General features: G+C 41.4%; 1 protein-coding gene across 1 annotated transcript; it reads left to right on the top strand.

Moving 5' to 3' along the window:
* The first annotated feature begins 13,571 nt into the window (after positions 1–13,571).
* On the top strand, positions 13,572–52,179 carry LOC124613750 (ADP/ATP translocase 1-like). Its single transcript, XM_047142466.1, has 4 exons — positions 13,572–13,755; positions 27,754–28,012; positions 28,467–28,701; positions 51,907–52,179. Exons 1-4 carry the CDS (start codon positions 13,572–13,574, stop codon positions 52,177–52,179), a joined length of 951 nt encoding a protein of 316 aa, XP_046998422.1.
* Positions 52,180–72,089: the final 19,910 nt, after the last annotated feature.

Genomic DNA, 72,089 nt, shown 5'->3' on the forward strand with positions numbered 1-72,089 from the left:
AGGGTAGTTGACGTACACCTTCTAGAGCACGTTGGGTGGCACGGGATACATGCCCACGTGCATTGTCCTGTTGGAACAGCAAGTTCCCTTGCCGGTCTAGGAATGGTAGAACGATGGGTTTGATGACGGTTTGGATGTACCGTGCACTATTCGACGATCACCAGTGGTGTACGGCCAGTGTAGGAGATCGCTCCCCACACCATGATGCCGGGTGTTGGCCCTGTGTGCCTCGGTCGTATGCAGTCCTCATTGTGGCGCTCACCTGCACGGCGCCAAACACGCATACGACCATCATTGGCACCAAGGCAGAAGCGACTCTCATCGCTGAAGACGACACGTCTCCATTCGTCCCTCCATTCACGCCTGTCGCGACACCACTGGAGGCGGGCTGCACGATGTTGGGGCATGAGCGGAAGACGGCCTAACGGTGTGCGGGACCGTAGCCCAGCTTCATGGAGACGGTTGCGAATGGTCCTCGCCGATACCCCAGGAGCAACAGTGTCCCTAATTTGCTGGGAAGTGGCGGTGCGGTCCCCTACGGCACTGCGTAGGATCCTACGGTCTTGGCGTGCATCCGTGCGTCGCTGCGGTCTGGTCCCAGGTCGATGGGCACGTGCACCTTCCGCCGACCACTGGCGACAACATCGATGTACTGTGGAGACCTCACGCCCCACGTGTTGAGCAATTCGGCGGTACGTCCACCCGGCCTCCCGCATGCCCACTATACGCCCTCGCTCAAAGTCCGTCAACTGCACATACGGTTCACGTCCACGCTGTCGCGGCATGCTACCAGTGTTAAAGACTGCGATGGAGCTCCGTATGCCACGGCAAACTGGCTGACACTGACGGCGGTGGTGCACAAATGCTGCGCAGCTAGCGCCATTCGACGGCCAACACCGCGGTTCCTGGTGTGTCCGCTGTGCCGAGCGTGTGATCATTGCTTGTACAGCCCTCTCACAGTGTCCGGAGCAAGTATGGTGGGTCTGACACAACGGTGTCAATGTGTTCTTTTTTCCATTTCCAGAAGTGAATTTTTACATAAATGACGCTTTTGCTCTATTTCTCTCCACTTTCTAACTTACTCTGTTCGCTAGCATTACATGGTTTACTTTGTGTCGACAGTAACTTTGTTCTCTACACTCCCTACAAAATGAAAAATAATGTACAAGAAAACATATAAAATTACAACGAACTAACTAGATCTGAAATGTATCTGACCATACTTAATCGTTACCAGCAGAAAACAGCACCATAACTGACTTTAAAAAATTCGTTGGTAATCACACAAACATAACAACAAGACACAAGGCTGACCAAAAAATGTGTGGGATGAGAGCCCATCGCACTAAGAGAATTCTAAGAAAAACCACAATACACTAATTCTAATCAAAACTAGTTGCTGCATCATGTAATTAGAGTCCAAATTACTGAGCTCGTGGCCAGTCTTCTTACTAACTAAGTGTATAACAAAATTATGTGCTGACCATGTGCATTGTTGCAGACCATTGATGGTCGAACTCAGGAATCCAGTTGGCAGAGCTGAAGCCAGGACTCACCATGCCATTTCTTGTCAGGAGCCCAAGCAAGTTCAATAGCGTCAAGGGGCAGTGCAGAGTGATACAGCAGTATTCGGAAGTACTCCTTTATTCACCTAGTTTATAGAAGCGTAATGTCGGCACGCCATCTGCGTGCTGTTCTGTGAGTCCGGCTGTCTCAGCATTCCTGGACTGACGACACCTCTGCTGAGGTCATCAAGGCCACCTGATGAAGGAAGTCAGCTGTGCTGGCCTGGTCATCGGCCGCCAAGGCGTCGCGTCTTGCGCCGCGTAGCTGCCCTGGTCCTAGCTGCCCTCCACCCTGTTTGGCCTGCTCTGATGAAGGTGGTTGTACTGGTCACCCATGGCCCTCGGCAACTGCTGCTCTCAAGACAGGACTGGACTCCAACTCACGCCCTCCTGGACGCTGTGCTGAAACTTGCCATCAGTGGTGCTTGCCAGATGGCAATACCCACCACAGTCCCTGACGCCGTTTCAGTGCTGCTGCACCTCCCACAGCATAAGCCAGGTGGGAAGTGAATGTGGCCCGTCCTGGACCTGCTGCAGACTGCTGTCACTGCCCACCTTCAGGCAGACCCTGCAGTCCCCAGGTATCCAGCTGCCTTTCCGTCCTACCCCAGTGTTGTGTCTCCGGAGGCGAAATACAGCCTGAAAAAGTACATAGAAACAAAGTGCAGGTTTACACAGAGTATTTACAACATCGCTGCCAGAATGGGCCATTTAAGCATAGACCAAAACAGGTCCACCTGACTCTCGACTGACCTGGCACACACCTCAAACTAAAAGTGCCTGACTATTTATACTGCTTTTCCCCTCACTTCTGACGTAGTGTCAGAGAGAGACAGAGACTATGGCAGGAGTAAATTCCCATACGTCAACCACTTACACATCGCCACTCCCGGCTCTGGCCTACTGCCTCGCCTCATATATCGCAATAACTTAAAACAACGCTGCTGTTCCCTGCCTCGCTGTTGCTTAGCCCGAACAAATCGTACGTGCAATATGCCGCTGCAGGATCCGACTATTATCACACACTGCCAGCGGCCCCAGACTTCATCGCCCAACCGCGCTTTTACTGAATTTTAACAAAATTCCCCCTTCCTACGACTAAGACTAATATTGGTGTAGCAACATCTTGACTACTCCCAGAAATTCCTCAATCAGGGTCGCCATTATTTTTTGTAAATCCCTGGTGTACATACGGCAACTGTAAGAGTGACCGCCAGTGTTGTGTATGCAATGGTAATATCACACCTACAAATGAATTAAAAACACCCCTGCCATTGACAACCTACATGCAGAGGAATACATTAGATGATATATCTAGTCGTGATGATATTCTGTTGTTGCATAAATAAGAAATCGTTAATGTTCAATAGATATCCTACTAGAATGAATATAACTGGGTACCATAGAAGTATTTATTTTCGGACAACAGAGAAACAAGATAAATGTATAAAATCCACACAGAATGTTAAATCCTACTCTTAACCTAGATTTGAGATTGGGAGAACATCTATCACTTTACTTAAAATCTTGCCCCCCCCCCCCTCCCCCATTTACTAGATTAAGTTGGTTGATATCGATTAGTCCTGTGAAACTGCAAACGTCCACTGCGACTGGCACTGACAGTAAAGAGCTCAGATAACAAGCAAATGGAACGAAACACATTTACTGTGACTGTTTCCCTATCTGCCGAGATGTCACTGATTACAGTACTGGAAGACGAGGTTCTGCAGCATCGATCTGCTCTGTACTGTTGGTCACCGTGCAGAGGATGGAGTCCTAGAAAGGCAAAAATTAATGTTTCGTCTCGTCATTTCAGTTAAAACATCTTGCTACTGCCGAGAAAATCCGATATGTCACAGTTGATTGTGCTTCGATAACAATCCGACTGGGTTCTGGGTTCGAATCTCTGTGCAACACAAAGCTTTACCTCACGGCATTTCAAGTAAGTTACTTGTGAAGAAGCAATATTTATCATCTCTCGTAGTATGTTAACAGGGACAATAGATGCTGGGTAGGAATTCGCGTCTGTTAAAAATGTTTACGTTATGTAATTTAAAGTTGATATTTCCTAACTGATACTGTCTAAAATCGAGGTATATCTTGAGTAGTATGTTAACAGGGACAATAGATGCTGGGTAGGAATTCGCGTCTGTTAAAAATGTTTACGTTATGTAATTTAAAGTTGATATTTCCTAACTGATACTGTCTAAAATCGAGGTATATCACTCTCTGTATGCCTAGTCAGGAATGACTGTTGTTTCCGTCAGTCACGAAATCTTTGCTTAGTCTGCTTGACCTGGGTTTGACTCCATATACAGAACGAGACGGTTCGTCGTGTCATTTGAAGTTCATACATATTCTCAACTAGCAGCTCGTGAATAACTTAAATTTTTAATGTTATTTGGTGTTAAATAATAAGTATGATATCTTACTTTGAAGAGGAAATCATGAATACGACGAACTTACTGCGTGCATTACCTATCTGACATAATAATGAGAGTGGTAACATTTCAGGTATGTCATTTATTGTAATAAATGTGAGATTACAAGCCTTAAGGACAGTCTTATCTGTGATGAGGTGTTCCCTGATGTTTGTAATATCGTGGTATTACTTTATATCTTGAGTTATTGCGGTACAGAGCAGTGAGCAGTGAACCATTTTCAATAGTCAAACGATTGTACCGAGGAGCGATTAGAGGACCTGCTAGACAGCCGCGTTATGAGGTTGTATGCGAATCAGGCGAAATGCAATTCAGGTCGTTCGAATACTTTTGAGCACGACTTTACAACATGGTAGCGTATCTAGGAACAAATAATCTATCAAAAATTGCAGTTGTTGCACCCGAAAAAATATTGTCAGTACTATGTTTAGTCGTCTGTCTGCTACAGTATTATTCTACTCATATCAATAAACAGTAAGTGAAATCAAATTAAGCAGACGTGTTATCAAAAACCAGTTAAAAGTTTATTTTTGAAACAGTAACTACTGGAAACCAGTACAAATTTCAATTTTCAAGCACAAAAAGATATTGAAACACTAAAGAAACTCAGTTTATTTGGAAGTAGTACATAGGAAAGGAAATCTACTACTGTGCAATTACACGATTGATGAGAAATTGCTGGAAACAGCATACATCTTAAAATATCTAGGACTAACTATCAGAGCGAGCTTAACTGTAACGACCACATAAAACAAGTAGTAGAAAAAGCAGATGCCAGACTGAGATTCATAGGAAGAATCTAAAGGAAAGATAACTCATACAAAAAAAAGTGGCTTACAAGGCACTTGTTCGACCGATTCCTGAGTATTTTCATTAGTCTGGAATCCTTACTAGGTAGAACTGATAGAAGAGATAGGCACCAAATCTACATTCATATCTTCATGGCTACTCTGCAAATCACACTTCAGTGCCTGGGAGAGTGTTCGTCGAACCGCCCTCACAATAATTTTGTTATTTCACATTCGAACAGTGCGTGGAGAAAACGAACACCTACTTATTTCTGTAAGAGCTCTAATTTCCCTTGTTTTATTGTGATGATCGTTTCTTGCTATGTAGATCAGTGTCAATAAAATATTTTCGTATTCGGAGGAGAAGGTTGGTGATTGAAATTTCGGGAGAAGTTCCCGCTGCAACGAGAAAGCCTTTATTTTAATGATGTCAGTCACAAATCCTGTATGATGTGCGTGACCTTCTCTCCCCTATTTCTTGATAATACAAAACTTTCTCGATGTACTCTGTTAATGCTGTCTGAAAAGGATTCCATACATCACAGCAGTACTCCAAAAGAGGATGGACAAGCGTAGTGTAGGCAGTCTCTTGAGTAGATCTGTTGCATGTTCTAAATGTTCTGCCAATACAACATAGTTTTTGCGTCGCTTTTCCAACAAAAGTTTTTATGTGTTCTTTCCAATTTAAGCCGTTCATGATTGAAATTCCTAGGTATTTAGCTGAATTTACGGACTTTTGATTTGACTGATTTATCGTGCAACGAAAGTTTAACGGATTCCTTTAGCACACATGTGGATGACCTCACACTTTTCATCATTCAGGATCAATTGCCAATTTTTGTACCTCGTAGATATCTTTTCTAAATCGTTTTGCAATTTTATTTGATCTTCTGCTGACTTTACTAGACGATAAACGTCAGCATCAACTGGAAACAGCCTAAGACGGCTGCTCAGATTGCCTCCTAAATCGTTCATATAGGTAAGGAACAGCAGAGGGCCTGTAATACTGCCTTGGGGAAATCACTTCTGTTTTTCCGATGACTTTCCGTCAGTTATTACGAACTGTGATTTTTCTGATAGGAAATCATGAATCCAGTGGTACAGTGGTACAGTGTCAAAAGCATTCTGAAAATCTAGAAATACGGAATAAATTTGAAATCCCTTGTCGATAGCATCCAACACTTCGTGTGAGTGAAGAGCTTGCTGTGTTTCACAAGATCAATATTTTCTAAATCCGTGTGGACTGTGTGTCAATAGACAGTTCTCTTGGAGGTAATTTACAAAGTTTGAACACAATGTATGTTCCAAAATCCTGCTGCATATCGACGTTACTGGTAAGGGCCTGTAATTTGGTGGATTACTCCTATTGCCTTTCTTGAATATTGATATGACCTGTGCAACTTTCCAATCTTTGGGTACGGATCTTTCGTCGAGCGAGCGGTTGTATATGGTGGTTAAGTACGGGGCTATTGCATCAGCATACTCTGAAACGACCCTAATTGGTATACAATCTGGACCAGAAGACTTGCTTTTATTAAGCTGCTTCAGTACTCAGAGATATCTATTTCCAAGTTACTCATGTTGGCAGCTGTCCTTTGTTATTTCTAAAAGAACAATACTGCATTTTTACTGCAGAATAGAAGTGACAACAAAATTCTCGTTAACTGTGTAGCTGTGAACGTACTGACGACTTGCAGAACCTTGTCAACTACTCGTCAAAGTCAGTACCACTGATGAATTAAAAGGTATCTGTAGCAAGAACATTCATTCCCTCATGCTGCACAGTAAGAGGAATGGAAAGTCGTACTCTATGTCAAATGTAACTGAGGTACAGGAAGAAAATACTTTGGTAAGTTTCAGTCCCAGATGCTCATTATTAATGAGACACTGGGATACAGGAATCCCTGAAACTGCAACAGAATTGGCGATTTATTTTCATCCAAGTTGTTCCACTTTTTCACTTCAGAGAAGCTCCATCAGTAGCAGGTTTGAGTAGCGCATACATTTATCTAATTGCCAAGTTAAATATTGCTTTTTGTCAAAATGAAGTATAAACTGCGCAAACTCACCTTGCGATAGCCATTGCGACAGGACATTGAAACAGTGTGTCTCATTTAATTAGCTATAGGTGACAAGGGAGATCAATACCTTATGGGAGAACTTCTTGTGTCGATTTGCTGTAATGTGGGAGAAGAAATTTCACGTTTATTTTCGTACAAGCAATGACCTTTTAAAAATTACAGTGCTTGATAGAAAAATGAAAATTAAATGAAAATGTAGATTCAGCTATATCATCGTAGGTAAAGTTCTGCACGTTAACCTCGTGGCAAAACACTCTCCTAGCATTTACCAAAATCTCGTTTCGATATCTCGAACGTTTTAGGTGATATGAGTTACGCCACGAATATTTCAATCTCACGCGCGTGCAATCGGAAGTAAACTCCATACATAAATTCCATTTTCTCGAGAATGGAGACAGGTAGAGTCCTCCTCCCATGCCTAAAGAAAATTTCAATATCTTAGCTACATTTCGTTTGCAGCAACACATGGTGTAATATGTACCAGTCGCAAAATCATAGTGATTCACGTTTTTCATTGCAGACTTTTCCGAATTTCGCACAGTATCTTACTTAAGTGCAAATGCCACAATAAGTATGACCATTAGCGAGGTGATGAACACTTTACCATGAAGCTGACATACTAAGCTATAGACAAAGTAAAAATCATTTTTTATGGATAGTTTTTGTAAAAGCGTGTGAGAGAGACTACTGACTTAACGGAGCAGGCATGACGTTCTCGACCTGTTATGGCACTGCTGCAGCTTGGCTAGCAGGCTAACCAGCGTTCTCTTTGTGCACCTGAAGGCGCCTTGGACAGTGCAGCGAGTCGGTACGCCAGACTGCTTATTTTTTGTTTGTTCTTACACTTACGTTCATAGTGCGGGTAAATCAACGAGACGTGCCAGGTCAGAACTGAATACACCTACTGTCAAAGTGTGGTTGGTACTACCGAAACGCCTGTCATTTAAACCCTACAAAAGTGGCGAAGAAAAGGGAGCCAAGTTTTGTGAAGAAATGTTTAAACAAAGTGCAGACTGAAGATGATTTTCTTAATAAAAGCGCGTTCAGTGACGAACCCACCCTCCGTATCTCTGATAAAGTGAATCGGCGCAATGTTTGGATGTGGGCTGAGCAGTAACCACGTCGCATAATCGAACGGGACTCGCCTAAGGTAACAAGATTTACAGTCCATTTTTGCCGGATCAGCTGTCGATACATGCAGATTACTTGAGTTAAATAATATTTTTTCGCCAGCGTTTATGTTTCTGTTGAGATGTCAGCTTTTCAGATTGCTTTGACGGACGCCATAAGATGTTTTGATGATGGCGTAAAAGGTAGATTAAAAACCATGAGCAGTCTAGGCATCAAAACTTGGGACAACATGAAAAGTGGGGTGCTAGGTGTGGTCAGGTAATGTGTCACTGCAGTTGGAAAAACTGCTTGTAGCATGACAAAATAGGCCAGTATAACAAAGAAAAGAAATAAAACTAAAGAAGATGAAAAGGACATTCAGAATCAACAAAATTATGGAGATGGAATGTTTCGACATTTTATCACTGAGAAGAAAGTGGCACGCTAATCTTTTGTTTCATTTTCCGGTAGTCAACGTTCTTGCATACTTAGGTCCCATTATCTCATTCAATATTAAAGCTACAATAGAAAAATTTTGCATACAAGATCGTGCTTGCTTACGCAGTGAAGTACATTATTCAGTAACGTATTAAATATTGTAAGCTAGAGCATGTCATATGTTTTCAATTACTACGAGAAAAAATTGACTTGTAAAAAACATTTTTTTGAAATACATGCAAAACAACAGATTTTTAAATATTCTTGGTTTACTGTTTCAACAAGTTAATAATTGAAAGAACAGATCTTGTTTTGACCTTTTATTTTGAATTCTAACTTAATCATAGCTAACACTTGGTTCAAGAATCATGAAAGAAGGTTGTATACATGAAAGAACCCTGGAGATACTAGAAGGTTTCAGATAGATTATATAATGGTAAGACAGAGATTTAGGAACCAGATTTTAAATTGTAAGACATTTCCAGTGGCAGATGTGGACTCTGACAACAATCTATTGGTTATGAACTGTAGATTAAAACTGAAGAAACTGCAAGAAGGTGGGAATTTAAGGAGATGGGAACTGGGTAAACTGAAAGAAGCAGAGGTTGTACTGAGTTTCAGGGAGAGCATAAGGGAACGATTGACAGGAATGGGGGAAAGAAATAGAGTAGGAGAAGAATGGGTAGCTTTGAGGAATGAAATAGTGAAGGCAGCAGAGGATCAAGTAGGTAAAAAAACGATGGCTAGTAGAAATACTTGGGTAACAGAAGAGATATCGAATTTAATTGATGAAAGGAGAAAATACAAAAATGCGGTAAGTGAAGCATGCAAAAAGGAATACAAGCGTCTCAAAAATGAGATCGACAGGAAGTGAGAAATGGCTAAGCAGGAATAGCTAGAGGACAAATGTAAGAATGTAGAGGCTTATCTCACGAGGGGTAAGATAGATAATGCCTACAGGAAAATTAAAGAGACCTTTGGAGAAAGGAGAACCACTTGCATGAATATCAGGAGCTTTGATGGAAACCCAGTTCTAAGCAAAGAAGGGAAATCAGAGAGGTGGAAGGAGTATATAGAGGGTCTATAAAAGGGCGATGTACTTGAAGACAATATTATGGAAATGGAAGAGGATGTAGATGAAGATGAAATGGGACATATGATGCTGCGTGAACAGTTTGACATAGGACTGAAAGACCTGAGTCGAAACAAGGCCCGGGGAGTAGACAACATTCCATTAGAACTACTGACAGCCTTGGGAGAGCCAGTCCTGACAAAACTCTACCATCTGGTGAGCAAGATGTATGAGACAGGCGAAATATCCTCAGACTTCAAGAAGAATATAATAATTCCAATCCCAAAGAAAGCAGGTGTTGACAGATGTGAAAATTACCGAACTATCATTTAATAAGTCACAGCTGCAAAATACTAACGCGAATTCTTTACAGATGAATGGAAAAACTAGTAGAAGCAGACCTCGGGGAAGATCAGTTTGGATTCCGTAGAAATGTTGGAACAAGTGAGGCAATACTGACCCTACGACTTATCTTAGAAGAAAGATTAAGGAAAGGCAAACCTACGTTTCTAGCATTTGTAGACATAGAGAAACTTTTGACAATGTTGGCTGGAATACTCTCTTTCAAATTCTGAAGGTGGCAGGGGTAAAATATATGGATCGAAAGGCTATTTACAATTTGTACAGAAACCAGATGGCAGTTATAAGAGTCGAGGGACATGAAAGGGAAGCAGTGGTTGGGAAGGGAGTGAGACAGGGTTGTAGCCTCTCCCTGATGCTATTCAATCTGTATATTGAGCAAGCAGTAAAGGAAACAAATGAAAAGTTCGGAGTAGGTATTAAAATCCATGGAGAAGAAATAAAAACTTTGAGGTTCGCCGATGACATTGTAATTCTGTCAGAGACAGCGAAGGACTTGGAAGAGCAATTGAACGGAATGGACAGTGTCTTGAAAGGAGGGTATAAGATGAACATCAACAAAAGAAAATCAAGGATAATGGAATGTAGTCGAATTAAGTCGGGTGATGCTGAGGGAATTAGATTGGGAAATGAGACACTTAAAGTAGTAAAGGAGTTTTGCTATTTGGGGAGCAAAATAACTGATGATGGTCGAAGTAGAGAGGATATAAAATATAGACTGGCAATGACAAGGAAAGCGTTTCTGAAGAAGAGAAATTTGTTAACATCGAGTATAGATTTAACGTCAGGAAGTCGTTTCTGAAAGTATTTGTATGGAGAGTAGCCACGTATGGAAGTGAAACATGGACGATAAATAGTTTAGACAAGAAGAGAATAGAAGCTTTGGAAATGTGGTGCTACAGAAGAATGCTGAAGATTAGATGGGTAGATCACTTAAGTAATGAGGGGGTATTGAATAGAACTGGGGAGAAGAGGAGTTTGTGGCACAATTTGACCAAAAGAAGGGATCGATTGGTAGGACATGTTCTGAGGCATCAAGGGATCACCAATTTAGTACTGGAGGGCAGCGTGGAGGGTAAAAATCGTAGAGGGAGACCAAGAGATGAGTACAGTAAGCATATTCAGAAGAATGTAGGCTGCAGTAGGTACTGGGAGATGAAGAAGGTTGCACAGGATAGAGTAGCATGGAGAGCTGCATGAAACCAGTCTGAGGACTGAAGACCACAACAGCAAACAACAACTGTGGAAGTATAGGTGGCGGACTGCACGTACATCGGTTTTGGAGGACTGGGTTCTACATGATTCTGGGACGAACCCTACTACAAGCTCCAAATCTGATGTATGCACTGTCCGCCATCTCTAAGTAGAATCGTCAGTCTGAAAGGACCCATGATCACACAAACGCCCAAAAACGACTTTCTCTTGAAATGTTGTGTGGTGTGGTTGGTCTCTGTGAGGATACTTGTTTTGGTATAGCCGTACTGCATATCAACTGTCTCCATCTGCTTTGCCATACACAAACATCATCTCGGCATGTTCCCGACATGAATACCAGAGCATTCTGCTACTTACAGTGACCTGCGTCAATCATGCAGTCTGCAGCACGCAAGGAACACACGGCTCCTGGCCAGAACGGTCATTCGTCAGCGTCATTTACTGTGGCAACGATGCATTTCCGGACACATGTTCACAGGTCCTTTTTTCCTCCACTTCCTGTCAGGAATCCGTACCCGCTGTTTGTCGATTTTATAAATGTTCGTCGTATACTTAATAGCTAATATGCATTTGTCCCGGTTTTTTGGGAGAGGATCATGGCGAACCTAGCCTTGTAACATGTCTTTTCACGTTTGGAAAAACATTAAATTACGGAAGCAATTTTTATAATTTCAGAGGAAGACCGCAGCACTTAAAAATTTAATGCCATTATTTAAAAATGAAATAAGAAAATATATTAAACTTTTATTATATAACCAACTAGTAACGAAAGTGTGAAAACTGCTTGAAGGTGCAACACACTCTCCTACACATTAGGATGATCAACGTCTTTCTAGGAAGCTAACACAATGATGAAAGGAAATCCATTGTGTTTCGAAATGTAGCCGCAAGGCATGAGTCGTGGAGTGGCTGTAAGATGGCGTACGAAGTGCATGCGCAAAAAAGAATATCTTTCGCTTGAAAGCCCCTTAAAATTTTCAGTGAAATCTTTTTGTTTCTGTTACAGGAGTATAAACATATTGAATTTTTACTTCCACTAACACTACACCTCCACTGTACCACGAGTAGTCTGCTACAAGATTTATGCCACAGTCTAACATAAACAGTCGCAACACTCCTGTCCATTTTTATCACACTCTGCGACAGCAGCGCACCAAGTGGCCAGCGAGAAATACCTTTGAATACGATATCGGATGAGTGCGAATAGTGTTGTTTATATTGATCTGTAACATAGTTTTTGCAATGGAGAGCTTATGAAGTGCCACAAACACCGAAAACTAAAAAAATAACAACACATTTGGCTTTCTTTAGTTTTCTAAGAACTCTGGGAGGTATGAAACAGTAGAAGACGTGAGTTTTTGCAGAAAGACTTTGTGTATCTATTCAAAAACACGAAATTTTGTTCACTATACTACCAGTCAAATCAGTGAATGTGGAACGCAGGAAACTTGTAAGGAATTCACTCCTACATTATGTAATCTACCAAGTAAGCCACCAAAACTGTAGCCAAAGAGAAAACTTCATAGACGTGTTAATAACACGTCAAAAGTCATTGTTGCTACATCTGAGCCACAATCGTCAAAGACCTGCAACACTTTCGCTTCTAAAGCAAGATTAGTTACATTTGGGCCTCGTAGTCAAATAATGAATTCTGCCTAGTCGTCAAAGATGGGAGTCCAGGAAACCTGCTTCCTCAGATCGCTAGGCAACAATTCAAGCAAATCGTATTAATGAGTTTTATTACGAAATGAAATTTACAGATACTTAACTTTGTGTTATACAGATGCGTCGAAAGCAGAGGGCGACATGCAAAATAAGCAATTTTCTCAGTTTAAACAATTCGAAGTCGCTCCTATACAAGTGCTGCTGGTGCCTCATTTCTCTCTGATATCTCATGTTTCCCTTCAATTACCATAATTACGTTAAGAGATAAAAATAATGGAAGTAACTTCACGAAACTGTTTCTAAACAATAGCTGCAAGAGCACTATTATTTGCTAACTGACAGCGCCTATTTCCTTGCGTGTAGGTGTTTCACATGTTGTAATGTAACGTTCTCATCACACTCAGGTGTCATCTTGTGCTCTTGCGATGAGAAGAAATGCGCATTACGTTTCGTAGAACTTGCTATGACGTGTAGCTCTTTGGAAATGTGGGATCAAAACCTTCCAGACGAAAATAAAATTTCTTATGTTTTTCCCTCTTTTATCCATAAAACAAAGAAAATGCTTTTCAGGCAATTCATTATTTATTATAGTCATGTTAATTAGTTTGTCTGGTTAAAAAAAAGCAATTTAGTCATAACTAACTCATCGTGGATCCAGAGAAAGTGAACGACTAAAGATACCAAAGAGTTACTATTATGCATTTCACAGAAATTTTAAATCAGTAGTAGAGTTTTATAATTCTTTATCATGAATCACATATTTCCTTCCTGAGAGTTATGAAAGGGAAAATGTCTCCCTGAATTAAGTCTCACATATAAACTGTGTATTGCTCTGAATGCCGGAAGATGAGTCGTCTAAGGAATCTAAGTCGAGTCGTCAGTCCCTTCTCCTGGACATGCTTGCTGGTGGCACAGCATCTGCAATTTCAAAAACCATAATGGCGCCTATGGAACGAGTTAAACTGCTGTTACAAGTGCAGACCAAATTGAAGAAAATTGAAAACAAGGCAAATTACAGAGGTTAGTATTCTGCAAGGCGCAGTGAAAAGGTTTTTTATTTTTCTCAGTCTGTCTCCTCACTTTTTTTCTAGTTTGAGTGTCAACACACACATACACAGGGAATGTGTGATGCAAATTCTTCCCGTACGAGAAATGGGCTTCAGAATAAGAAAAAGAATACGCAATAGACAGAAGCAACTATCACATCATAAATGGCTTTCTCTCTCTCTCTCTCTCTCTCTCTCTGTGTGTGTGTGTGTGTGTGTGTTTTACAACCACTGATTGTAATCAGTTATAGTTCTCTCTGTGCGTCCTCAATCCAGGCAATTGGTAATTCCCTGTTAACGATATGAGGTGTTTCGAAATCTGTCTTACGTGTCCACAGCGGCCCAGTTAACATCAAAGAAAGTTGTTACTTTTTCGATTACGGTACCCTAATCAGCTATCATATACGTGCCATAACTTACTGACATTTGCCGGCGTCGGTCAAAGACGTAATATCTATATGAAAAATTGTCTTGAATCGTGGCTCATAGTTACAAAAATAAATAAATTTTGTTATTAGTCACAAATGCTGTTAAAGAAGAATAAGCTTGTAATTAGCATGCATTATAATTTATGACAAGTGCTGCAGAATTCATGGATATAGGACCATGATAGAATATTTACTTACCGTAACGACACTATATTGTATACTTGTCTTGTTGTGAGTTTATTTCTTACAAGTGACATCTTCCTTATGGGTTATATATCACGTGCCTTCGTATAGAAATAATAACACTTGTTTTTGTTTATCTGTGCCAAACTTCGTAATGAAAGAAATATGCTTGTATATAAAAGATCAAGAAGTTTTTATGTGAGAAGTGAATCTGTTTATGTAACTTTATTTTTTCATTTATTGTTGATGGAATGATCTAGTGAGAATATCGCTAAGTTCATAGGAACGGTTCCAGGTACAGTAGGACAACACATACCTGAATAATCAACGTAAAAGTTCCAGACTTAATGACTATCCTCTAGTTCATATAAAATGCTAATGATATTCTGCCCATTTACTTGACAAAATTTTTCCCAGTCTTTTTTCTGAAAACTAGGATGAGAATTAGCTCGTACGTCTTCCATTAATGAAACTGCCGAACAGGTTCGAATTCCTAAACTAGATTTGGAAGACGAGCCGTGGAAGCTCGAGCACCGTAGGCATTTCTCAAGAGTCAAATTCTCATTTCAGCTCATGAGAAAAGCACTGAGATAGCAGTTTCGTCAAATAGAATGAATGCTTCACTGTGTTCAATGTGAAGTAGAAACTTGGTGATCGCCTGTTGTGGAATGGTATCGAGCATTTTCGAATTTTTAAAAAGTGACTTTGCTTACCGAGATTTTGCCTTTTACATCTGCTACTGAATCTGAATGGAAGTGTTTAGTACCTTTTAAATTCCGCTATCCTAAATACACGGCGAGTATTCAAAAATTAAAATGATTAAGTTGGCAGTTCACCGCGTAATATGGAGGTAACTTTTTATCGCAATTTTTCCCTTAATGAACTTTGATGTGAAAAACACCATCGGTATGATTCGCTGCTTACAACTGTATACCTTTTTGAGTATCGGAATATCGACATGTGCAGAAAATATACACGTACAAGATCCTCTAGAGAAGCAACTCAAACGTCAAGATATATAGGGACTATTTTTAGAACAAAGCAGACGTTGTAAGAAGAATTTTTATTATTTTTGTATCTCTCTGATAAGAAAGGAGCGGATGATCACTACTGTCCGTGATTGTGACCTTACGTGAATCATCCTCCAAAACTCGAAAATTCAAAAATGGCAAAGGATTTGTTATATTTCTCATTCACGGTGATAAATTGGGTAAATGTACGGAAAACTCAGCAGCATGCCATACTTAATCTCGATATTTGTACAGCGTTTGCACTTACGTTCTGAGAGCTCAGCACTGTAAATGTTTTCTTCAAAATTTTCGAGAATTCGCGAGAACAAATGTCGTTCCCACCTTGATCCACGCACCGAAAGTTCACAACTTTCGTTAGTTTAAAAACAACAGCGCTTGATCATCTTCTGATAGCAGTCGACAAATAGTCAAGTTATCGTAAAGAAACAAAACTTAGGTTATATCCATAATGTTCTTTCCAAATTGTTATATTCTATATACATTAAATATCAGATTTTTAACAATCAGTATTTATTCCAGAAATTATTGCCAAAAGTGAATTATTGAAAAAATGATTTGGATATTGTCATCTAAACATATTTTGTGTCCTGTTCTCGCTTCCCGCACACGGGGTCCCGGGTTCGATTCCCGGCGGGGGTCGGGGATTTTCTCTGCCTCGTGATGACTGGTTGTTGTGTGTTCTTTATCATCATTGACTCGCAAGTCGCCGAACTTGCCCGCATGGGGCCTCCCGGCCAACAATGCCATACGATCATTTCATTTCATTTTGTGTATTACCTTCCTGTGCATCATGAATTTGCAATTGAGGACTTTGTGAGTCGCAGATAAATTTTCCATTTTGTACACTAAACACTTCACCAGAGTTAGGTATATAACATCTACCTGACATCAGTATACTTGAAGAATTTTCGAAAATATCAAATTCCTGGTTAGAGAAGACAAAGTTAATATTGACTACTGAAAACAGCTCGATTTTCTCCATTCCGTTCACGAACGTATGTTGGGTAACCATCTGGAAAATCTTCATAACAGTTAACTTCCTTTCCATCTAAAAGCAGCTTTATTTATTCTTCTTTACAGCATCAATAAAATGATTAACTGTTACAAGAAAAGCAATTTCTCAAGTTTCAGCACCTCAACTTCAATTAGATAGAGAAAATGAAGCCATTTTTGCCTCACTATGTTTGTGAATTTTTTTCGTAACTGAGTAAAGCCTAAGAAAGTTTTGGCGAGCATGGACAGTCTGCTATATAGAAACGGTAAATAAATTAAATAATGGAATGAAAAGAAGTACCCAAAATCCAGTTACGATTGAAACTCATAACGTAGCATCCAATGCAGTGTACAATATGATTTTTGACTGCTATTTTGTTTTGTTTTAGCTGTTCACAATTTTTACTTCGTTTATCGTTTTATCTACACCTGTCACATCTGCCTTCGTACCCAAAATCAGTCGACACACTAAACACAGAGCACAGTGCTGTTAGCTAATAACTTTAGCCTAGGATGAAACAGACGTAAAGCTGTCAGTGATGGCCGAGTACCTTCTGTTTTTTATCGATGTAATAAATCTCTAGCAGTCATTGCGTTAGAGTCTTCAAGGAGTGCACGATTCTGACCAAATAAATTGGAGAACCTATCCTGCAGAAGCGTAGACTGTAAAACCCGGTCCCTGGTGATGGCGGCGGTGCGTCATGGCATGGATTCACAAGACATCAAAAGCATGTAAGCAGCTATCCTAATCCATGACCACTCAGCCAACACACGCAAATCAAGGAGTTTGATCGAAGTTGAGAACCGAGTGAGATGGCGCAGTGATTAAAAACACCGGATACCGGATCAAATGCCCGGACGCCCATGCAGATTGTTCTCCGCCGTTTTCTTAAATCGATTCAGACTCTTGTCAGAATGGTTACCTTAAAAAGGACATATCCCATTTCCTTACCTATCTTTAGCGTTTCCAAGAATGTTTCCTGTCCCTTGTGGCATTGTTGTCGACCTTTCGTGAGACCACAAATCACGCTCTCTGGCGACACAAATGTGTTCAGCGCGTCGGGTCACCTGGAGGATGCTTCGCGTATGTGGTGAGTTCCTCACACTTCTATAGGACAATCTGGGAGCTATGGGGTAAAGGTTCATGATCACGTTACGAGATGTCCGCTATCAGAGAGGCCAGAGGCACAGTGAGAGGAAAGTGGTTTGCGCGCTTGCTCAGACGAGTAAAGTTCTAGCGTGAAACATCAGCCGCCTCATTACCAGCTAGATAAGTGGGCCAATATTAGTATCTCTGGCTGTAACGTCGGCGCCAGCTGTCATTCCTACGAACAGCTCTCATTTCATACGAAGTGAGATGAATGTGGCGACCTTATAACGTGTATCGAAGACGATGGAATCCGTGTATCGATTTTTATGATCGTTCGAGACGCTGGACTACTGAAGGCACCGTTAGATGTCTCTGGTCTCACAACCACGTAATCCTAGCCATTCTAGCAGATAAATTAATGCAACAACTCATTGTATCTTCAATTAGTATATTCATTTCAATTCTGGAAGTTGTTTCTACCTTTTTTCTGTGAAAGAACTTGCGAACATCATACTCGTTATGCATTCCGAAAAGTAACAATAAGTTTTCAGAGTTGTAAATAAGTATCTGTTTATAATAAAGACGGATTCCACGTTGAATTCGGTAAGTTAGTTCTAGGATCGGAAAACGGAGACGTGGGCATAATACAGGTAACAGGACCATTTCAATGGCAGCAGCATTCATTTATCACAGCGCTCTTGACATTTATATCCTTAATCTACATACCACTGTGAAATACATGGTAGAGAATTTTTCCCATTGTATCGCGTAATAGTGTTACTAGTGGTCAGCGTTAATTATTGTAGCGTGACAGGACGGGACTTTACTGATTGTTTGGACAACAACGAACTCCTGTAATATCGTTATGCTTATTTATGGATTGTTGAATACCTGTTCTTTCATTCCTGTGCTAGTAGTTGTGGGCCTGAGTCCACTATTGGGAACAATTGGCAACTGAAACATTTTTTGTACAGCCTAAATCTCATCACCCACATTATTTACTCTAGGTATAGCAATTTAAAAGTTTTGTCATTCAGATTCGAAAACTGTTAGTAGTTCCTTAATAAACCAACAATCACAAGCCATTTATTTAAGTTTCTGCAACACTGTTTGTATCGCTGAGACACGTGCTATATTTATAGCGTTGGCCGTGTCCTACGTGAGCGATGGAAGCGAGCGACAGCTTCAGGCGACAAAACACAATCCATGGAGGTAGAATAAGGGGAGATGGCGCTACAGACTTACACTGTAAGCTGTTTTGAAGCCAGTGGGCGGGGCCTGCCGCCATCTTGGATCCCCCAAAACATTAGCAGACGAGTGTTTACAATTGCTTCTTGTTCGTTATTTCTGTCTTGTGCACGCGATATTTATTAAATGTTACTCTGTTTTAGTGAACAACACAGCATAAGGAACGCAACTTCAAACGTTTTTCTGATCTTAAATGCGTACTCGATACAGTAATACGGCACGAAAATATGACGCTTCTGGCGTCAGTACAGTAATTCCTTTTTGTTTATACACTTCGAATAACAGAGATGAGAAGCATGTGCTATGAAAAGCGTGCTTTCTTAATCCATTTCTATTCACTTTCATTGTGTTTGTGTCGATAATTGATAAAGCAGAACTCTAAAAGCAATGATTGATAGTTTAAAGGCACATATCTGTATTCGTTGCATTTTCAAGTCCAACGCAAATTTTTAATGTTTAAGTTTGCAAAAAACTTGCCTTATTTCCTTTGGTGTCCCGTAGATGTATGGAGGGATGATATGAACAAGACAGCTGTCATGCCAACAAAGTGAAAGATTCGTTAAATTACGAAGGAAAAGAACAGAATTTAAGATTGTCAGGCCCATTGTAGTTTACACATCTGCTTTGTTCATAAATTGTACCTAGCAAGTGACATTCAGTGTGGCAAATAACAGCAATTTACAGGGTAACACGACAACACAGTGATTAATGTAATGATCTAAATAGCCTGACTTAGATGGGGAACTTTGCTTTAACAAATATGTAACCAAATTTATAATTTAAGCACTGTAACATGTAACCTATAGCTTGATATCCTTAAATGATAAAGGTCAGAATTTATTTTCGTTAATCGTCATACTTACTGTGCTGCACGAAACTGAGTACATGGCTGAACGAAATTTTTAAGAATTTGCAGAGGTGTACGATGTGTACGTATAGTTCATTTAAGGCCATACATTATTGCGTATGAAATGTAACCAATATATCTAACTTGTATTTAAAATTGAGACCGGAATGATATCTCTTTTAATTCTTGAGGTATTGGTTGTTACACTACTGGCCATTAAAATTGCTACGCCACGAAGTTGACGTGCTACAGACGCGAAATTTAACTGACAGGAAGAAGATGCTGTGATATGCAAATGATTGGTTTTTCAGAGCATTTACACAACGATGGCGCCGGTGGCGACACCTACAACGTGCTGACATGAGGAAAGTTTCCAACCGATTTCTCATACACAAACAGCAGATGACCGGCGTTGCCTGGTGAAGCGTTGTTGTGATGCCTTGTGTAAGGAGGAGAAATGCGTACCATCACGTTTCCGATTTGATAAAGGTCGGATTGTAGCCTATCGCGATTGCGGTTTATTGTATCGCGACATTGCTGCTCGCGTTGGTCGAGATCCAATGACTGTTAGCAGAATATGGAATCGGTGGGTTCAGGAGGGTAATACGGATCGCCGTGCTGGATCCCAACGGCCTCGTATCACTAGCAGTCGAGATAAAAGGCATCTTATCCGCATGGCTGCAACGGATCGTGCAGCCACGTCTCGATCCCTGAGTAAACAGATGGGGACGTTTGAAGACACGTCTCGGTCACCTCTTGTTCGTATTGACGGCACTTTGAACAGTGGACGTTACATTTAAGATGTGTTACGACATGTGGGTCTACCCTTCATTCGATCCCTGCGAAACCCTACATTTCAGCAGGATAATGCGCGACCGCCTGTTGCAGGTCCTGTACGGGCCTTTCTGGATGCAGAAAATGTTCGACTGCTGCCCTGGCCAGCACATTCTCCAGATCTCTCACCAATTGAAAACGTCTGGTCAATGGTGCCGAGCAACTGGCTCGTCACAATACGCCAGTCACTACTCTTGGTGAACTGTGGTATCGTGTTGAAGCTGCATGGGCAGCTGTACCTGTACACGCCATCCAAGCTCTTTTTGACTGAATGTCCAGGTGTATCAAGGCCGTTATTACGGCCAGAGGTGGTTGTTCTGGGTACTGATTTCTCAGGATCTATGCACCCAAATTGCGTGAAAATATAATCACATGTCAGTTCTAGTATAATATATTTGTCCAATAAATACCCGTTTATCATCTGTATTTCTTCTTGGTGTTGCAAATTTTAATGGCCAGTAGTGTATATCCGCGGACGGGTCGCTTGCGGCGCGTCCGAACCGTTCCTGCGCTTTGGGAATCGAGTGGTAGTAAAAACCGAAGTATCTCATACAAGGTTCAAACGACGAATTTTGGAAATGACAGCACGCAGAAAGGACTATTTTATCATATGATTAACAATCGAAGCGTTTTTGCAAACGCGTGAGCAGAGCGAAAACAAGACTCCCTATATCTTACACCATGAGTTTTTGTCCAAATTTTCATAGCCAAACAAAGGGAGAGAAACAGGTAAACGGGGTATCAAAGTGACCAGTATGAGGTCTAGTTTGGCATGAAAATATTTAACTGCTTGAAAGTAATCAGGGTAATGAACGAAAACTTAAATAATAAACTGAGGAAAAATTGAAATATTTCACGAAAAGCTGCTGCAAATGAAGTGTCAAAAATTTCATCTGTTCAAGACCCAGCTATTTTGCACTTAAAAAGATACATTGGTGCGGTATTTAAATGTCAAAAAGGCTTCATTCGAATCAAGTACATTAGGAAGGCAAACGAGAAGTCACTGAGATCATGCTTTCCGAATAAAACTTGAAATTCAGAAATGGAAGAAATCAGTCAAATGATAAAATTGTTTGTGTAATAGAAATAAGTGGATCAGACAAACGTTCTATGTGCCTTTGAATGATGCTCGAAATCATGAATAGAAAATGAAGTGCACCTAATGCTTCCCTAATTTTTTTTTCATAATTTGAGACAAATCATTACACAAAACGTTTGACTTTCTTTTAAAAAATTTTGGGAGCTTTACTTTTACTGGCTTTTTAGAGTAATAGAAACGCTTTTCCTTAACACTGACTGCTGATGAATTACGTTCGCAACATCAAATATCTGTAAAATTTCATGGTTCATTGTAATTCATTAGGAATTAAATGTGTGTGGTATACTCGCTACCCCTACATTACAGCTAGCTGCTTTTCAGTGGTAACAATCTGTGTGCTTATGTTTGTATTTAGTGTAGTTAGTCATGTGATAGTCATACCTCAGTATTTATTGGTTGTTAAAAGCTATTGATCATGTAAAAAAACATTCGCATTTAATTTATTGATGAGATAGTCGAATGCTCCTCTGCTCATTCACGTGTATTCGAAGAGTTTGTATGGTGATCTTCCAGTTGACAGTACTTCTGAAATTCTCCGTGGAGATTCCTCCCTTTGTACATTTTATGCACAGCATTCCTTTTTGCTTTATTTTCTTAAGTAAACCTAATTCTGTAGCCTTACTATCCAGCTACAGTATTCTACAGGTTAAGGACGCCGTTGTATAGAAACAGCTGGTTGGCTCTAAGCAGCCACCTTGTAGCGCTACATGGTCGCTCGCATGCAGGATACCCAAGGTTGTCGCCCGATGCTGTTGCTTGTTTTGTCACTGGAGTGTTGCGTATCCGGAAGTCGATTGCTGTCGCTCGCTTCTGTCGCTCATGTAGGACACGGCCTAATACTATCACCCTTCAAAGCATGTCCCTTTCCTCCTGACTCACCTTGTATGTAAGCAAGAATTTTAACACGAGGCCTGCCGAAAAGTAATGCCTTCGAATTTTTTTATGTGAAAACTCTTTGAAGTTTTTTAAATAAAACAAACATTTTACATCTTTTTCTCCATGTTTACATATTTTTTCCTCAACATAATCACCCTTTCTCAACACAATTACCCTGGTGAAGAACACATTTCTCGCAATGAGAGACCAGTTTGTTCATACCGCCACTGTGGAATGTTTGATTTTGTAGATGGAGCCACAGCCTAATCTCTGGTTGCACCGCTTCTTCCTCACTATCAAAGTGAAGAATTCGAAGGTTTTCTTTAAGTTTTGGAAACAAATGAAAATCGGTTGGTGGCAAATCGGGACTGTACGGAGGATGACCGATGACAGTTCACCCAAAGTGTCGGATTATTGCAGGAGTCGCAGCACTCGTGTATGATCTGGTGTTGTCACGCTGATGATGGAGAGGGTGCTCCGTGCGTGAACAAACTCTTCAAATTCGGGACTTATTACTGCACGCTGTTTCTCTTCTCACACACCGACATAGTTATCGTTCCTCGCCGCCATGTAACACGCTACAATTTGGGGGCCTCTAGCGGCAGAAGGCTGCAAATATGTAGACATAAAGAATAAAGATGTGGAATGCTACAGTTCAATTCTTTGATCTTGGCGGCTCGCGCATGCCCGCCCAGACGCGGGAGATTGCTGCGTTGCCAGTTGCACGCCCCAAGAGAAGCAGCGCCATAGTACAGTATAGTTCGCAAACTACGTTTAGGGGGAAGCGCGCAGTTTATGAAGTAAAGCCACCACGGTCGCATTAACCCTTTCGCTGCTACAGAGACGTGCTCCCTGCATTCCGCGCTGTGCGCGATTTTGTCATCACTGCACTGCTCACCTGTACAGACACATGGTGTTCCGATGCTTTGACACACGTATCATTCGATTTCACAAAAACTATTTGGCCCAAAAATTTGATTTTTACACGTCTTCTTGAATGATACCTTCCCCCATAAATGACTTAATTTTGTTTCGATGTTCAACGCAGTTATTGTGCAGCATTAAATGTAGTAAACCATTGCAAGAAATTTTGAAGAGTTTGCGGAGGTAAAAGTCCATAGCGTATACTTTCCGTATGGTCGATTTTAGTTGCCACTAAAAATTTCAAAAAATTACATTCAAACGAATAAAATTCATGAAGTAAGACACTTCGATATTGTTTTACATAAAGGTTAGAACTCAGAACTTTTCGCTTAGCAACCAAACACTTTAACCATTACGCTAACGCAATTCGTCATTCGACAGACTTCCTGGAAGACTTTAAAACATCACGCAAAATACAAACACTGTTCGTATGACAATGAATTACTCACGTTTCGTCGAAGTACAGTAGGAAATAAACAATTAGCGCTGTTCCTTATTGCGAAAAAGCGGTTAGTGAGAATGATACAGACACCTTTCCTTGCTATCGCCTGAGTTAGGAGGCTTACTGCTTGTTTGGTTTAATTAATTAATATAATATGAAACAATTGGTATAAAGAATGCTTTTTTCAAACTTTCTATACAAGAAAGTCTGCTGTCAAGACATTGCTTTTGTTCAATTACTTTATTTATGACTGAAAGTTTCTAAAACTGAAGACACTCGTTCGTGCTCTGCACTGCAGTCGAGCTTTGGCAACGTCGTTCTCTGTTCATTGTCTGACTGTGTTTTGTGGCGTCTGTTTTTTGTGACGTCAGATGCGCAGAACGAACCTAAACTCGGCCGCCGTCGTAAATGACGCGCACTTTAATAACTTTGCTTCATTTAAAGCTTTCACGTAAAAAATTCGGGTACATTACTTTTCAGCATGCCCTCGTAATTTTCGTTTGTTATTTATCTTAGAGAACGAAGTTTTGGGGCCTTTGGGACTCTGAGAGAAAATTGTATCCCCAGAAACTGCTCTCTTACAAATAAGTAGAAAATAGATAAAGATGAAAGAGGTACTATTCATTTTTCCGCACAAAAGGAAATTGGTCCGTTTCTGTGTAAACGGCATGATAACCCGGTTTTCTCTTCAGTATCAAATAAAACTGGTGGAATGCGAGAAACTAATGCTAAAAGATATTCTCAGTGGTCAAGGAAACACATTGAAGTTTCTCGACCCTCCATTCTAATTGTATACAAGCACGTGGCTGGAACTGATTAAATGGATAAAAACGTGAGTACAGGATAAATTTCCGCAACAGGAAATGGTAATGGACTCTTTTCAGTTGGTTATTGGGTGTGTCTGTACAGTGTACGCAATGCGTGGATGGCAATAGAAATACCTTTTCTCATGTAAATTTTAGAATAGAATTTGTGAACGTGTACTTGAGCCGGTGAGGTACGCCACTGAAAGGATCTGGACAAGCCCAGCACTCCAGTACTGTAGTAATAGATGAGCTCGAGTTTGATATAATGAACCATCTGATTGTGAATATACAGGAGCTCAAAAGAAGACGATGTGCTGATGACATCAGCGTGTACCAATTGTAAGGAATGTAGTGTGGGACTGTTTGCTGAATGTTTTGTTCCTTATCATACGAAGTAATTTGTTGTTTTTGTTTTTGATTTTTACTTTGTGTTCATGTTTAATTTATTTCTTTTAGTAAAATAGTACAACCTTTGCATGTAAATGTATATTTTCCATTCAATAGCGCTTTGCATTACATAGAACGTGATTCTGTGATGACTGTAAAGGGTAAATGTGTCAGATTGAGGTAAGGGACGCTGGTCCAGAAACGACCAAATCGTAGGTTATAAGTAGACTGCGGATTTTAGGTAAAAACCTATTTTGTTCCTGAGTTCCTATTTGCAAACAAATTTGTACTTATGCGTTTCATGACTATTTACACTTAATAGCGTTGATTCTATAGGACCTAAAAAAGCCTATTTCGACGTTACTGCCTATTTTTGCCTATTTCGGCTTTAATATCCTAAAAAGCACCTATTTCATAATATAAGACAGTGGCTCCAACTTTTTCCATACTTTGCCTAACACTTCGGTCTTTTTTTATTTTTTTATATCTCTATCCCTTGTTAATACCAGATTTGTTTTCGCTGGGAAAAAGTGAACGATGAACTGTTTTTAATTTACCTTTTACCGTGGTGCATGGGAGCGGTAGCGGAAGTACCGTATTCGTTGCTGGACATATGGCACCTGACAGATGGCCGCCCCTTCTGAACAAGCGAATGGAATCTACCGGTGCTTCAGATGAAAACATCCTACTACTGGCAAATTATTTTTCGAACCGGAAAATTCACGTATAATACCTTTCACGAAACAGAGTAGTTTGATAGGACTGCCTGTAGACAGCAGCGAGAAAATGCGCGAAGGGCAGTAATTTAGCTATAGAGGGCGTCTACGATTAACATTGTGATTTTTTAATCCGTGCTCAGCTTAAGGCCTATGAAACCGTTTCTTTGCGAAAATACACAGCTGGCCAGAATCCTACGAACGAAATATTTTCAAATATAACATTTAGTACTCCCACGTTCAATTCTAATGTGTAACTCAAATCTTTGACCGGTTCCCAGTCGCTCACAGAAGTTAAGCACTGTCGCGCTCGGCACGTACTTGGATGGATGACCATTCAACCGTGCCGAGTGCTGTTGGTAGTAAGGCAAGCAAACGAATTGTAAACAGTCTCTAACGACCTTCGCCTTCGACGGGACGTAAAGCCCTAAGTTTACTTCCTTTTTCTAATCTTTGAAAACACAAGAACTCTATGTCAGATTAACGAAGTAGGTACTTTTTAGGATTTTGATGCCGAAATAGGCAAAATTAGGCGTCAACGTCGAAATACGCAATTTTAGGTCCTATTGAACTAACGGTATTCAGTTTAGTTAGTGTATTCTAATTTATTTTTATTTTCTCTGCATCATTTTTATTAGAGCCTATTTTAGGTTTTATATAGTCTAAATGAACTACTGAAGGAGCCTATTTTAGGTGCCTAAAACACACTTTTTTACGACCTAAAAATCCGTGGTCCAGTTATAAGTGTCAATCTTTCTGATACCTCTGACGATAGAATACGTGTACTGATACTATTATTGTTAAGACTGTAGGACAGACGCCGGCCGGAGTGGCCGTGCGGTTCTAGGCGCTACATTCTGGAGCCGAGCGACCGCTACGATCACAGGTTGGAATCCTGCCTCGGACATGGCTGTGTGTGATGTCCTTAGGTTAGTTAGGTTTACTTAGTTCTAAGTTCTAGGCTACTGATGACCTCAGAAGTTAAGTCGCATAGTGCTCAGAGCCATTTGAACCATTTCTTTGTAGGACAGGCAACTTTCGGAGGTGGTGTGTGGACCAAAACAATCAAGTCTAGTAAACAGAGGCTCTAAAATGAATATCTTGAGAACTATGTTCATTGTACAAGTGCTCATAGGCCTTAAGGTTCGCATTTTAGATCCAAAGTTTATCAGACTTTTTTCTTGTTTGCTCCATACTGCCACCTCCGAAAGTTACCTACCCTCAACAGTACCAGTACACGTAGGACTACAACGCACTAGACAAGCTGGCTGCGACTGCCTGGCTGCGGCAGCCAATAAAACAATGACGTTTCATTGTAGCCACGCATTAGACAGCGATGGTTTCCTGGCTGCAGTATAGCATAAGCTGGATTGCACGGCAGCCAGCTGGATCCGCGCAGCCAGTTGTGTGAGGAAGAGTGTCTCGTGGAGACCACATGTGACTGCCTTCATTCTCTGTGCATTTGTGGAAGCACCCAGATCTTGTTTGCACCCAGTCACAGAATTCGCGATGACGTTACATATGAAGAAATTTATTTTCACAATTGTGGTGTTTTACTGCTGATAGTTTTTTTTTTTTAAAAATTCAGCATTTTCTCCCCTGTGCGACCATTTGTAGTTAGTGTCATGAATCTTGGAGTTACTAGGTGCCACAGAATTTTGCAACAACAAATACTTTGTTTTAGTTTAAAAAAGGAGAAATAACTAAATTGTGACTATCACCATGTTACCTTCGAATTTATGAACATTTGCTTGACGCTATTTGACAGAAGGTATGTAAGACCTGCAGATTTCATTGTTTTGTTTTATGTTCATTTGATCTGAATAAAAATACAAGCAAACAGAGTAAACAATAATATCGTTACAACAAAGATCTATTAAGCAATAACAAAATAATTTACTTGTGGCAAAAATTGTATTTATCTAACTACAACTGACATTAGATTTAACATAATTATTGGTTAATCAGATGTACTTAACGAAAAGCTGATTAAATTTTGGAAATTTATTTGCCAGTAATATTTGATTAGCAATTCAGGATTAATTGTCAGTGACCATGTCATTTCTAGGTGTAGTGGATTGCTTCGTTAGAGTCTTCAAGGAAGAAGGCTTTCTCAGTTATTGGCGGGGAAACCTTGCTAACATCGTACGAGTTGTTCCCTTACAGGCCTTAAATTTTTCACTCAAAGACAGATACAAGGAAATATTTCTTAAAGATGAACGTAACGCAAGTTTTTGGAGACTTTTTCTTGGAAATTTGGCATCTGGTGGAGCAGCGAGTGCAACATCTCTTACCGTTGTATACCCACTGGATTTTGCTCGAACAAGGTAACTACAGGCTATGAGGACATGACTAATTTTGCACGAACGATGTACACGAGATAAGACTGCAATGTCACTGTAGATCAAAGTTGCTTCTTTGCTTCTGTAATTCTCTGTCTTTGTGAAAACTGCACATAATTTACTTCTTATACTTTTATTGGTTTCATTTGTCATAGATACAGAACTTATTGAAAAAGTTTGTCTTATATTTTGTGCTTTTGCTAAACTTACAATGTAACATAAGACAACTAAGGGTTATTAAATAACGAAATATAGGAAACTATCCTCAGAATAACAGGTGATTTTATGAAATTTTACTATCCAGCATCTTCAGAAGAAAATATTGTCTAATTTCTTTTAGCTGTATGTTGTCAATTTGAACGAATATTTTGTCAGTAGTATCTACAGTCAGATATAATTCTAATTCAGTTAATATTATAAGTCTCTTTTCTGATTGCAGACTGGCCGCAGACACTGGCAGGACTTCCGTTGATAGACAGTTCCGTGGTATGACAGACTGCTTGGTGAAAACATTCAAGTCAGATGGTATTGTTGGGCTCTACAGAGGTTTTTGGATATCCTTACCTGGTGTCATCATCTATAGAGCAGTTGCACTTGGAGGTTTCGACACAATAAAGGCACTACTGCCTCAATCAAAACAAGATTCTATGGGTACATCATTGTGTATTGCTTTGGTATGTACACGTGAAAATGCAATTTACATTTGTCGCTGTCAATAGATACTATTTATAAATGAGATTACAAGCATTATATGTATTTATTGCCTATGATTTAGATAACGTGTTACATATCTCAAAGAAGTTATGTAAAGTATTTCAAAATCCTCCAACTTGTAGAAACTGCAAAAACATTTGAGCAATTTTCTTATCTCAGGAAAACTCAAGCGCGAAGCAAAAAAGATCATAAAAAAGTATGATTTGCTTAAAAAACGACGATAACTTCTTTATATTGATAACATTTCAGTTATAACGGGAAATTTTAAGTCAGATTAATGAAGAATCCATCATATAACTTCCCCATCTTTCAATCACCTTCTGTCAATGCAGACAATGGAAATGTTCGAAAACGTGAGTTACTGAATAAATCTGATGCAGCTTGAACGCCAAGAGGATGTTTTAGCAAGGAGCCTCTGTGAAAGACGTCTGTGCCCTATCATGAAGCATTTTACTGCAGGATCTGAAAATGATTAGTAGAAACAAGATGAAATATATACATACGAGAATTTTGGCGGCTTCTGAGAAAAACCTTTGGAAGATAGAATAAAGCTTATACAGGTTTCGGAGCAAAAGCAGTAAATAAAAGAAATAAAAAGAAAACAAAGGCAAATTACTGTAGGTGAAAAAATGGTGTAGGAAACGTGTTGCAATGTTTAGCTGCATCATTTTGTAGGAATTTTATCGAATGTCAGCCATTTCTGGTTTGATTCAACCACATTTTACATCTAAATCAGCCATAAGAGTTTAGCGATGACACTGATAAACGTGCTGAATAGTTTCAGCTGTTGTGTGGCCTCTTATTTAGTCATTCTGCTTTTCTGTACGGAGTATTCCAGTGATCAACGTATCTTAAGGAATGATGCATAGGAGGAAATGTGCCGTTTTGCAGTAAGGGAACGGGCTCGAAAGCATTGAAGTTAAATGTGTCGTGTAATAACTGTGCCAGTGGAATACGAGAAGAAATGAGCCGTTCATACGATGTAATTATTTGGTTTATTGCGTATATAGCTAACACCGTGGGCAGGCACCACTGTCTTGCAAGTAACACATTGGGAACGACAGCTAGACCATTATCATTCAGAGGAATAGCAAGGGTTAGGCCCTGCAGACTTCGGACATCACACTCTGTTGGGCCAATAACTGTTGAAAGAAGGTTCGCTTTAACGGCCCATCGACTCCGTGGTCATTAGAGATGGAGAAAGAGCTCGAGTAGAGAAGGGAAATCCGCAGTCACCTTTTCGAGGGAACAATCCTAGCATTCCCCTTAAGCGATTTTGGGAAATCAGGAAACCTAAATTTGGATGACCGTGCGAGGATTTGAATCGCTGCCCTAAAAAAGGCAGCCCAGCGTCTTACTACTGCCTCACCTCATTCGGTCACATGGCTCCTACAACCCAATATGGCCGATACTTAATATTCTGCGTATATAATTTTCTTGGTTTTTCGGTTGGTACGTGCTTCCTACATGCTTAACTACATCAGTGTAGACTTCTAAGAGCCATATAATACTACCAATCGTTCTGTCTAGGCATAAGGGAGACATGTGTAATGTTAACTGTGTTGCATGGAATAAATGACCTGCACCTACCAGTTTCGTTTAAGTTCACAAATGTTGACTGTGAATGTTTCACTTAAGCTGTGGATAAGACATTAAACTGCTCTCTAGTCAAGTAAGTACCAACATAGATCTCCTCATGCCACTGTTTGGCAATTCGTCTTTGAGACGGTTAGAGTAAGTAGATGGTCGCCAGTCCAAATCTTACACGTGCTTATATTAACCATTCAGCTATGCAGCGTTACGGAAATTACATGTGGATCATACTATCTTTTTGCACATGCTCAAGAACGTGATTAGCCAGGAAGAACAGTGTCATATTTTACAGAAAACCTTCCTGTACGCTATTTTGTGCAGATATACAGACCATTACTAGGTCCACGTCTACATAGTAACGTCTACTTTTTGAACACATTAATTTTTAGATTTTTTATCTAACATACGACTGAAAACACGATACGATTGTTAAAGATACATAAAAATATATAAAACAAAGATATTAATGAAAATAAAATAGTTTAGTGTAGAAACCTTTATAACATTTAGGTTAATTCTCATTATAAAGTCATACCAGTAGCCGATCACTGTCATTAGTGATATTTACTGAGAACGAAATCGATGTCGCAACTTTACTGTAATTGAACCTAACTACGAATGAAAACATTTTGTATCAAAAGAGCTGAGTTAGTTTACTGCTACTTACATCGAAAATTCTGCGTCCCTTGGGAGTGTCAAGAAATTTTTTGCATTGTCTACGTATAATATTAAAGTACACTTTGCACAACGTCCTGCAGGGTCTGGAATTTTTCGCCGCAATATCAAGATAGCTTGGTCACTATTTTCGGTGTGAAAAGAAAGTTCTCCAATACTGCGCGGTTTGTGCGGATTCCACACGTACATTTACATAACTATTTTGCAATTCACAGTTAAGTGCCTGGTAGAGGGTCCACCTAACCACCTTCAAGCTACTGCGTTTCTCTACCGTTCTATTCTCGAACAGCGCGCGGGAAAAATGAACACTTAACTCTTTCCGTGCAAGCTCTGATTTCTCATATTTTATTACAAGGGTCATTCTCCCCGTATAGGTGAACGCCAACAAAATATTTTCTTATTTGGAGGTGAAAGTTAGTGACTGAAGTTTCATGAGGAGATCCAGTCGCAACAACAAACATCTCTATTTTAATTATTGCCTCGTCAATTCGCCTGTCATATCCGTGACACTCTCACACCTATTTTGCGGTAATACAAAACAAGCTGACTTCTCTGTATTTTTTCGGTGTCCTCCGTCAATACTGTCTAATACGGAACCCACATCGCGCTGCAGTACTCAGAGGACGGACAAGCGCAGTGTAGGCAGTCTAATTATTAGACCTGTTGCATCTTCTAAATATTCCGCCAATAAATCACAGTTATTTGTTAGCTTTCCCCACAACATTTTCTATATGACAGTTCCCTAAGTATTTAGTTGAATTCAAAGCCTTTAGATTTGTGCGATTTATCGTGTAACTGAAATCTTCCGAATGTCTTGTGATACTCATGTGGAAGAATTCACGCTTTTCATTATACAGAGTCCATTGCCACTTTTCACACCATACAGATAGCTGGTCTAAATCATTTTGCAGTTGGTTTTGATCACCTGATGACTTTACGAGATGGTAAATGACAGCATCACCTGCAAACAATCTAAGAAGGCTGCTCAGATTGTCTAGTAAATCGTTTATATAGATTAAGAACAGCAGAGGTCCTAAAAACTTCCTTGGGGAAAACCAGATAGCTCTTCTGTTTGACTTGATGACTTTCCGTCAGTTACTTCGAACTGTGACTATTCTGAGGAAACAACGAATCCAGTCATACAACTGAGATGATACTCCTTAGGTACACAATTCGACTAGAAGTTGTGATTCTTGAAGTTTTCCGGGCGTACTGAATGTTCGATGAGGTTTCGGGATTGCAGCCCGATCATGTTGACTTCTTACCACGATTTTTCGGCTGGCAACTGCCCAGCCATATTCAGGTGAGACTTTAAGTCATTATGAATAAACTGTCTTCTCTCAGAAGAAATTAGAGAGATTACCGGGTCGCAAGCCTTGTCCAGTTGAAACCCGCTGTCACCATTTATAAGACTTTGTGCTAGGCGTATTTCCAAAGATTCTTTAATTACTCAATCCCAAAAAGTTCTCGCTGGGGCCAAGATTTTCGTGACAGAAAAATCCATAGCGTGTCCTGTGGTAATACAGTGCTCAGCTACAGCCGACTTACTGGGCTGCGAAAGGCGAATGTGGTGCTCATGTTCAACGCACCATTCATGTATTGTGCGTGTCGTCTGAACGATGTAAACATTGCCACACTGGCATGAAATTTTGTTGATTCCGGCCTTCCGCAGGCCCAGCTCGTCTTTCACTGAACCGAGAAGGGCACTTATCTTCGCTGGTGGACGTAAGATTAACTTGATGTTTCCTTAGGATCCTGCCTACTTTAGATCAAAGGTTGCCGACCTAGGGGAGGAACGCTCTGGACTTGAACAGCTCTCTTTATCTTCTTGATGATGTGGGTGGTCACGTTTCTTCCTTCTTCGCGCTGTGCTAATTTGATGTGGAGAGTAACCATTACCTCTTAACACCGGCTGTAGATATTCTAGCTCCTTTGTAAGGCTGTCTCCATCAGAAACAATACGAGCACGGTGCACCAACGTTCTAAGGAAGTTTGTGAAGGGTAATGGCAACTCGACGCTTGCAGGTAAAGGTCCGTATGTGTGGATTTACGGTAGACAGAGTGCCCTAATGATCCATCCACTCTCCTAGTAACCAAGACGTCCAAAAACGGCAAGCAACCATTCTTCTCCATCTCCATCCTAAACTGGATGTTATTGTGGATTGCATTCAGATGTTGCAAGAAACGTGACAGTTCTTTTTCACCATGGGCCTACACTACAAAAGTGTCATCTACATACCGCCAGAAGACTCTCGGCTTAAGTTCTGCCGAATCAAGTGCCCTTTCCTCAAAGACTTCCGTAAAAAAGTTTGCTACCAAAGGCGAGAGAGAACTGCCCATGACAACACCGCCAGTCAGCTCAAAATATTCGTTGTTAAATAAAAAGTAGGCTGAGGAAAGGACATGATGGAAAAGTGCTGTTATCTCGGCCGTGAACTTATTGCTGATGAACCATAAAGAGTCCATAAGAGGAAGCTTAGTGAAGAGTGAGATGACATCGAAGATCACTAATATGTTAGTTTCACTGAGTTGAAGTGACTTCAGTCTATTGATAAAGTCAGCCGAGTTCCTAACATGATGCGCGCACTTCCCCACAAAAGGTCTCAGTAGAGAGGCGAGATGTATTGCCAAAACATACGTGGGAGCACCGATATTACTGACGATCGGTCTTAAAGGAACCTCTTTTTTAGGGATCTTTAGGAGTCCATATAACCTGGGTGGCACACAACTATGAGGTCTTAGTCTTTTGGCCACTTCTTGCGGAATAGAGGAAGAATTCTGCAGATGTTTTCCTTTCCACTTTCGCTGTGGGATCTTTGTCAATCTTCCGGTACATTGGTTCACTCAGCAAGTTATAAATCTTCTGTCTATAAACCTCACTTGGCAACAGCATTGTGGCGTTTCCCTTATCCGCGTGAGGATCTTCTCGTAGCTTTCGTAGTTCGGCCCTTTCCATGGCAGAAATGTTGCTCTTCTGAGGTGGAGCTTTCGTCAGTGCACGACATGTTTTACGTCTTCTTTCTTCTGCCGCATCACTAGGAAGAGGTCTAACAGCTTCCCCAACAGCACTAACAAAATCTGAGGCAGGGTTTTCGGCATAGGGACGGAGTTCAGGCCTTTCCCAAGCACAGACATTGAAGTTTGAAAGGTAAGAGCCGAGGTACTGGCAGAAGTAAAGCTGTGCGGACGGGGCGTGAGTCGTTCTTGGGTAGGTCAGATGGTAGAGCACTTGCTCCCGAGTTCGAGTCTCGATCCAGCACTCAGTTTTAATCTGGCAGGAAGATTCATATCAGCGCACACTCCGCTACAGAGTGAAAATTTCGTTCTGGAAATATCCCCCAGGCTGTGGCAAAGCCATGTCTCCGCAATATCCTTTCTTCCAGGAGCGCTAGTTCTGGAAGTTAGGCAGGAGAGCTTCTGTGAAGTTTGAAGGTAGGAGACGAGGTACTGGCAGAACTAAAGCTGTGAGGACTGGTCCTGACTCGAGCGTGGGTAGCTCAGTTGATAGAGCCCTTGCCCGCGAAAGGCAAAGGTCCCGATTTTAAGTCTCAGTCCGGCAGACAGTTTTAATCTTCTAGGAAGTTTCATATCAGCGCACACACCACTGCAGAGTGAAAATTTCATTCCACATGTGCAAAGCTCAACATGCGTTTTAACAATGTTACGAAGTGTGCTGCAATAACTTTTTTTACAATATGTGTGTTGTGGTGGAATTCAAGGACATACACATCCCGCTAGAAAACAACTAGGATCATAACAAAACGAACCGTTATCTACTGGAACGTATTGTGCAGCAGACGACATGCTGTTAACTAAATCATCTATGTAACGAAAAATGTTATCCATCTAAAGACGGACGTGGTAGCCTGAAAGCAGTTGTGGCAGTAAAATAAAACATTCAAAAAGTCTTTTGTGGCTGGTTGCGTCATTCACCAGTGAAAAAATCGATTCTCTGTGGTACGTGTACTGTATAGCTTTCTGGAGGTGTATGGCGCCCACTGTTCACACCCAGTTACGGTTCCAAAATTATGCTATGCTCGCATTAGTCCTATAAAGTGATCATCAGCAATGGAAAATGCATGAAACAACGACATGCTATGAGGAAATAGAAAAATGTATAGCAGCAATGTTTGACTTATGAAGTTACATACTGTGGTGCACTAACTCGGTGAACAGAACACAGTCTCTTCCACATACAACATCTCTCAGGCAAATGTATACACAGGGATTGCAGTACCTCTCAAACCCCTGTCACTGACTAGAATCACTGTAGCTATAAAACTGAAGACTCGATTTATGTCGAAGATGTTGCAGGGAAATGGAGTCCTTCGCATCCATCTTTGTTCATCTAAAGGAGGATGGTGAAATAGATTTTCCATTGCTTTGGTGGACACGATTCATCAGACATGCATTGGAAGTCTCCTACTGACTTTGGTATGGGGAGGTTTGCTGTTAACGATTGCATGTAGATAGAACTCTATATTGCACACAGAACACACAATTGTATACCAGTCGAAAGCAGGTCATACCACACAACTGATACAGTCCAAGAGAACAACGGGAAGAAAGTGGTTAAATTTGTGATAAATTACCTACCACAACATCTCCCTCTCTCTAGAATGCGTCATCAGTCTACCATTAAAGTATACCTCGTTACAACCCCTCTCAACCAATTACTTTATCTACTTTCTATCATCCTTTAACGCAGATTCATGTAAATTTAGAGGCAGATGGTTCTCTTTATTAGGAATGTATCCAACAGAGCAGTCAGCTTGTTTGTATTGCTATTACCTCGTAGACATACAGCAGAATGACGTTAAAGAAACCACGCATCAACTGTTCTGTAAGGTATTTGTTAGATGACGCCTTTTGGTTGTGATTGGTGGAGTGTACAGAGAGACACATTGTAAATTCTGTTTGCTGGAGTTTAAAATACTTAGACAGTTTTGCACATGGTCAAACACACGATTCATTCTGTAGTTGTATATTGTAGTCTCCAAGCTGGTCATACAATGCTCTTTAACTAAGGAGGACGTAAAGTTTATCAGAGCCACATGTCCGGATACTGTAAATACTGTTTGTTAGAGTTTAAAACACCTAAACAATCTTGCACAGGGTCAAACACGCGATCCATTCTGTAGCTGTATATTGCAATCCCCAAACCGGTTACACAATGCTCTTTAGCTAAGGACAACGTAAAATTTTTCGTAGTCATATGTCCAGAAACTTAATAAAAATCTATAAGTTGGTGCCAATAACTTTGGGGTAACACCTGGGCGTGTGATCCGACATATATAAATTTATTACTCCACATTTGGCGGTCACCCAAGTTAAGCAATATATTCCAGACGTCTTATACCTGTCTACGAAAAATTACTGTTTCCCTGGTTCCCAGTGCTTCCATGTCAACTTTTCTTGTATTCCTCTTGCTGTCACAAAGTCGTTCCCATGTACAAGAATTTTCCTGCACCAAGCAGACATGTAAGTACTCCCTCATTCTCCCTCAATCTCCTCACATTTTGGGTATTTCCCCTCAATTTATACGAATTTTCCGTCAATTTTCGTAATTTTACCTATTTTACGGTATATCACTTGTGCTCATGTGATCATGATCTCACTTCTGACCACGTATTCTAAATTGCTTGCAAATGTAGTACAATTGTTAACTCCTAAACAACAGCGCTATTTTTCTGTATGTATGTGTGTGTGTGTGTGTGTGTGTGTGTGTGTGTGTGTGTGTGACGGTTTCACATGCCGCCCCCCCCCCCCCCCCCCCCAGCCCATACTCAGAAAACTACCGCCAGTGAATCCAGCTTCAGACACCGCCCTGGCCAGGCCATATCACAGGTGGATTAGCCTTCGAACACCATCCTGGCTGTAATGTGTGGTGGAGCGACCTCCGAACCCTGTCCTGCTCATAATGCGTGGTGGATCCTCTTTTGAACCATATCCAGGCCGTAACATAAAGTGGATCGAGCTCCAAATCTTATCCCAGCCATAATGCATGGTGGATACATCTTCGAACCCTAATCCGACCGTAACATGTGATGGATCCACCACTTTCGAACCCTATGCCTGGCTGTGTGGTGAATCCACATCTATGAGCTCTATACCGAACCTAGCATGTGCCATGGGGACACCCCCCCCCCCCACCCCCCACCCCCGCAACACACACACACAGACATAGAAAAATAGAACAGTTGCGTTAGGTGTTAACAATTGTACCACGTATATATGCAATTTTAGAATACACTACCATAAGTGAGACAAAATCGGTAAAATTACGAAAATAGAAGCAGAATACGTATAAATTGAAGGAAAATACGCAAAATGTGGGGAAACTGAGGGAGAATGAGAGAATACTTACATTTCTGCTTTATGCACGAAAATTCTTGTAGATGCTAACGAGTATGTGATTTCAAGAGGAATAGGAGAAAATGTCGAAATGGAAGCACTGGGAACCAGGGAAACATTAATTTTTCGTGTACAGCGATATGGCGGCTGGAATAGATTGTTTAAGGTCGATGACCACCAAATGTAGAGTAATCAAAATGCTGTATATTATAAAAGTTAAATGTACAATGTGAGTGCCGCTAAAACTCAGAAACGAGTGCCAGTACGATCAAGGGAGTTATATAGTATGGTATCCCTCTATTCCCCATTCATGAAGAAGGTTCCAATTTTTACCTGAAGGGCGTGCTATTGAAGCTACAAGGGCTGGGAAGTTTCGCACTGAAGTTTCTAGAGCATTCCAGTGTATTCGAGAACATTCCAGAACATTCTAGAGTAATCGAAAGCATTCTACAACATTCCGAAATATTCTGGAATATTCCTCGGTGCTCCGGGATGTTCCGGAATTTCGGGAATAGTCTGTAACAGTAGGGAATATTCCAGAATGGTGGGGCTACCCAATGATGGGGGAATATAAAGGAAGACCCGTCGTGGTTTCGAACGTCAGTTTCTTATCAGTGACGAAGGGTGGAAACGACAAAGTAGTGCAGTGAGTGAATAAAAAACAAATAGTGAAGTGTAAGTAGTCAAAGTGATACAGTGACTGAATATAAATCGGTAATAAAGTGTGTACGTGTATTTAGTGTATTTGTTGATAAAAAGTTAATTTGATTTATATTTTAGACAATGCCAAAAAGTAAAAAAGGAGGGGGTCTTGCCAGTTCTCAAGCAAAACGACGAAACCGAAAAGAACAGCGAAAAAGCGAAACAGACGAAGAGCTCGAAGCACATTTAAGTTCCCAAAGAACGAGAATGAGCACGGAGAGAAGCAGAGAAACCGAAAATCAGTGAAATGAAGAATCAAGAATTGCGAAACAATCTTATAATAAAAGACTGTGAACTCAAGCCAGCCGTGAAAATAACGTATTATCCTACGAGAGGCGCGGACTAGGACGAATAAACAGTACAATCTAACAAATGAAGCATTCCTCTACGACCCAATGAAAGAACGTAACAAACACGTGATAATCAGAACAATGGATAAAATCTGCCAATTTTGCAATGCGAAAAAATTCGGTACAGAAGCATGAGTGCAAAAAATCGATTACCACCATTGGAAGCACATCCGCAGGAATTTTTACATTACATGGCCGGGGAAACTCCGGAGTCAAAACACTTTCTTCAAAATATAAAAGCGAACAACACCTGCTTCCAAATGACTGCTTTCGGTGTCACTGCGATCAGTGCTACCAGAGATGAAATCGTTTACGTTTTTTTCCATCCAAGAACAAACCTATCACAACATGGGTCATTAATGCCACTACCCAATGAAGACTAAAAATGTCTGCAAGTATATTTCATCGGAAATGAAGAAACATAAATCGATAAACAATGCACAGATATCAGTGGATTGAGACGAGAAGTAGTCAGAGATGTAGAGGATCTTACACGAACACAATCAACTGATTCACATATTCAAAACAGCACAAGACCGAATGATTTCTGATTACTATAAGGCTATAATTCGAGCAATGGAGAATGGAGAACGTTGATTTAATGCGCCTCAGATAGACGAAGTCGCCATCATAATAGTAGACAATGAAAACGCAAGCTGTGACATAATTGTACAACGAAGAACAAGACTACAACGTACTGCAGAGACACACCGTTCATATTATGATGCCCTCAAATATCCATTAATATTTCTGCACGGAGACGACGGATGTCATTTTAATGTGAAACAAAGCCAACCTGAAACAGGCGTAGAAACAAAGACAAACGTCACTTCCGAGGAGTTCTATGCTTACCACTTCATGACCAGAGACAATGAAGCATTATCACATGCTCAACACTCGCCATTTATTCCAACAATTCCTGGTAGATATGTATGCAAAAATAGAAGCGGAACGGATGCTTTACACAAGACTGAATCAGAAGAAACTTCGCATGGAAGAATACATGCACCTTCGACAAGCAATCATAAATGACGGAGACATTCACGATATTGGAACAATGTTAATCTTACCCTCATCACACATAGGAAGTCCGAGACACATACACGAATACTCTCAAGATGCCATGATCTACATAAGAAAATATGGATGACCTGACCTCTTCATAACATTCACAATCAACTCGTCGCGGCCAGAAATCAAAGAACAACTAAGATACGGACAAGCCCCCAAGCATCGACACGACATAATAACCGGAATTTTCCGACAAAAACAAATGAAATTTATTGAATTCAACACAAAATACAAGATTTTGGAGCCGTTAGATGCTGGATGTACACAATCGAATGGCAAAAACGAGGACTGGCTCACTCATACAACCTCATATGGCTACACGACAGAATTCATCCCATGGATATCGACAGAATCATCCAAGCTGAATTTCCCAATCTATACGAAGATCAGGAACTGTACCACATAGTAGCGAAAAACATGAATCACGGATCATGCGGGCCATCAAACCCTCTTCGCCATGTATGAGTGACGGAAAATGTACAAAAAAAAAAAAAAAAAAAAAAAAAAAAAAAAAAAAAAAAAAAAAAAAAAAGAAATTACCCAAAATCATACTTGGACGATGCACAAAACAGAGTTGTCTGCTATCCCAAATACAGAAGACAACCACCCAAGAACGGTGGCTTCACAGTAAAAATACTAATACGAGGCAGCATTGAAATGGAAATAGATAATCAGTGGGTAGTACCACATAACACACTACTTTCCAAAATGTTCCAAGCACACATAAACGTAGAATACTGCAATTCAACGAAATCTATCACATACGTCTATAAGTATGTGAACAAAGGCAGCGACATGAAGTATTTTAAATAGTCAAAGACAGTGCACAACAAAACAGAAACGATGAGATACTCATCTACATCTACATCTACATTTATACTCCGCAAGCCACCCAACGGTGTGTGGCGGAGGGCACTTTACGTGCCACTGTCATTACCTCCCTTTCCTGTTCCAGTCGCGTATGGTTCGCGGGAAGAACGACTGTCTGAAAGCCTCCGTGCGCGCTCTAATCTCTCTAATTTTACATTTGTGATCTCCTCGGGAGGTATAAGTAGGGGGAAGCAATATATTCGATACCTCATCCAGAAACGCACCCTCTCGAAACCTGGCGAGCAAGCTACACCGCGATGCAGAGCGCCTCTCTTGCAGAGTCTGCCACTTGAGCTTATTAAACATCTCCGTAACACTATCACGGTTGCCAAATAACCCTGTGACGAAACGCGCCGCTCTTCTTTGGATCTTCTCTATCTCCTCCGTCAGACCGATCTGGTACGGATCCCACATTGATGAGCAATACTCACGTATAGTTCGAACGAGTGTTTTGTAAGCCACCTCCTTTGTTGATGGACTACATTTTCTAAGCACTCTCCCAATGAATCTCAACCTGGTACCCGCCTTACCAACAATTAATTTTATATGATCATTCCACTTCAAATCGTTCCGCACGCATACTCCCAGATATTTTACAGAAGTAACTGCTACCAGTGTTTGTTCCGCTATCATATAATCATACAATAAAGGATCCTTCTTTCTATATATTCGCAATACATTACATTTGTCTATGTTGAGGGTCAGTTGCCACTCCCTGCACCAAGTGCCTATCCGCTGCAGATCTTCCTGCATTTCGCTACAATTTTCTAATGCTTCAACTTCTCTGTATACTACAGCATCATCCGCGAAAAGCCGCATGGAACTTCCGACACTAGCTACTAGGTCATTTATATATATTGTGAAAAGCAATGGTCCCATAACACTCCCCTGTGGCACGCCAGAGGTTACTTTAACGTCTGTAGACGTCTCTCCATTGATAACAACATGCTGTGTTCTGTTTGCTAAAAACTCTTCAATCCAGCCACACAGCTGGTCTGATATTCCGTAGGCTCTTACTTTGTTTATCAGGCGACAGTGCGGAACTGTATCGAACGCCTTCCGGAAGTCAAGAAAAATAGCATCTACCTGGGAGCCTGTATCTAATATTTTCTGGGTCTCATGAACAAATAAAGCGAGTTGGGTCTCACACGATCGCTGCTTCCGGAATCCATGTTGATTCCTACATAGTAGATTCTGGGTTTCCAAAAACGACATGATACTCGAGCAAAAAACATGTTATAAAATTCTACAACAGATCGACGTCAGAGATATAGGTCTATAGTTTTGCGCATCTGCTCGACGACCCTTCTTGAAGACTGGGACTATCTGTGCTCTTTTCCAATCATTTGGAACCCTCCGTTCCTCTAGATACTTGCGGTACACGGCTGTTAGAAGGGGGGCAAGTTCTTTCGCGTACTCTGTGTAGAATCGAATTGGTATCCCGTCAGGTCCAGTGGACTTTCCTCTATTGAGTGATTCCAGTTGCTTTTCTATTCCTTGGTCACTTATTTCGATGTCAGCCATTTTTTCGTTTGTGCGAGGATTTAGAGAAGGAACTGCAGTGCGGTCTTCCTCTGTGAAACAGCTTTGGAAAAAGTTGTTTAGTATTTCAGCTTTACGCGTGTCATCCTCTGTTTCAATGCCATCATCATCCCGTAGTGTCTGGATATGCTGTTTCGAGCCACTTACTGATTTAACGTAAGACCAGAACTTCCTAGGATTTTCTGTCAAGTCGGTACATAGACTTTTACTTTCGAATTCACTGAACGCTTCACGCATAGCCCTCCTTACGCTAACTTTGACATCGTTTAGCTTCTGTTTGTCTGAGAGGTTTTGGCTGGGTTTAAACTTGGAGTGGAGCTCTCTTTGCTTTCGCAGTAGTTTCCTAACTTTGTTGTTGTACCACGGTGGGTTTTCCCGTCCCTCACAGTTTTACTCGGCACGTACCTGTCTAAAACGCATTTTACGATTGCCTTGAACTTTTTCCATAAACACTCAACATTGTCAGTGTCGGAACAGAAATTTTCGTTTTGATCTGTTAGGTAGTCTGAAATCTGCCTTCTATTACTCTTGCTAAACAGACAAACCTTCCTCCCTTTTTTTATATTCCTATTAACTTCCATATTCAGGGATGCTGCGACGGCCTTATGATCACTGATTCCCTGTTCTGTACATACAGAGTCGAAAAGTTCGGGTCTGTTTGTTATCAGTAGGTCCAAGATGTTATCTCCACGAGTCGGTTCTCTGTTTAATTGCTCGAGGTAATTTTCGGATAGTGCACCCAGTATAATGTCACTCGATGCTCTGTCCCTACCACCCGTCCTAAACATCTGAGTGTCCCAGTCTTTATCTGGTAAATTGAAATCTCCACCTAAGACTATAACATGCTGAGAAAATTTATGTGAAATGTATTCCAAATTTTCTCTCAGTTGTTCTGCCACTAATGCTGCTGAGTCGGGAGGTCGGTAAAAGGAGCCAATTATTAACCTAGTTCGGTTGTTGAGTGTAAGCTCCACCCATAATAATTCACAGGAACTATCCACTTCTACTTCACTACAGGATAAACTACTACTAACAGCGACGAACACTCCACCACCGGTTGCATGCAATCTATCCTTTCTAAACACCGTCTGTACCTTTGTAAAATTTCGGCAGAATTTATCTCTGGCTTAAGCCAGCTTTCTGTGACTATAACGATTTCAGCTTCGGTGCTTTCTATCAGCGCTTGAAGTTCTGGTACTTTACCAACGCAGCTTCGACAGTTGACAATTACAATACCGATTGCTGCTTGGTCCCCGCATGTCCTGACTTTGCCCCGCACCCGTTGAGGCTGTTGCCCTTTCTGTACTTGCCCAAGGCCATCTAACCTAAAAAACCGCCCAGCCCACGCCACACAACCCCTGCTACCCGTGTAGCCGCTTGTTGCGTGTAGTGGACTCCTGACCTATCCAGCGGAACCCGAAACCCCACCACCCTATGGCGCAAGTCGAGGAATCTGCAGCCCACACGGTCGCAGAACCGTCTCAGCCTCTGATTCAGACCCTCCACTCGGCTCTGTACCAAAGGTCCGCAGTCAGTCCTGTCGACGATGGTGAGCTCTGCTTTCATCCCGCTAGCGAGACTGGCAGTCTTCACCAAATCAGATAGCCGCCGGAAGCCAGAGAGTATTTCCTCCGATCCATAGCGACACACATCACTGGTGCCGACATGAGCGACCACCTGCAGATGGGTGCACCCTGTACCCTTCATTGCATCCGGAAGGACCCTTTCCACATCAGGAATGACTCTCCCCGGTATGCACACGGAGTGCACATTGGTTTTCTTCCCCTCTCTTGCTGCCATTTCCCTAAGGGGCCCCATTACGCGCCTGACGTTGGAGCTCCCAACTACCAGTAAGCCCACCCTCTGCGACCGCCCGGATCTTGCAGACTGAGGGGCAACCTCTGGAACAGGACAAGCAGCCATGTCAGGCCGAAGATCAGTATCAGCCTGAGACAGAGCCTGAAACCGGTTCGTCAGGCAAACTGGAGAGGCTTTCCGTTCAGCCCCCCGGAATGTCTTTCGCCCCCTGCCACACCTTGAGACGACCTCCCACTCTACCACAGGTGAGGGATCAGCCTCAATGCGGGCAGTATCCCGGGCAACCACAGTCGTAGTCCGATCAGGGGATGCGTGGGACGAGCTGGCCGTCCCCGACAAACCCCCATCAGGACCCCCACAGTGATGCCCATTGGCAACAGCCTCAAGCTGTGTGACCGAAGCCAACACTGCCTGAAGCTGGGAGCGAAGGGATGCCAACTCAGCCTGCATCCGAACACAGCAGTTGCAGTCCCTATCCATGCTAAAAACTGTTTTGCAAAGAACGTCTGAACTAATCTACAGAGAGCGCAAACAAATCAACAAAATTTAAACGGTTATTAAAATACAAGATTGCCTAGTAAATGCAGTAATGCTGCTACTTGCGCACTGCTGACACTGCTCGGCGGCGGAAGGAGACTACGCGAATTTACACTATTCAGGTACTAAAACGCGATGCTACACCCTCAAATACTATAATTCGCCCGAAATTTATGAATTAAACAATGCAAGTACCAAAAACACGCAAAGAAATTAAGAATTAAACTATGTAACAAACGAGTGAGCTAGGAGTATACGACTTGCTGCTCAGCTGCTTATCCAACGGCGGCAGGGAGCACACTCATGTACCAAATGGGAAGATTTCGGTTCTCCCATATGGGAATATGGACCAACTGTGCAACATTTAGCACTACATTTGGAAAACGAACCGAGACTTTACTTCACAAAAGATGCCTTCAGTAAAATTTCGAGCGAACCACCATCACATAACACAATAGTAACATCTTTTTACCAACTGTGCCAAATGGATCCATTCGCGAAAACATTACTATATGTCGACATCTCTATCTATTATACGTGGAGCACAACAAGAAAAATCTTTCGACGACGAAAACAAGGAATTCCAGTAGAAGATGATCCAGGAATCATGAAAACCAGCCCACTAGGCAGAGTATACACCGCACATCCGAACAATGCTGAATGTTTTTATCTCTGGATGTTGCTACTCGGAATACGGGGACCAACAAGTTTCACAGATCTCAAGACTGTTGACTATTACCTACGTCAGACGTACAGAGAAGCGTACCAACGCCTAGGACTACTGGAAAACGACAACCGGTAGGAATTAACACTACAAGAAGCGTAACTCACAGCCTCAGTTGAACAAATGAGAGACTTTATTCTCCACAATTCTAACAACATATAACCCACCGAATTCAAAATAGCTATGGGACTCCTTCAAAGAGGGTACAAGTGATGACATACAGTACGAAGCCCGAAAAGCTCATCCAGACCTGACCATCGAATTCAACTACGATGTCTCCAATGAAACACTCATTCACCTAGAAGATAAATGTGCAGCAATAAACAATCAGACCTTACCACAACTTGAGATACAAGCACCAAGAAAAGATGCTTTTATGGAAGGAGGACGAACTGCCCATTCCGGCCTACAACTACCGTTGAATATAGCCAAAGAACAATTTCCGGTACATAAAGTCTCCAGAGCATCTGGATGGGGTGAACTTCTATAACAAGCTAAAATTATCTTCTGGGGCGAATGCAGAATGGCACATGAAAAATCATTCAAAGCCTTGGACAGAACATTACAAGACTTGCGAGGAAACTCTGAAGTAACGGGAGGAGCGGAATTCATAATCTCAAGGGATTTTCGACAAACACTTCCAGTTATCCCCACGTCAACACCAGCAGACGAGATCAATGCACACTTATAAAAATCACATCTCTGGCCACACAGACAAATACTGAGAAAAACAAAAAGTATAAGACTTGAACTATCGAAAGACGAAACAACAGCATATTTTGCTCAACAACTTTTACAAATAGGTGAAGGCACATGTCCTACTGACCAAATGACCGGTCTCATTAAACTCAACAGTAATTTCTGCAACATAACCACTACTGAAAACGAAGTCATCGATCAAATTTATCCAAGCATTGTTCACAATAATACCAATTCGGATTGGCTATTTGAAAGGGCAATTTTTGAAACTAAAAATAATATTGTCGACGATATCAACTTTAATATCCAAAAGAATATTCGCGGTGAAGTGAGAATATACAAATCGTTCGACACGATGTATAAACTTCCCTACAGAATTTCTTCACTCTTTGCAAGTTCCAGGAATTGCATTACACTGCCTTCGACTCAAAATTGGATCTCCGACTCAGAAATCCCAACCCACTAAAACTATGTAATGGAACAAAGATGATCGTCAAACAGCTATCAAATAACTTCATCGAAACCGAACCTATGACTTGAAAGTACGAAGGACACACACTATTTATCTCCAGACTTCCAATGATCTCTACTGAACTGCCATACCAATTCAAAAAACTGCAATTTCCAATCAAATTAGCCTACAGTTTTACAATTAACGAAGTGCAAGGACAAACTTTAAAATGTTGCGGCATCGACGTCAAAGACTCCCTGTTTCTCTCATAGTCGACAATACCTAGCTTTCTCTCACGCAGGAAATTCGAAAAATCTGTACTTATATAGTCTACCCAGGATAACAAAATGAAAAATGTTGTTTATAAACAATTATTGTAAGTAGTTAGAATATGTTTCCAATAAATTTTTTTTAGCTCTTATACTTTCAAGTTTGTCCTTTTATTCCAACTACCACACAGTCTCATATCAGCTTCCTGAGCGAAGTCGTGTACAGCAGCTAGTAAATTTATATATGTTGGAACACAAACCCAGGTGTAACCCTAAAGTTGTCAGCACTACCTAATAGATTTTAATAAAGTATCCGGACATATGACTATGACAATCTTTTCATACTCCTTAGCTAAAGAGCACTGTGTTACCAGCTTGGGGACTACAGTATACACCTACCGAACGAATCGTGTGTTTGGTCCTGTGCAAGACTGTTTAAGTGTTTTAAACTCTAAGAAACAGAATTTACAATGTGCCTCTATGTACTCTCTACCAATCACAACTATGTGGTGTCAGCTAACAAATACCTTACAGAACAGTTGCTGCATGGTTTTTAACATCATTCTGCTGTATGTCTACGAGATAATAGCTGACTGCTGTGTTGGATGCATTCCTAATAAAGAGAACCATCTGCCTCTAAATTTACAGGAATCTGCGTTAAAGGATGATAGAAAGCAGATAGAGTAATTGGTTGAGAGAGGTTGTAACGAGGTATGCTTTAATGGTAGAGTGATAATGCATTCTAGAGAGTGGGAGATGTTGTGGCAGGTCATTTATCACAAATTTAACCATTTTCTTCCCGTTGTTCTCTTGGACTGTATCAGCTGTGTGGTATTCGACTCGTATACAATTGTGTGTTCTGTGTGCAGTATATAGTTCTACCTACATGCAATCGTTAACAGCAAATCTCCACATCTCAGAGTCAGCAGAAGACTTTCAATGCATGTCTGATGAATCATGTCCACCAAACCAGTGGGAAACCTATTTCACCATCCTCCTCTAGACGAACAAAGATGGATGCGAAGTACTCCATTTCCCTGCCACATTTTAGACATAAACCGAGTCTTCAGTTTTATAACTGCCTCCAAATTTACATGAATCTGCGTTAAAGGATGACAGGAAGCAGATGGCGTAATTGGTTGAGACAGGTTGTAAAAAGGTATGATTTATTGTTTGACTATTGATGCATTCTAGAGAGAGGGAGTTGTTGTGGCAGGTCATTTATCGCAAATTTAACCATTTTGTTCCCGTTCCTCTCTCAGGCTGTATCAGTTATGTGGTATAACCTACGTTCGTCTCTTACGCAATTGCGTGTTCCGTGTGTGACTTAGAGTGTTATCTACCTGCAATCGTTAACAGCAAAACTCCCCATACCACAGTCAACAGAGGACTTCCAACGCATGTGTGATGAAATCATGCCACCAAACCAATGGAAAACCTATTTCACCATTCTCCTCTAGACGAACGAAGATGAATGCGAAGTACTCAGTTTCCCTGCCACATTTTGTTCATAAACCAGTTCCATAATTGAACGTGTTATAAAGCTGCTTGCAAATTTAGTTCAGTTGTTAACAACTACACAACAGCGCTGCTCTTTGTGTGTGTGTGTGTGTGTGTGTGTGTGTGTGTGTGTGTGTGTGTGTGCGTGTGTGTATGTGTGAGTCGGTTTAGACTGGGGGACCGTCAGCATATTTACTTCTTTTAGGATCCTATTTGCTAATCTAATTCCTACAGCATCGCCCGACAGATTGCGATGTTATTCCATTACCTTTGTTTTAATTTCATTGGGGATCATATTATAGCTAACAATCACTTTTCAAGACACTATCCATCCCATTTAAATAATCTTCAAGTTATTTGCTGTCTCAAAAAGAATTACGGTGGTACTGACAAAACACAGAAGTTTAATTTCTTCTCCTTGAATTTTAAATCTCTCTTTCCAATTTTTCCTTAGCTTCTTTCACAGTTTGCTTGATGTAAAGAATGTGTGACACCTGACAACAGGGATAGGTTACTACCCTGTCTTGACTCCCTTCTTAACTACTGCTTCTCTTTAATATCCTTCGACTTATAATTATAGTCTAGTTCCTATAAAAAATAGTAAATAACCTTTCGCTGTCTTATTTCATCCCCTATACCTTTAGAATTACAGAGAATGTGTTTCAGTCAACAATGCTCTATAAATACTATAAATACAGGTTTGCTTTTCTTCAACCTGTATTTTAAGATAAATCGTAGGGTCAGTATTACATCGCATGTTCCTGCAATTCTCCCGAATCCAACCTGCTTTCCCTGACGTCGGCTTCTCTCTGTCTTCACTTTGTGCTGTGAATTATTCGTGGCAATATTTTACGTCCACGGCGTATTTAACCGATGTTTATTAATATTAACACCTGTCAGCACGTCCTTTCCTTGGAACTAGAATTATTACATCCTTTTTACGTCTGAGGGTATTTCGTCTCTCTCAACACATCTTGAATACGAGATGGAGTAGTTTTGTCATGACTGACTTTCTCAAGGATCTCAGAAATTCCGAGGGAATATTATCTAATCCAGGAACCTTGTTTCGACTTAGGTCGCGTGAGATTTTCATATTCTTTTGTCGCTATGTGCAAACTACTAGTCCTACAGAAAAAAATGAACAGGACCTTTTAGTAGGAAATTTTGTACTAGGATATGTTTTCGCTAGGGGCTGTAGTATTCCAATAATTCAATAAAAACGTACAAAAGTGACCTACAAACGTTTTTTTAATAACTCGAAAACCGTGGCGTCCAGAAAATACGTATCCCGTTACAAAATTTAACTACATCAAATTTCTTACAAAAAGGTCTTGTTAATTTTTTCTGTAGTATTAATAGTTTCTGCATAGCAAGCAAGAGAATATGAAAATTTCGCGCTTTGTTTTAGAAAGCATTGGGGATTGCATAAGGATCGTAGGCAGGGGCAGCTCAATCACCCCGTATGTTCCTTCTATCTTGCTGCCTTCCCTTTGTTGTTTACTACTCGCTTTTAATCTTCTTCAGTGCTTCATATTTCATGTAGTTCAGCTCAGTTTCACACCATTTTGTATAGAGACTAGCATTTCTGTCCCCCTTTCTCTTCTGTCTTATTCTCTGTTTGCCAGATATTTGTATAAGTTCTTCCATGAAACAATGGAAATTAACTTATTACAAATTAACTGGCAACAGAACGCCACGCCTAGAATTCGCAGCAAACCTCCCGGCTGACTAAAAACTGGGCCTTTGTTCAATTCGTCTTATGCGGACTGGCGGCTAGAGAGCTTCTGAAGCACGTAGCCACGGAGAGAGCACTTACGTTCAGAGATTTTATGCAGGTTGGCTTAAACATCACAAATACAGCAACTTATCTTGAAGAGAGAACCACTCAAAGACACAAAACTAATGTAAGGTGCACCGCTGGAAATTTTAGCAGTATTATTACTGTCGGCGTTACACGCCATGTATTTAGTGTATATTACTGGTCGTAACCTCAGACCTTTCTCTGTTGAACCGGTTTATGGCAAAACGTTATATAACAGAATTTGTAGAAATGTCCAGTTACATGTTGACCAAATATCAGAACAGTGTAAAACTGACAACACTCTCGTAATGTAGGGAAATGTAAGGCTATGTACTTCACAAAACGAAAAAAAGGAAAAGAAAAATGTACGAGGGACGTTCGATGAGTAACGTAACACATTTTTTTCTCCGTTAGTGTCATGGCGCAATATTCCTCCTTCAGTCCCTATAGTTTCATGACTTTCTTGTAGGTGGCGATACCATACATAGCCTTCAAATTGGCATCTGCAACAAAGATGCGATCCAAGCAAAGAACTGTCATTTGGCGGAAAACCAGAGCAACTCATTTATTCATCGGTTCTTGCAGAATGTCTACGGAGAGCTGGCAGTGAACAAAAGCACGTTGAGTCGTTGGGCGAGGCGTCTGTCATCATTCCGTTGCAAATCTGTCCGATCACCCGCGTGCCGACCGGCCGCACACAACTATGATTCCTTCAATGTTGGACCGTGCAGACACACTCTTTCGAGATTATTGACCGATCACAATCAGACACTCGGTTATCTACGGATCACAATCAAACACTTCACTGCTATGCTGTAAGTTTCTGTTGGTAGTGCTGACGAACTCGTCCAGTAGTATGGGTACTCAGAGGTTGGTTCCTCGCTGCCTAACATAAGCCCATAAAGAGCAAAGAAGGACTGTCTGTTCGGAATTGCTTGCGCCTTACGAGGCTGGGAGTGACAATTTTTTGCCGAACAGTGGTTCATCACCTCGAATCGGAAATAAAACGGCAATGCATGGAGTGGCGCCACACCACCCCTAATCTCTCTAATACCCACAAGAAGTTAAAAGCTGCACCATCAGCCGATAAAGTCATGGTGACGGTCTTCTGGGAATCTGAACGGGTTATTCTGTTTGATGTCCTCCCTCATGGTGCAACAATCAATTCGGAAGTGTATTGTGCCACCATCAGAAAATTGAAAAAACGACCTCAGCATGTTCACACAAGTCTGCGCACCCAAGAGGAGCTCACTAAACTTCACTGGACTATTCGTCCTCATCCACACTACAGCCGGCTTGCTTCTGTTTGGCCCAATGAAAGATGCACTCTGCGGGAAGTAGTACGTGAATGATGGGGAGGTTATTAACGCAGCAAGATGTTGGCTCCAAATCGACCAGTACATTGGCCCATGCTGCCATGCATGGTGGCGTACGACAGTCACGTTGAAAAGAGGTTATTTTGAAAAGTAGGGTTTTGTAGCCAGAAGAGTGTGAATAATATGGTGTAATGGAATGCTGAATAAAACCAATCAGCTTTCAGAAAAAAAGTGTGTTGCATTACTTATCGAACACCTCTTGTGGTAAATCGAAAACAAATTAGTGAGTTTCTGCTATACAACGGACGAGTCACAACTACTTCTTGGCAGGACTCTACGGAAGACTATTTGTTGTAAATCGTGGGAGTTTATAAAAGAAAAAGTAGGACAGCCTGTACTGGAATATATCTGAAGTGTGAGAAGTCTACGTGATGTTGGAATAACAGAATATCGAACGTATGCAAAGGAGGGCAACACGAATGATCACAGGTTCTTTTGGCACGAGAGTATAACAGAAAGACTGCAAAATATCAAAACTCGAAACAGAGCGGAAATCTGGTTTAAAATTCCTAGAACTATTTTTCAGGGATGAATGGCGGCTGTTGCTATCCTTCTGCAAATCGAATGCATGATGACCATGAGTACATAATTAGACCAATCACAGTCGACACAATGGAAAATAAGCAGCCACACCTCTCACGCTTCGTCCATGAATGACTCTGATGGAATCCTTACTACATAGCATGTCGCAAATTACCCTCTGCTATTCATTTTGCAGTGATATGGAGAAATTAGATGTGGATGTAGATGTATTGTACTTACATATTCTGTATATGAGTGGTAAATTAACCTCAGTAACTGCTTCAAAGCTAAATGGAATCCATTCGTTACAGGGAGTAATGTCGCTTGCTACCGCAATGTCGCACCCTTTCGACACGGTACGCCGTCGGATGATGATGCAATCTGGACGGAAGGGCAGCGACGTCATGTACAAGAACGCTCTCCAATGTTGGGCTAAGGTCTACAGATTGGAGGGAGCCCGCGCTTTCTTCAGAGGTGCACTTCCCAACGTCCTACGGGGCATTGGGGGTGCCATAACCATTGTACTGTATGATGAATTCAAGAAACGTTCTTACGGAAACCTTAGCAGACGCGTGCCCTCTTGACGCCACGAAAAAATGAAGAGACCACGAGCACAGTCCCGGTATATCAGAGCTACGGCGAACGACCCAGTAGCATCAACACTTGGGTCTGAGCGACGGAGTTATGAGAACAGAAATTCATCCATTCATCTTCTTTTTATACAAGTTTATGTTTATTTCTAGTTGTGCATAGTTTACCTTATTGCTTCATGTGTAAACAAGTGCCAGGACCGACGCTGAACGCATATGTCTTTCACCCATCATGTTGCAGTTTTTTCGGTGGTAAAACACCGAATGTGTACAGTATACAGAGTACCAACTTTTAATTTCTGAAGTAATAAAGCCGGAAACTTTCCAAGTGGTTTCTACCTTCGTACCTCTTCTAAATCGTTTTTCTAATACTTGAGTGCTAAGGAAGTTCAGAAACCCACTGGGACATAATAACAATTGTAAAGATTTAGTTTTTAAATTGTGAAAGGAGTCAAATATCACAACACTAATGAAATAATTTCATATACAACAACCAATGTAAACAGAAATCTCAGTATTAAAATGACAGAAAACTTCTCGACCATTTTCAATCATATTAGGTAGTGTCTACATAAAGCCTATAGCTAGGCAGGTTGTAAAATTAGTTTACAATCATCCAACATTGAAATAAGAGGAAAGAGATACACTTATGTTTTGTGACAAAACACTTGCAGATATCGGTTTACGAAGCTACACGGTTGGTAAATGATGTTCTACGTCGGAGCGGTGTAAACACACACACACACACACACACACACACACACACACACACCGATTTTTAAATTTTTGTCTGGGATAATCGATAACATAGTTCCAGAAATAAATTAAAAATATGTTCGTGGTAAACAAATCCGTCACAGTTGTAAAATACTTTTATTGACCGAAGTTTTGCATGACAGATGTGGCTATACACCACCACGGTTTCAGGGTGTTAACCCGATCATCAGGTGTATCTGAAATCTTTATCTAAAGCAAAACAACAGTTGCAACCTACTCCATAAAACAATTAGAAATTTTAAAGAATTAAGGATTAACGTTTATAAATTAAAAGTCAGATAAACTCACGGTGTTTAACACGAATACGGTCCGCAGCGTTACTGCTCAGTCCGCTCCCCGTAACTGCACGGGTCACCCGGGTGCGCTGTATTAGCGTTCGGTAAGTACTGGACTCGAATGTAGGCGTTTCGCCGGCCGCGGTGGTCTAGCGGTTCTAGGCGCTCAGTCCGGAACCGCGCGACTGCTACGGTCGCAGATTCGAATCCTGCCTCGGGCATGGATGTGTGTGAAGTCCTTAGGTTAGTTAGGTTTAAGTAGTTCTAAGTTCTAGGGGACTGATGATCTCAGATGTTAAGTCCCATAGTGCTCAGAGACATTTGGACCATTTTTTTGTAGGCGTTTCCTTGTGGTTCACCACATCCCGGTGTAAACTGATTTGCGGTTTCTGCAGCGCGGGATTGTAACTTAGTTTAACATTGGGCTAATGTCTAATGTCGTATGGTGACTTTATTTTTGCAGGCTGCATGCTTTCCGGTGGCAATTCTGCGACTGAAAGTTGGGGGTTTTCTGCAGCTACAGTTTGGAATATTATATGAGGGCCTACCTACGGCAGATGTTTGCCCACTATACTGGTGTCCACAATTAAAGCAACAAACCTATATTTCCCCATTCTGTGATTAATTCACGATATAATCATACAAACTGTCAACAGATGTCCGTACGATTATGTTCTGCTCAGAAGATGGCATTCCGGTGAACGGACAACCATGCCAACGGTAGAGTCAGGGCACCTCTCAAACGGGGTAGTGTTTGCCGGGTAGTCCCACATCCACAATCGCCGTGTACACAGCCGCAGACGGTGCAGTACGGCACAGAGAAGGCCCCTACCAGGCTCTCTGCGGTGGAGGGCCATAGGAAGAATGGAACTGGGACAGTCAAAACTGAATTGGCCTGATGGCTTAATATGAATCATTCTGTTGCTTTTCGGATGTGGCGACAGTTTATAGAGGCCACAACTGTATCCCGAAGACCAGGACAGGGCCGACCACGTGTGACTTCAGAAGAGAGGACCGTTATTTGGCTGTAAGAGCACGACGGTACCACCTTAGTGCTGCACGGCAACTAGCATCTGACCTCGCAGCCTCCACTGAACATGTATCGAGGCAAAATGTGTACAGAAGGCTTCGGCGGAGTGGTGTTGGTCTGGAGAGTGATTCTCGACGGATTCACATCTGTATGGAACGTGGAACACGATTGCAGGACCCAAACATTGTGGATTGGAGGATCCCTAATGGTGTGTGCAGGTGCTATGTTGACAATTCGAACACCTCTTCATGAAACTGTATGGGTGAATCGGCAAGGTTTAACTGCTGTCAGGTGCCGTGACGAGATCTTGGGACCTTATGTGCGGTTGTTGCGAGGAGCGGTGGGCCCAGACTTAGTATTGATGGATGTTAATGCTGGACCTCATAGAGCACATGTGGATGATGTTTGCTTGGAAAGTACGGCGGCGTGGCCTGCTCGCTCTTCCGATTTGAATCCCGTAGAGCATGTCTGACATGCACTAGGGAGACGCGTTGTATCACATAAGCATCCACCAACCTCTCCAAGACTTGCTAGCAGCTCTGCAGGAAAAGCTGGCGTTATTGTCTCAACATGACCTTGATGACTTCATTCACAACATGCCCTGTCGTTGTCAGGCCTCTACTGCTGCCAGAGGTGGTCACACCCCATCTGAGTACATTAAACCAGTTGTCGGAATGCGGTGCAAATCCGTTAAGTTGGAAAAACGAAGAACGTAAATGTCTACCTCTGTGCGTGTTGCAGTTGTTTACATTCTGTATTCTTTACATTTTTCTACTTTACTATTACCTGTTTATACTGTTTGGTGCCGAAATAAACGCAAACTTGAAAAGTTTCCGTTTGTTGCTTTAATTTTGGACCCTAGTGTAGTTGTTTGGGCATGGACATGACATCCTACTGTTGCTAGGTAGGCTATTTTTTAATCATTTCATCTGATTTTTCAATTTGTAAATGTTAATCTTTAATTCTCTAAAATTTCTTAATTGTTTAATGGAGTAGGTTACAAATGCTGTTTTACTTCAGACTAGCTTTACACCCGCTGCTTTGGTCACTTGGGCTGTATGGTCTGCACAGATTCTTTTTTCTTTAATCGAATTTTTATGTTGTTCACAAATTTCAACAGCTTCTAAACTTTTTACGCTAATTAAGGTCACAGAAGCACGGTCTTTCGCTACGTACTCCTGACGAAAACGCGATTGTTGTAGCTGGAGTCGAAGGTTTTTGTTAATCATGCCTTTTGCGTTCTTGCGGCAACGTTACTTTGAACCTTTCATCCCATAACATATTTCTTTGTATCTAATCGCGAAGCGAAATTCCAACTTTCATAGATTTAGTCTTCAAATTTTTTTTTAATACAACGAAATGTTTTCTTAAAAACATTCATCCCCTATTTTACCCCACAGGGACTTTAATTTCCAAAAACATTAAAACACGTATTTCTCTAATTTGTAACAGAGAATCGAAATACAAATTTTCATAGATTTAGCTTTGAAAATGCTTTTATAATGAAATAATTTCGTAAAACTTTTTATTCTCTACTTCACTTCCGTAGTGGATTAATTTTCCAAAAACACTGAATAACGTATTTTTTTAAATTTGTAACAGAAAAGTCAAATACCAGTTTTCAAAGATGTAGCATTAAAAATGTTTCAGTAGTTCTTTAATGACGACTTACTTTCAAAAAACTTTCACCCACTACTTTACCCCCATAGTGATTGAATTTCTAAACACGCCGAAACACGTACTTTTTGATTTCCGACTGAGAAACAAAGTTTCGTAGTTCTAGCCTCAACATTGTCTTAACAGCGGCATGTTTTCAAATATCGTGTCATGCCCTATTTCGCCTCTTCGGTGTGGAATTTCGAGCAACCTTTCTTAAACGGATTTCCATCCCATATTTTACCGCACTGGGGCTGAATTTCCGAAAACAGTGAAACAAGTATTTTTGTAATTTCTAACAGAGAATCAAAAACACATTTTCACAGATTTAGCTTTGAAAATGCTTTCATAATGAAGTAATTTCATAAAACTTTTTGTCCTCTAATTCACTTCCGTAGTAGATGGATTTTCCAAAAACACTGGATAACTTTTTTTTAATTTCTAACCGAAAAATCAAATACCAGTTTTCAAAGGTGTAGCTTTAAAAATGTTTTAGCAATTCTTTAATAATGACTTACTTTCAAAAAACTTTCACCCACTACTTTACCCCCTTAATGGTTGAATTTCCAAAAATGCTGAAACACTTTTTTTTTATTTCCGACTGAGAAACCAGTTTTCGTAGTTCTGGCCTGAACATTGCCTTAACTGCAACATATTTTCAAATATCCTGTCATGCCCTATTTCACCCCTTCTGTGTGGAATTTTGAATAACCCTTTCTTAAACGATACCTACAGTATAAGATCGACACCTTCTCCAAAGTTCAATTGTCTATCCTTAGCGATTTGGGCTTAATAGTTGTTTAAAAATTTTTTTTTTTTTGTTTAAAACTTACAACCACTATTTCGCTCCTATAGAGGTTAAAGTTCGAAAAACTATGAAACGTATTTCTTTATTTCTGACCGTCAAACCAAATACCGATTTTCCCAAGTCTAGCTTCGAAATTGCCTTAATAGCGACATATTTTATAAAAACCTTTCATCCCCTATTTCAACCCCGTAGGAGCCGAATATCGAACAATTTCTTCTTAAACGACGCCTGCAGTATAAAATGAACACCCTCTGCAAATTTCAAGTTTCTATTGTTAGTGGTTTGGGCCGGGCGATGATGAGTCAGTGAGTGAGTCAGTTAGTCGGGTAACTGCCTTTTACATAGCTAAGCACCCGCTGCTTCGCTCACGTAGACTGTGTGGTATTCACCAGTTTCTTTTGTTTTTGTTTTTATGTAATCGAATTGTTTACGAATTTCTGTAATCGAATTGTTTACGAATTGCAACATCTTCTGAACTTTTCACACCAAATAGGACCACAGAAGCAAGGCCTTTTCCGAATGTGCTTCTAACGAAAAATCGATTCTGGTATTTGGTGTCCACGGCTTTTGTTAATCACACCTTTAGTGTTATTGTGGTGATATTTCCATAGAAACCTTCATCCCCTAACACATATTTCTTTATATTTAACCAAGAAGCGAAATATTTCTTAAAAATTTTCATTGACGCCTTAGCGGTTGAATTTCCAAAAACAGTTTTTTATTTCCAACAGAGAAGCAAAATACACATTTTCATAAATTTAGCTTTGAAAATGATTTCATAATGTCATCCTCACAGGGGTTGAATTCCCAAAACCAGGCGAACAAGTATTGTTTATTTCTAACTGAGAATCAAAATTAAAATTTTCATAGATTTAACTTAAAAAATTCTTTCGTAATGAAATATTTTCATAAAACAATTCATCCCCTGTTTGATCCTATTAGGGTTTGAATTTACAGAACATCGAAACACAGGTTTCTTATTTGTAACTGGGGAGTCAAATATCGATTTTCATAGATACAGCTTTAAAAATACTTTAATTGCTCTTTACTAATGATTTATTTTCAAAAAATCTTTCATCTCCTGAAATTTCCTGGCAGATTAAAACTGTGTGCCGGACCGAGACTCGAACTCGGTCCCGAGTTCGCGTGTCGGTCCGGCATACAGTTTTAATCTGCCAGGAAGTTTCATATCAGCGCACACTCAGCTGCAGAGTGAAAATCTCATTCTTTCAACTCCTATTTAACCCCCCAGTGGTTGAATTTACAGAAATGGCGAAATAAATGTTTTTTTTTTTAATTTCTGACCAAGAAAACAAATACCAATTTTCGTAGCTCTAGCTTCGAAATTGCCTCAACAGTGCCATATTTTCACAAAGCCTTTCATCCCCTATTTCACCCTCTTACGGAATGAATATCGAAATAACCGTTCTCAAACAACGCCTACCGTATAAGATCAACATCCGCTACAAATTTCAAGGTTCCATCCGTAGTGATTTGGGCTGGGCGCTGATGAGTCAAGAGAGTCAGTCAGTCGGGACATTGCCTTTTATCTGTAGAGGTTTTAGGTACACCTTACGAAGGGGCTAAGACCCCAAAACAGTGATAGTGTGTAGTAAATCATGTCGTGCAAGACTTCGGTCAATAAAAATATTTTGCAACTCTGGCGGATTTGTTTATCGTGAACATGTTGCCGAACGGCTGCACATGTCCCACATATAAAAATAAATTTAAAATAGTTTCAATGCCCCGGTTGCGAAGAACGTTTTTGGGAAGTTTTCTTTCGTTGTCTGGCAAATGCCGTAATTGGTAATCATCTCCCAGTTATCCCAAATTGGGGACTCTGTTCCATATCTTCCTGGTAACTGGCTGGAAAGACTCGCGACTCTGTAAAGTGTCGGATATCAAACAGCTTGTTCTATTCCCTCGAAGACAGACTGATATATAAACGTCGGTGCTCAGACTGTCTAGTTTAGTAGCGCTTTGAAAATGACCAAGGGTCTCATGAACAGTCCCTGCAGCTTTTACGATGCGGGTTATCAGCGCCTGGGGTGTGTCTGTTGGGTGTCTCGTACAACAGGTGCTTCATTACCAACAACGTCACATCGGGAAACATCTTACGAAACAGAGGATGCGGCTTAGTACGTTCGAAGCAAAGGATAAAACGGCAGGTAGGCATGTTAACCAAGAAATGATGAGCTACTTGAATAGCTGATAACACATAATTGAAGGACGAAAGAAAATAACGAAAGGCAGAATACTAAATTTTGTTTTCAAACTTTCATATCCCTAGAAAAATCAAGGAATGCTGTCACCATTCGTCTGACTTATAGTTGCGAAGATGGTTGGTGTAGATATCAGTGTAAATGACAGTGACGAACGTTTAAATTCACCAGTACTCAACACGGACCTACTGCTTCATACACCACTGTGGTGTTCAATACGGATTCTCTAAGGGAATGAGCTCCACTTCTAACCACAAATTCGCAGCGGGTGAAATGTAAAGAAAATTATTCGGAGTATCTGAAAACCAGTACAAGTCACATTCATGTACAAACCAGCCAAAGAATAGCTTTACAATACTGCCGACCTAAATCATTTAAGGCTCACTGTAACAAAATTACAGAACAATCGCAGAGCCCAAACATAATCATCTGCCAGGGACAAGGGTACTTTGTCTCTGGCGCCAAGTACGGATGTTGACAAAGCTCACAATGTGCAACTAAACTGACGTTGCATCTCCTTAGGTTTTAATGGTGTTTTAGCAAATTCCATTTGCGGATATGCAACCGTGTGTGTCATGCACCGTAGTATTTCAGTCATGTAGCTCGTCACTGCCATCACTGCAATTGGTGCTACTGAGACGTTAGGATGTTATAATCAGGCTCGTCTATCTGTGCGTTCCGTCCCTGGCCCACTAGCAGTCTCCCGCCGTTTTCCCATATATCGACAATCCCATAAAAGAACTGATGTTTTCTTTGCGGTCTTTGCTGAGTTGAGGTTTTCTGCCAATCCGATATTTTGACCTTCTTTATCACGATCTCCCAGAATCGACAGGTCTGAGAGCAGCATTCGACTACGTTACTCCATCTCATGTTGCAGAGGAAAACAGTGTTCTGGTACAGCTGATTTGCTATGCCGCATGAGTTTCGCGTACCTTTGGTATTCTGTACATCGGATCTCAACCGTCGCGGCTGTCTGTCTTATATAAAGCGTGTCACGTTTGCAAGAAATATGATACTGGATTCTCTTGCTTCTGGATGTTCTGTTGTTGTGCGTTGTCCCTCTAGACAGCATGTACAATATTCTGAATGGAGTATCCACAGTCCCCGATTATGACATACTGTTAATATAGTAATTCCAAAGTCACTCTGTTAGTCATATTATGAACCAAAGACGTTAAGGCACCACCCCTTTGCCCTTGGTAATATGAATGACGCAGGCAGACGTTGATTTGCAGGATTTCGTAAGTATATCCGAGCGACACATTAGTTTTCTGTTTGATCAGAATGTCTGTAGCTCGCTTCTCTGCTCTTGTTCCGTGCTGAACATTAGCTCAGAAATTCTTTCATTTTCCCCATTCCATGGAACCAAATCAAAAATGTATTATTCATGTAATAAGTTAGTTGTACTACTGGCCATTAAAATCGCTACACCAAGAAGAAATGCAGATGATAAACGGGTATTCATTGGACAAATACATTATACTAGAACTGACATGTGATTACATTTTCACGCAATTTGGGTACATCGATCCTGAGAAATCAGTACCGAGAACAACCACCTCTGGCCGTAATAACGGCCTTGTTACGCCTGGGCATTGAGTCAAACAGAGCTTGGATGGTGTGTACAGGTGCAGCTGCCCATGCAGCTTCAACACGATACCACAGTTCATCAAGAGTAGTGACTGGCGTATTGTGACGAGCCAGTTGCTCGGCCACCATTGACCAGACGTTTTCAGTTGGTGAGAGATCTGGAGAATGTGCTGGCCAGGGTAGCAGTCGAACATTTTCTGTATCCAGAAAGGCCCGTACAGGACCTGCAACATGCGGTCGTGCATTATCCTGCTGAAATGTAGGGTTTCGCAGGGATCGAATGAAGGGTGGAGCCACGGGTCGTAACACATCTGAAAAGTAGCGTCCACTGTTCAACGTACCGTTAATGCGAACAAGAAGTGACTAAGACGTGTAACCAATGGCACCCCACACCATCACGCCGGGTGATACGCCAGTATGCCGATGACGAATACGCGCTTCCAATGTCGCCAAACACAGATGCGACCATCATGATGCTGTAAAGAGAACCTGGATTCATCCGAAAAAATGACGTTTTGCCATTCGTGTACCCAGGTTCGTCGTTGAGTACACCATCGCTGGCGCTCCTGTGTGTGATGCAGCGTCCAGGGGAACCGCAGCCATGGTCTCCGAGCTGATAGTCCACGCTGCTGCAAACGTCGTCGAACTGTTCGTGCAGATGGTTATTGTCTTGCAAACGTCCCCATCTGTTGACTCAGGGATCGAAACGTGGCTGCACGATCCGTTACAGCCATGCGGATAAGATGCCTGTCATCTCGACTGCTAGTTATACAAGGCCGTTGGGATCCAGCACGGCGTTCCGTATTACCCTCCTGAACCCACCGATTCTATTCTGCTAACAGTCATTGGATCTCGACCAACGCGAGCTGCCATGTCGCGATACTATAAACCGCAATCGCGATAAGCTACAATCCGACCTTTATCAAGTCGGAAACGTGATGGTACGCATTTCTCCTCCTTACACAAGGCATCACAACAACGTTTCACCAGGCAACGCCGGTCAACTGCTCTTTGTGTATGCGAAATCGGTTGGAAACTTTCCTCATGTGAGCACGTTGTAGGTGTCGCCACCGGCGCCATCCTTGCGTGAATGCTCTGAAAAGCTAATCATTTGCATATCACAGCATCTTCTTCCTGTCGGTTAAATTTCGCGTCTGTAGCACGTCAACTTCGTGGTGTAGCAATTTAAATGGCCAGTAGTGTAATTCCACATTACATGGATGACGTGCACAACTTCTGTCCAAATGAGGTGGAACTTGTCAGTTTACAGGGCTGCGTGTATATTATTTGTTAGTCTGTATGGCTTCATGCTGACCATTTACACATTACACAATAGAATAGTTGTAATGCAATAAAAATGTGCATATTAGGCTTTTTCGCTACTCATATTAGTAGTGAAACATGTTCAAAATTAACAATAAAAGTAAACATATTTGTCTTCTTTGCGTAGCTTGCTACTACTTTGCAGTTTAAAAAAGGATATGTCCTTAATAAACTACTTTGCTATCTATCAGGTCTGTTTATGTTATTAGCTGAGTAATCAGTTTTTTGTGGCTGCTTTTGAACACCTTTCAGTACGAAGGCTACATTTACCCTCTTGGTTACACAAATATTTTCGACTTACATAGTCATTTTCAAATATTTACCTGGAAAGTAGCTTTGTATGGAAATAAATCTTGGACTACAAACAGCAAAACAAAAAGAGAATGGAGCCTTTTGAAATGTGGTACTACGGAAGAATTCTGAAGATTATATCTGTAGGTAGAATAATGAAGAGGCATCGACTCGAATTGGGGAGAAAAGAAACTGATGGCACAAGTTGACTAAAAGAAACGAGCGGTTGGTGGGACACATTCTCAGGCATCAAGAATTCGTCAGTTTGGTAATGGATGGATGTGTAGGGGATAAAAGTTGCAGAGGGAGATCAAGTCTTGATTTCAGTAAGCAAGTTCAAGAGGATGAAGGCCGCAATTGTTATGAAGAGATGAAGAGGCACACACAGGGGCGTTGAGAGGCGCATCAAACCAGTTTTCGAACTTACGGCCGCAACAATCCGTGGCAAAATGTTTATTGATATGAATATGGCGATCTGACTAAACGACTGTCTGTAAACCATCACGACAGTAACATTTCTAGTACAGTCTGTAGATAGTGTCAAACATAGGAACGTCGTGTGAATTCGCTGCCATTTTGATGTCTATGCCACTTTGCTCTGGGTAAGCACCGATAATGGCTGAAACTCGTTGTTTAAATAAGAAAACTATTTGTTAAATATTAAAGACTCTGAGGACAAATGTCGCTACATTCAAGAAATTTATGACTCTGGTGCTCTCTGTAAAAAAAGATGTACGTATCTTTCTGAGCCACTAACATCTTAAGTCATGATCAATGAGGTAGTTTTTAGTAATAGCGGTGGATATTATTATTCTTTTGAAATTATGATGAACTATTTATGTCATTACCGTTTACATTGTCGTAAAGAAGTCAGAAAACTGAAGCCATTCAAGTATCGGCCACAAGATCACTGGGGATGAGTACTAGGAACGTATACTAGTCCCACTTCGTATTGTAAGGAGCTTTTAAAAAGTCTTATTATTGAACGGAAACTGTTTTCTCTAGTGGTCGAAAGAGTTGAAAGGTTTACGTATTTAAAATGTTTTCTGTCCCACCACTAATGATGCATGGAAATCTATTTTTTCTTTCAAAATGTGAATGAAAGATTTTTGAACTATTCGCATGAAATGGAGACACGTATGGGGTGTCTGGAACACCTCAGTTTGTAGCATCACAACATTAATTTCACCGTGGAACTGGAACAGAAATCAAATGGTTCCCTCACAAACTGCACCTGCTGAAAGCTACACACACCGACTGTTGCGTTCATGGTACAAGTTATCATTAAACAAGGCACAGGTGTTGTGTATTAAGTATTTTTTGGTTCTTAGGACGCACACCCTCACAGCTAACCATAGCGTGACTGTTGAATCGTCGCATCTATTAGAGTATGTGATCAGAGACAATCCATGCTCCAACCAGTCGGTCGAATGTGCTATCCGGAGAGCAACAGCATGCCAAAGCACAGGAACCCAAAGGTGTTACTTACGTGTGATACACACGCACAGTGTCCTCCAACATGCTGAACTCGCGTCCAGGAGAATGACATTTAAAATATTAATCCTGCTGCCTAGATGCCTGTTTACCATAGTTTCCGTAATCGCTCTGGCAAATGCTGGAGTGATTCTCTCGCAAACGGTACGGCCCACTTTATTCCTCATTCTTCCGAGATATGAGCTTATTCCCCGACTCTAATGACCTCGTTGTTGATGGGTTCAAATGGCTCTGAGCACTATGGGACTCAACTGCCGAGGTCATTAGTCCCCTAGAACTTAGAACTAGTTAAACCTAACTAACCTAAGGACATCACAAACATCCATGCCCGAGGCAGGATTCGAACCTGCGACCGTAGCGGTCTTGCGGTTCCAGACTGCAGCGCCTTTAACCGCACGGCCACTTCGGCCGGCGTTGTTGATGGGACGTTAAATTATAATCTTTCTTCCTTCCACCAAGACCAATAGGCACTAAAGAAGCATGGGATCAAATGTATGCCATACCGGCCTACAGAGACCATTCACCATAAGCGCAATATCAAGGGTAATTGGGGTTGTGAAAAAATGAAATTTACCGCATTCGGTTCGAAGGGGACGTGACATATGCTATACATACAACTAGGACAATTTGCAGTCAACGAAGAGAACACGAAAGATATACAAAGCTATTACAGCGAAGCAAATCAGCTGTGGCAGAAAACTGCCTTGAAATGGACCGTGAGATGACTCTGCGGTAAGACTTCAATATTGTCAGACCTGTCGATTCTGGAACAGAGGAATGTAAGAGTCTTTAGAGATGGGATTGGTATGAATCCTCAGCAAGAGATAAGAAGATCGCCAACTGAGCGGGGCTTGACTGTCTACAGACGGGCCACCAGGGGAGCGGACGTGTTGGGCGCAAGCTTCGTAGCAAGAGTGTCACCATAGGGAAGACCATCTAATTGTCTCACAACTACATATGTCTAAAATGGAGAGTACCTTGAACAGATATTATCGCCACAGCTTCACAACTACACCTACAACGAAAACTGTAACACTTGATGCTCCCAGTGCTCGCAAACGGAATTAGATTACAACACCTTAACGTGTCAGAGGCACAGAGCTATTCATATTCACAGAAGTAATTTAGGATGGACGCCTGGGAAGATTGACATGGACATTACTCTTCGAGCAATGAGTGTTAGTAGTTAGTGGTTAGTGTTTGTTGCAACCTCGGACTTTTCATAAATCATCACTTGTCGCTGAGAATCTCGGACTTCTCACAAATCACTCACTTGGTGCAGAGAAAGTGCTACTCTACAGAAATTATGAAAAAATGGAATCAATTCTTGACAATAAAATGGAGCCTGATTCCGAACTTAGTAAGTATCTGCTCATCTGGAGAAATGTAGAGCTTCAGGCTTCACATAATGTGAAAGTGTTTTTATCTTCGCGAACAAAAAATGAAAATGAAATGTGCGTGACGCATTCTTCGCCGAGAGTTCGCTTCTGGAGTGATCGGTCGCCCTGAGCAAAGTTCTTTTATTTGACGGCACTTCGGCGATAGGTGAGTCGGTGATGAGAAAATGATGGTGAGAACAATATATACACACACCACAGAGTCCCGAGTGGAGAATATCCCCGACCCGACAGGTAACGAATCCTTAGCCCCGTGATCGATAGTCTGCAACGCTAACCACAGAACCACTAGCTGGTGACTTTGCACGTACAATTAATTAGTCACAGCACTGGTTACTAATATCAGTCATACTCTATTAGAGCAGCAACGTGTATTGAAGTTAAACCAAATTACAAGAACACGTATAAGTGTAGTGGGGTACTGAGAAATTAATTTGCTAATAAAAGGGTTGTACGACTGGCCGAAGAGCTCAAGACGGGGTCGGGGTAGAATGAAAAATTACAGAATCTGTACTCGCAGATACCGAAGGAAGGACACCTAATACCCCACGATGACCTACTCAAAAAATTCCAGTAATTCATGACAGGTTTTAGAAACGCTTTTTATTCTAACAATATCCCTCCTATAGAGCCCTGCTAATAAATTTAGACTCATCATCATTCGAATAGTGGCTTGCAAGCAGTCATTCTTCTAACCCTATAAACCTGAAAAGAGAAGGAGAAATGTGCTAGTTGTTACTCGCTTCGCTAAAATTTAGGAAATGTAGTTTTAAGTGTAGTATATTTACTTACTGGCTAGTAAATTTCGCACAAAAAATACATTCAGAACTAAGCAGAATCTATTCGTTTCAGGCAGTAACGTCATTATCTACTGTTGTGTCTCATCCACTGGACACCGTGCGATCTATGATGATGATGCAGTCTGGACGGAAAGGCGACGATGTTATTTACAAGAACGCTCTCGACTGTTGGAATAAAGTCTACAGAACTGGGGGAATTAGCGGATTATTCGGAGGCGTAGTGCCAAACATCTTAGCCAGCTTAGGGAGTGCCTTTGCCGTTGTACTGTATGATGAATATAAGTCACGTAGCAAATGGGCGAGTTCAAGAGACCATAAGCATGCCTGAGATGAGTGAGACGTTACTGTTGCGCGAACAGTCGCGTTGCACGGCGACGAAGAAAAAAATGGAGCTGGATACCGTACTTCATTTTAGACAAGCTTCCTTTCCTTATTTCATTCGACAGCTGTACTAATACCAAGACCGACATTTGTTGCAATGGTGTACATTTTTATGTATTTCCTCTTCTTTAGAACGATAAAACACTGTGTATATGTATAGCACAAAAAATAACGAATATTATTATCCACTTGACAAATACTGTTTTAAATTCCGTAGATGATTGCTCTGATTACTAAATACATTTTCTTCAGTCACTAAAAGCTAACAAGTTAAATAAATAACTGAAAACACTCCTGCTAAACAGGCAAATTTATCCTGCCTGCCTCGCTGTATCTGGAAAGAATCTAATTTTACGAAGAGCGTGCAAATGGAAAAAAATTCGTGTACAGCATGCGAAGAGACATGTCAGTATTAAGGTAAAAGATTTGAAGTCAGCACCCTTACCACCAAATTTCTTAAGTGATATTCCAGACGCGAGATTTCAAGTTTTCTCTGCTTGGTTGATTAATGACGTACTTCGCGTGTACAACCAAGTTGTTGACTCCATTTTACGTTTGGAGCCCAGTCAGCGAGTATACATGACAACGCAGCTCGCAACACCAGAAGAAAACTTGGTCATCAAAACATTGTGTATGAAATGAAATAAACAAATTGGCTGTATACCCGAATGCATACCACTGCTGTGTCAGACATTTTCTTTGGTTAGTTTGTAAAGTCTATACAGGGTTTTAGAACATTTTTCCACACAAGCGACATATCATGTTTGCCTCCCCCCTCACCCTCCGTTGTCTTTCCTTGGGCTTTTACTCATTTCATAAATACACTCGTAGAGAAAAAGAGGAATTATCCGAATGGGACGGTAATAGGTAGATGTGATGTAAATGACAAACAAATGATTACCATTTCAGAAAAATTGAATAATTTATTCAAGAGAAAGACCAACCAATAACGCATTGGTCCACCTCTGGCCCTTTGGAAGCAGTTCTTCGGCTTGGCACTGATTGACAGAGATGTTGGCTGTTCTCCTGGGGGATATCATGCCAAATTCTGTCCAATTGGCACTTTACATCATCAAAATCCCGAGCTGTTTGAAGGGCTCTGCCCATAATGCTCCAAACGTTCCCAATTGGGGAGAGATCCGGCGGTCTTACTGGCCAAGGTAGGTTTCGGCAGGCACGAATACAGCAGGAAAAACTCTCGCCATGTGCAGGTAGACACTATCTTGCTGAAATGTAAGCTCAGGATGGCTCTCCATGAAGGGTAATAAAACGAGGCGTAGGCCCTCCAACCATCTGGGATTTTAACGATCTTACCCGCCAGTTCGACATAATTTGGCATGATATCCCTCAGGAGGGTATCCAACAACTCTATCAATCAATGCCAAGCCGAATAACTGCTTGTGGAAGGGCCAGAGGTGGACCAATGCCTAGACTTGCTGAAATTGTGAACCTCTTTCTCTTCAATAAATCATTCAATTTTTCTGAAATTGTACTCATTTGAAACTTCCTGGCAGATTAAAACTGTGTGCCGGTCCGAGACTCGAACTCGGGACCTTTGCCTTTCACGGGCAAGTGCTCTACCAACTGAGCTACCCAAGCGCGACTCACGTCCCGTCCTCACAGCTTTACTTCCGCCAGTATCACGTCTCCTACCTTCCAAACGTAACAGACGCTCTCCTGCGAACCTTGCAGAACTAGCACTCCTGAAAGAAAGGATATTGCGGAGACATGGCTTAGCCACAGCCTGGCGGATGTTTCCAGAATGAGATTTTCACTCTGCAGCGGAGTGTGCGCTGATATGAAACTTCCTGGCAGATTAAAACTGTGTGCCGGACGGAGACTCGAACTCGGGACCTTTGCCTTTCGCGGGCAAGTGCTCTACCAACTGAGCTACCCAAGCACGACTCACGCCCCGTCCTCACAGCTTTACTTCTGCCAGTACCTCGTCTCCTACCTTCCAAACTTAACAGACGCTCTCCTGCGAACCTTGCAGAACTAGCACTCCTGAAAGAAGGAATATTGCGGGGACATGGCTTAGCCACAGCCTGGGGGATGTTTCCAGAGTGAGATTTTCACTCTGCAGTGGAGTGTGCGCTGATATGAAACTTCCTGGCAAATTAAAACTGTGTGCCGGACCGAGACTCGATCTCGGGACCTTTGCCTTTCACGGGCAAGTGCTCTACCAACTGAGCTACCCAAGCGCGACTCACGCCCCGTCCTCACAGCTTTACTTCCGCCAGTACCTCGTCTCCTACCTTCCAGACTTAACAGAAGCTCACCTGCGAACCTTGCAGAACTAGCACTCCTGAAAGAAAGGATACTGCGGAGACATGGCTTAGCCACAGCCTGGGGGATGTTTCCAGAATGAGATTTTCACTCTGCAGCGGAGTGTGCGCTGATATGAAACTTCTTGGCAGATTAAAACTGTGCGCCAGCAGGTAGGAGAAGGGGTACTGGCAGAAGTAAAGCTGTGAGGACAGGGCATGAGTCCTGCTTGGGTAGCTCAGTTGGTAGAGCACTTGCCCGCGAAAGGCAAAGGTCCCGAGTTCGAGTCTCCGTCCGGCACACAGTTTTAATCTGCCAGGAAGTTTCATAGCAGCGCACACTCCGCTGCAGAGTGAAAATCTCATTCTTGTACTCATTTGTTGGCCTGTACATTCATATCACATCTGCCTATTTCCATCCCATTAGGATAATACTTTCTTGCTGCGTCCTTTTTGTTTAATAATAATAACTCTCCTCCACAGCTGAATCGTAGGGTTGACGTTTTTCGTGCAGTGGGCCTAGGTTCGATTATTTGATACGTCAACAGTGTTCACTGACACGCTCGTCACTGAAATTGCTACAGATGAAAATATTTGCACCAAGCTGTGAGCCACAGGAGAGTTATTACTTATTTATGTATAATATTATGCAGAAAATTTTCTCATTATGTATATAAAGTGGACACTATTAAAAGTGAAAACGGACACGTGTAACAATATATAGTAACAGAAACAGAAACGGCTGTTTGTGAGTTGTGGTTATGAGCCTCCACTTACTTCAGTCTGAAGTATTGCCCTATTAAGTATAAATGTACTTCGGTCAAGTCAAAATTTAATTGGGCTCAAATTTCACCCATGGCCTACGTTACTTTGCGCTTCATCAGGTAATGTAACACACGCGTGATGGGAGACAGTTACATTTAGCAGCTGGTTTGAGTCATGTCTGTCTTTGTGAGTGAGTGATCAACGTGTCTGACTGTCATTTAGAGGGCCTGGGTTCAGTTCCTGGAAGTGCTAGGGATTTTTCCTTAGTGGGAGACTATAAGGGGTCCACTCCACCTCATAATGTCAACTGAAGAACTACTTGAATGAGGTGTGAGTTGAATGAGAAGTAATGGCTCCGAAGTGTACGAAGTCGACAACGGCCGGGAGATTGATGTGCTGAGACCCCTCTCCCCCCACCATATACAGTGTTCCATATTGTGTATTCATGTTTACTGACATGTTCCACATCCCACAGGATCTCCTCACTACGGGTCAATTGGAACGAAAAGTACATCTAATCTAATGTAATCCAGTGATGGGATGGCGAGACGCGGCGACTCGAGCGCACCGAGAATTTCTCGAGCCTCTGGGTAATGCAGGAGTAGGTTTAATAATGAATAAAAAAAATAGGAGTGCGGGTAAGCTACTACAAACAGCATAGTGAACGCATTATTGTGGCCAAGATAGACACGAAGCCCACGCCTACTACAGTAGTACAAGTTTATATGCCAACTAGCTCTGCAGGTGATGAAGAAATTGATGAAACGTATGATGATATAAAAGAAATAATTCAGGTAGTGAAGGGAGATGAAAATTTAATAGTCATGGGTGACTGGAATTCGAGAGTAGGAAAAGGGAGAGAAGAAAACGTAGCAAGTGAATATGGATTGGGGGCAAGAAATGAAAGAGGAAGCCGTCTGGTAGAATTTTGCACAGAGCATAACTTAATCATAGCTAACACTTGGTTCAAGAATCATGAAAGAAGGCTGTATACATGGAAGAACCCTGGAGATTCTAGAAAGTTCCAGATAGATTATATAATGGTAAGACAGAGATTTAGGAACCAGATTTTAAATTGTAAGACATTTCCAGCGGCAGATGTGGACTCTGACCACAATCTATTGGTTATGAACTGTAGATTAAAACTGAGGAAACTGCAAAAAGGTGGAAATTTAAGGAGATGGGGCCTGGATAAACTGACTAAACCAGAGGTTGTACAGGATTTCAGGGAGAGCATAAGGGAACAATTGACAAGAATGGGGGAAAGAAATACAGTAGGAGAAGAATGGGTAGCTTTGAGGAATGAAATAGTGAAGGGAGCAGAGGATCAAGTAGGTAAAAAGACGAGGGCTAGTAGAAATCCTTGGGTTACAGAAGAGATGCTGAATTTAATTGATGAAAGGAGGATATACAAAAATGCAGTAAGTGAAGCAGGCAAAAAGGAATACAAACTTCTCAAAAATGAGATCGACAGGAAGTGCAAAATGGCTAAGCAGGGATGGCTAGAGGACAAATGTAAGGATGTAGCGGCGTATATCACGAGGGGTAAGACAGATAGTGCCTACAGGAAAATTAAAGAGGCCTTTGGAGAAAAGAGAACCACTTGCATGAATATCAAGAGCCCAGATGGAAACCCAGTTCTAAGCAAAGAAGGGAAAGCAGAGGGTCTATACAGGGGCGATGTTCTTGAGGACAATATTATGGAAATGGAAGAGGAGGTAGATGAAGATGGAATGGGAGTTATGATACTGCGTGAAGAGTTTGACAGAGCACTGAAAGACCTAAGTCGAAACAAGGCTCCGGGAGTAGAGCCAGTCCTGACAAAACTCTACCATCTGGTGAGCAAGATGTATGAGACAGGCGAAATACCCTCAGACTTCAAGAAGAATATAATAATTCGAATCCCAAAGAAAGCAGGTGTTGACAGATGTGAAAATTACCGAACTATCAGTTTATTAAGTCACAGTTGCAAAATACTAACGCGAATCCCTTACAGACGAATGGAAAAACTGGTAGAAGCCGACCTCGGGGAAGACCAGTTTGGATTCCGTAGAAATGTTGGAACACGTGAGGCAATACTGACCCTACGACTTAGCTTAGAAGATAGATTATGGAAAGGCAAACCTACGTTTCTAGCATTTGTAGACTTAGAGAAAGCTTTTCACAATGTTGACTGGAGTACTCTCTTTCAAATTCTGAAGGTGGCAGGGGTAAAACACAGAGAGCAAAAGGCTATCTAAAATCTGTACAGAAAGCAGATGGCAGTTATAAGAGTCGAGGGAAGGAGTGGTTGGGAAGGGAGTGAGACAGGGTTGTAGCCTGTTATTCAATCTGTATATTGAGCAAGCAATAAAGGAAACAAAAGAAAAGTTCGGAGTAGTTATTAAAATCCATGGAGAAGAAATAAAAACCTTGAGGTTCACCGATGACATTGTAATTCTGTCAGAGACAGCAAAGGACTTGGAAGAGCAGTTGAACGGAATGGTTCAAAATGGTTCAAATGGCTCTGAGCACTATGGGACTTAACATCTGTGGTCATCAGTCCCCTAGAACTTACAACTGCTTAAACCTAACTAACCTAAGGACATCACACACATCCATGCCCGAGGCAGGATTCGAACCTGCGACCGTAGCAGTCGCGCGATTCCAGACTGAGCGCCTAGAACCGCTAGACCACCGCGGCCGGCTGAACGGAATGGACAGGGTCTTGTAAGGAGGGTATAAGATCAACATCAGCAAAAGCAAAGCGAGGATAATGGAATGCAGTCGAATTAAGTCGGGTGATGCTGAGGGAATTAGGTTAGGAAACGAGACACTTAACGTAGTAAAGG

The sequence above is a fragment of the Schistocerca americana genome, chromosome 4, assembly GCF_021461395.2.
Source record: "Schistocerca americana isolate TAMUIC-IGC-003095 chromosome 4, iqSchAmer2.1, whole genome shotgun sequence".
Taxonomy (NCBI): domain Eukaryota; kingdom Metazoa; phylum Arthropoda; class Insecta; order Orthoptera; family Acrididae; genus Schistocerca; species Schistocerca americana.

Excerpts from the sequence above, each read along its gene's own strand:
- LOC124613750 (XM_047142466.1), top strand. The coding sequence starts at position 13,572 with ATGCCGGAAGATGAGTCGTCTAAGGAATCTAAGTCGAGTCGTCAGTCC. Across the intron at positions 13,756-27,753 it reads AAACAAGGCAAATTACAGAG|GTGTAGTGGATTGCTTCGTT; the intron begins GTTAGTATTCTG and ends TGTCATTTCTAG. Across the intron at positions 28,013-28,466 it reads CTGGATTTTGCTCGAACAAG|ACTGGCCGCAGACACTGGCA; the intron begins GTAACTACAGGC and ends TTCTGATTGCAG.